Here is a 72,089-nt window from a genome sequence, read left to right on the forward strand (position 1 = left end):
AATGATTTAGTACTTGAATGCTGATCACCACCTTACTTAATAATTAATTTTAGTACTATCTATATCTACTATTTTCATCAAATCAATATTTGTTTTCACATGCTAGATAGAAAATGTATTGCATCTGTTAGGTACAATATTCACCAGTGATATAAAAATTTATACTTATACTGATTACATTTTAATTAGTAGATAAATAAGCAGAATATCATCATAATGGAGGTTAAGTTCTACTGCTGCTGCTGCTGCTAAGCCGCTTCAGTCATGTCCGACTCTGTGCGACCCTAGAGATGGCAGCCCACCAGGCTCTCCCGTCCCTGGGATTCTCCAGGCAAGAACACTGGAGTGGGTTGCCATTTCCTTCTCCAATGCATGAAAGTGAAGAGTGAAAGTAAAGTTGCTCAGTCGTGTCCAACTCTTCGCGACCCCATGGACTGCAGCCCACCAGGCTCCTCTGTCCATGGGATTTTCCAGACAAGTGTACTGGAGTGGGTTGCCATTGCCTTCTCCAGGTTAAGTTCTATAATAGCAGTAAAAACACTTTTCACTGCAAATCAAAAGAGAAATATACTTAGTAGATAATCTCATTGAATTTTGTTTCCCCCATGCCTAATATTGGAATTTAAAAATTTTTTGGACAAATGAATGAAGGGATAAATTGTACAGCATTGAATTTAAACACCCCGGAGAAGAAAATGGCAACACATTCCACTATTCTTGCCTGGAGAATCCCATGGACGGAGGAGCCTGGCAGGCTGTGGTTCGTGTGGTTTCAAAGAGACTGAAGTGACTTAGCATGCATTGAATTGAAAGAAGTCACACAGTAATGAAAATAAGGCTAGGGCAGTCTTTCCTGAGGAATGCTTGAGTTCCCACTAAAGAGGAGATCAATCTGGGGGCCTCAAGTCTTAAATGTAGTTCATCAGCAGTATTTGAGGTAAGAGGCACTATTCCCTCCTAAGACTGCAAGGTGGCAAGATAGTGAAGACTTCTCAAGAGAAGCTGGAGGTTCATCAGACCTTGCCTCTCTAGGAATGAAATCAAAGCTGAATCTGTCCTGGAGAATTCTCTGCCTTTTAGAATTCTAGATGACCCAAGTTGAACAGTATTCATTTCTCAGAAGCTCTACCAGTTACGTGGCTGGGCTTGTGTGCCAAACCTTGTTGAAATCCATAGATTGGGAACCACCAGAAACTTGAAGAATCCCACAAAAGCAAATGTGCAGCCTGTAGTCTGACTTCGGTAAATACTCCATTTTCATCATCTCTCAACTGGGGGAATGGGGAGGGAAGGGATCAGATCATTGACTTTTCCCATTTCCAGCACCTCCTAATGAACTTTAGTGGATAACCTGGCAATGGTTATCCATTCCTTTTAAGAAACTGTAAAATCAATGTCACACTTCAATATCACAATATGAGAATATCAGCTCAGAAAGCCGCTGGTTATTTGGCAATAAACCCCATCCATGGAATTATAATTACGACTAGACAACTAAGTTTGTTCAAGACACCTATCCTGGACCACTCCCTTCGTATGCTCAACCTGCTGCTTTTACTCTTGTCTGCTCACTCATGACCTATTCTTCCATCCGGTCCTCATCTCTGACACATCTTCCAACCCCCTTGGCTTTGGAGAATGTCCCATTCCTTTTAGGATCTGTGACCTTCTGATCCCCTTCAGTTGCTACCCTCATTAGTTCCCACGGTTTTGGTAGCTGTTTCCTCCTCCACTCTTGCCCAGCTTCTACCTCACCCCAAGATCTGGAGAGGAGGTCTGGGGCACCAGGAACCATAAAAAGGCTTCCACAGCAGTCTGCTGGTGGAACTCAGGACCCCAGATTCAGAAATAGATGTGGTCCAGTAGAATCAGTAAACACTCTGAGACAAATGACTGGATTCAGCTGCTGGCTAAATCAGTGACTGGGTGACTTTGTGAAGCTCAACTTTTTTTGAGTGACCTCGTGCATATAATAGCAATGACATCATAATATTAGGTCCAGAAAACCTCTCCTAGGGCACAAAAGAATAAGATGTATGAATATGCTTTATAAGCAGTATCCACTCTTATTTGGCACTCTAACCAGCTTGAATTGGATCTTACAGAAACAAATATCTGCACCTCTGGTCTTCGTAGGCAACAGCAGGTAGTAGGATGCCCCTCAGCCAAAGAACTGATGCTTTTGAACTGTGGAGTTGGAGAAGACTCTTGAGAGTCCCATAGACAGCAAGATCAAACCACTCAATAGTAAAGGAAATCAACCTTGAACTGGAAGGACTGATGCTGAAGCTTAAGCTCCAATACTTTGACTACCCAATGCAAAGAGCCAACTCTGGAAAACACCCTGATGCTGGGAAAGATTGAGGGCAGGAGGAGAAGGGGGTAACAGAGGATGAGATGTTTGGATAGCATCATCAATTCAATGGATATGAGTTTGAGCAATCTCTAGGAGATGGTTAAGGACAGGGAAGCCTGATATGCTGCAGTCCATGGGGGTCACAGAGCTGGACACAGCTTAGCAACTGAACCACAACAGCTGATATTAGGTGATTTAAAAGTAAAATTAAAGTGAACAAGACAGGCAAAAGAACCATGCTAAGTCACTTCAGTCATGTCTGACTCTGTGCGATCCATAGACAGCAGCCCACCAGGCTCCCCCGTCCCTGGGATTCTCCAGGCAAGAACACTGGAGTGGGTTGCCATTTCCTTCTCCAATGCATCAAAGTGAAAGTGAAGTTGCTGAGTCGTGTCCGACTCTTAGCGACCCCATGGACTGCAGCCTACCAGGCTCCTCCGTCCATGGGATTTCCCAGGCAAGAGTACTGGAGTGGGGTGCCATTGCCTTCTCCAAAAAGAACCATACTTCAGTGAAATAAAGAAACTTAGAAGAAGCTATTATTTGAAAGATTAGAAAAGTAGAAGAACTAAGCAAACAACTCTGAAGCAACCTCCAGGGGAAGGAGCAGAGTTGCAAACAGTGATGAACACAACAGCACACCCATGTCAGCCCCCAGCTGCAGGATTGGAAATGCAATAGAAATCCCCAGCACTGTGATCTCTTTGGATCCATCCACCTACACAGAGTAGAGAGAACAAAAGACAAGAGCTCTGTGATGGTGGGAATGTGAAGACTAAAATTCAAGAGGGAGCCAATGCAGCCCAGAGGTTAAGTCTCATGGGTTGAGCTCAGAGGGGCCAGCTTCCAATCCAGCACTTCTGATCTTCATGCCAGGCTGCAGTCAGCACGATCCATCATCCATTAAGAGAAGCCTAGCCTCACCATCAGCTTGGAAAAAAGAATGAACGTGGTACTGTTGCCACTGATGAAAATAGACTGGTAGATTTGAACAATTTTGCCTAAATTTGCCCCTATTAAATTCACATGTGCAGCAAAGCAGTTGGCGCCTCATATCAGTTACAACATATGGATTTTGGAAAGTGAGACCACGGCCAAAAAGCAGGGGATGGGGGCTGTTAATTGTAAATGTGCTTTGTAAGCAGCCTTAAATCATCAAGGAGAATTGTTTCCCCATTGTACATGGGTGCATGTGTGTGAATATGTGTGGGTGTGTGAGTGTACATGCTCACACACACCCCTTAAAACACACAAAATATACTGCATCTTTGACCTCTCTCCTCAGGAGTATATCAAAGAAACTTTTTTTCCCTATTGCCTACTTTGTTCAAACTTTCAAATTTGTACCATGGGGGCAGGGAGGGAAGCTAAGCACAAAATGAAAGATTCTATTTTCTTGATGGCTGCATACCATCTACAGTGAAGCATAGATGCTTAAATTGTTGTTGTTGTTTAGTTGCTAAATCATTCCCGACTCTTTTATGACCCCATGGGGGGGCTCCAGGCTCCTCCATCCACGGAGTTTCCCAGGCAAGAATACTGGAATGCTTTGCCATTCTCTTCTCCAGGGGATCTTCCCCACTCTGGTCTCCTGCATTGCAGACAGATTCTTTACTGCTGAGACTTCTGAGAAGCCCCAGATTGTTAAATAACCACCTCCTACTTCACTTTGGACTTTTGCTTATGACTTTGCCTTAGACCTTCTCCACCAGAAAACAATTCTGGGTAATTATCAATAGTTTCAATTAAGGCTGGAAAAGGAGAGGGCTGAATTTGGTATCTGATGATAAGAATAATGGATTGGCACTACTCAAACGACAAAATGGATTCCATGTTATGAGAATCTTTGAATAACAATTAAGTTTGTTGAGGAAAATCCTAATAACCTGGGTGGAATCATATCTATGGAGCTGAACCTATGACCAAAAAAAAATTTCTGAATTGGGTTATTACCATTAGCTTGCTTCTTAGGCCCTCCTGCGTGCTAAGTCCCTTCAGTCATTTCCAACTCTTTGAGACCCCACGGACTGTAGCCCACCAAGCTCTTCTATCTATGAGATTTCCCAGGCAAGAACATTGGAGTGGATGCTATTTCCTTCTCCAGGGGATCTTTCCGACCCAGGGATCAAACCTACATCTCTTGTATTGGCAGGCAGGTTCTTTACCACTAGCGCCATTTGGAAGCACATCAGTTTTTATAATAAAAACTCTAAAGAGCAGGTTTTAGTCTCACAGTGAGCACAAGCTGGCACATCTGTGCCCACAGAACCCCCCTCTCTGAAAGGGTGACATTGTTTGTAGTCTGAGGGCTGGTCTGTTTCTGGTTTGATGACCCTTCAGGGCTCACCTTGGATCAGCTTTTCCTCCTAAGAAAGTCTTAAGCTTTTTTCTATTATGCCATTTAAAAAGTCTCTTTTCAAATTATAAAATATATTCGAAGTCTACACTTCTGGTCGTTATGCTTAATGTGATCTGTTTACTGCTTATATCTTCTGTGCCTGTTACATGTCAGCACTCAATATTTGTTGAATGAAAAAATTCAATATGACTCCCTTTTTCTGCCAATGGAATGAACATAGATGTCCTTCACTTCACAGAAGACAAAGTCAACCTCAGAGGAAGACTCCTTGTCAAACTCGAGTCTATGAATAAAGTTTATGGATAAAGAAACCTTCAGAGATCTTAGGCCCTTAGCCTCAGACGAAAAGGAAAATACATTATCTTGTGGGCCAGAATGCCCACTCTTTCAGTGTATGCCCCTCTGAAAATCGAATACTTTTACAAATCATATCAATGTTACTAATCATAGAAGTACTTATTTTGAATGTTTAAAACATGCAAAATATCATGGCTGTCGTTTTGTATACATTATTTCTTTGAAGCTTCTCATTAACCCCATAAAGTAGATGTAATTATCAACATCTTACAGACGAGAGACTGGAGTTCAGTTAAGTAACCCTCCTCTAGCCAAGCAGCTAGTAAATGGCAGAGACAAAATTTGAATCCAGTTTTAAAGCCTGTGATCTTAAATACTACCTAACTCCACCTACAAATACATTGACTAATGATTTATGATTGATTGATTATATATAATACATAAACCATAGACATAAAGTAGAACAGCGAGGAAGCCCATGTTGTAACTGTGATGAGGTTATCATGACCTTTCGGCTCCATGATTATAAGATGACAGCCATCAACCCCAAGCGAAAGTTTCGCACTCCTAGAGTCCGAATCTTGAAATCAATGGGGAGGACATCGGCCAGAGGAGCAATAGGCAGAAAGTCCAACAGGGCATAAACAGTTGGGAACCACCTCCGATTTAAGTTAGTCATTTCTTCTGGAAGGCCTTCTCCCGGGTTTACTTCCTCTGAGTAATGGGCTCACACTCTGGTGATACTTGTCCCGGATGCTCCCATGTATTGACCCTAGCAAGTTTGTTACCCAAGGAACAAAAGCTTTAGCTTGACTAACATTCTTCCTAACAGGCTGGATGCCTTGAAATTAACCATAATTGTAGGCATATCATAATGGAGCAAAGGCAAAAGAGTGATGAATGAAGATGAATGCTAAACACAAATATTTAAATATACTGAGACTGTATTTATAGAAAAGAGGCTACCAGCACATGGTTTGTGTGTCTATGTTTTGGGAGGTGGGGCAAGAGGTCAGTACATTTACTTAGTAGGGCAAGATTTTAATAGCATCATCGTTATACTGTGACCAGAGGCAACTAGTATTCATCAGAGAAATATTAAGACCCAGGCACAGCGAGAGGCTGAAGAAAGAAATGGATATAACCAGTTGGTGCCAACCCCCAATTCTCCAGCTTGTTGATGGAAAAATCAGCCAAATGACTCTCTGTTGACCCAGTATTTGACAGGGAGGTATTGGATGGCAGTTATTCCTAAAAAGAGATCAGTATTAAAGACGAGGAAAGGCAGCTGGTCGAGTCATTAACCACCCTAGTTTCAAAGCCTTGGTATTAATATAAAGCCTGGTGTTTCTTTCAAATGTAACCTAGAGTTCTAGAAAAGACTAAACAGTCTCTGTAGAATTAAGACGGCCCTAGTCGAAGAGATACATATTCACAAATAAAAGGGATAGCTTTTACCTGTAAAAACTGTCAGCTAGGAAGCTCATAGAGTATACTTTCAAAATCATTTTCTCTAGGCACTTCAGAACAGTTCATAGCAGGCATGTCTGATTATTACTCTGTGGCATAGAGGAGAACCAAAAACTGAACTCTGAAATAACTATCTCTGGATCTCTTGGTGACTAAAAGATGTTTCAGAAAATGGGTCCCATATGACACAGAGGATCTGAGAGCTCTATGAGAAGCAACCTTGATTTCTAAATACGAAGAGAACATAAAGAATAAGGTGCTGTTTTGCAGAACAAGAAATGAACCTTGAACTCAATTTATATGTTGAACAGCCCCCAAGAAATCACACGAATGAAGGAGCTGAAGAGGGGTCCCCGGTACTGCAAGGCTGACTATGTCAGGTAACAGATTTCAACTTTTTTCTGGGTCCTGATATCAGAAGAAAAAAAAAATGGTGTTATGGGGGGGAAAAAGTCAAGATGAGTAAATAGAGGGAAAAGGACTAGTGACTTTTGGACTTGGAAAAACACTCATGTATTTTGAGAAGGAAGACAGAGCATATCATGAAGCAAGTTGTCTGTAGAGTGAATTTGTGACACCAGCAGTTGCCTTGTGTGCCAGTGTTCCCTATCCCTAGCCCAAAACAGTTTTCAGTTTCCACTGATGGTTGCTTCTGAAGCTTTTCTAGAGAAGACAGTTGATGAAATGACCCAGATTTGCCCTGCTTAGGTGATAGGACAATTATTCCCTCCGTATCCCTTCAGGTCCCAGCCCATGAACGATTTTTGTTTCTCTACCTACCCCCACCCTAGGCCTTCCCAGTTGCAGGAGACGTAAAGAGCAACCGGTTCAATCCCTGGGTCAGGAAAAATCTCTGGAGAAGCGAATGGCTGCCCACTCCAGCATTCTTGCCTGGAGAATTCCATGGACAGAGGAGCCTGGCTCGCTAAGGTCCCATAGGGTTGCAAAAAGTAGGACATGACTGAAGCAACTTAGCATGCACCTCACCCTAAATAACCAATTGGGATTTTGGCAACAAGCGGAGCTGTTTCCTCTTCCTGGCACTGAGAGCGCTGGGCTGCACAGACAACCCTCCAGTCCGCCCGGGGGAAAAAATGGAGAATGGATGTGATACAGAAGCAAGTCTCCTGGGAGTGCCTGTGGACTCAGGGTTTATAACTTGTTTGGCTTTTATTGTTGTTTTTTTTTTCAAAGGCCTAACCCTTAGGCCACTGGCTAACTGATTTATCCTCTCTAGGCAGCGCTGGCCAAGAGAACAGTTCCTGTGGCCAGAAAGGGGAGGGGCTGCTGGGTCACACTGGAATGTTGGAGATCTTAACATTCTATCTCTTCACTCTGTACTGTAATCTCCATCTAACCACAAGAATGTGGCGGCTTTGATGCTCTGATGTTATCTTTCTCCATCTCTCACACTCTCAGGAAGGAGCCTTGAGTTCTCTGGCTTTCACTGCTGTACAAACTGGCTCGTCACCAGAGCAGATTTTTCAGTCCTTTTCCGTCTGCTCCGTATAGGCATCTGAGCTCTGGTTCAAGCACTTACTAGCTAGTGGCAATTTGAGTAAGAATCTGCAGAGCCCTCCCGGACATCTGGAATACACAGACCCACACACACACACAACATGGTTTTTCACGAAGTTCTCTCTGTTGGGCAAGTCAGTGGACACCACTGATAGCGTGTGCGTCACTAGATGGGTCAATTGTAAGACGCCATATCCCCATGGGACTCACGGGGAAGCATTTCACCCAAATGGCAGTGTAAGCTGCTCCCAGGAAGACAAACAAAAAGAGAAGCATTTGTATTCAGCAATTGTTCCTCATTCAGTCATCAGCTTCCCTAGTTGGGCTGAGAAGCTGTCTTGGCCCTCTTTGGTCACCCTGTTAGTTCAGTTTCCCCTGGGAAGATTGTCCAACAGGCTTCCTGAGTAATTTCCTAGGGCAAAGGGGTACCCTAGAGAACTTAGTTCCAGAGACCAGGACCAATGTGCCCTGTACTCTCTTAGACATCTTTTTTCCTATGGGATGAAAATGCCTCTTTTTCTTTTTTTTTCCCCTTTTTCTTTGTGAAAGTCTGTAGTGTGAAATCTGTAGTTCACAAGTCTGATGAAGTTTTTGTTTTGTTTTTAAAATAAAGCCTCCCCCATCCCAGGAAAACTGGTGCTCAAATCTTAACTGTTTGTCCAAATACTTGACATCAACTTCCTCTTGGAATGTATTCTATCTGCAAGAGAAGGGAAAAATAAACCAAACAGTTTGCTGCTTATAGGTTGGTAGGAAAAGGCCTTCACATGATAAGCCCAGACTTCTATTTTAAGGCTTTATTTTTCCAAATAAATCCATATAAACAAGGGTTTTGGAACCTAAGCTAGTCATCAAAAAGCTATGCTTCATGTGGTAGCTGAAACCAAGGCTGGGGTTTGGTGGGCAGGATTCTGGTAAGATAGGCTGCAGTTAAAAAAATAATAATAATCCAAAGTCCTTTCTCCCTATATTCTCATTCTGTAGTCTTCCCCTTCAGCTGTCAGATGAGGCTGGATAAGCAAGAACAGAAGGTGTCCCAGGTCTTTTCTTTATGGATGCTGAATCTGCATGAAACCATGTGCATGTTGGGGGATGCGGTCCCTCAGGACAAGGGGGGGATGGGAAAGGACAAAGTGTGGGTTTTCACAAAGCCATCAGTTGGGACATCCTATAAAAATATTGTTTATAGAGTGGGAAAATGTTCATGGTTATATATTCTTTTAGCCCTTTTGTTTCCACCCTTCTCACTCCAGTAAAGATTTTTAAAAATTGGTTTGGGGAGACTGACTTTTTTTCTATTGTAAAATGTGTGTGTGTGCGTGCGTGCTTAGTCTTTCAGTACTGTCCAACTCTTTGCAACACCATGGACTGTAGCCCACCAGGGCTCCTCTGTCCATGGGATTCTCCAGACAAAGAGTACTGGAGTGGTTTCCATGCCCTCCTCCAGGGGAATCTTCCCAACCCGGGAATCAAACCAGGATCTCCCGCATTGTAGGAGGATTCTTTACCAGTTGAGCTACCAGAGAAGCCCTTTAAAGTGTGTTCACAAAAACAAAAGTGAGAAAGCCATTCTCCGCGTCACTGTGATGACTTACCTGTGACTTCTTTCCATTCCAAAACCTTTGTTTACGTGAACATTTACAAAACGAAACTCCTACGTACAATTGCAATTATCTGGGCATTCTGAACTTGTATTAGACTTGAGGCATGCCACTGAGGAAGTTGCTAAATAGAATGGATACTCTCTTTACTTTGCCCCAAGTGCTTTCCATTTCATCATTTTGCTCATTCTGTCTTCACTGCAATCCACAAGGCTTTATTTACAGATTATCCCAGAGGAAACTAAAACTCAGGGTATATAGGTTACTTCCCTAAGGTTACTCAGCTAATACTTTAAAGGAGCTTGAAATGCAAACTCATGACTAGCTCCAAAGCCTGTATTTTAAAATTTTAGTTGTGATAAAATATACATGATATGGGAGACTTTTCTATGTCCAGTGGTTAAGACTTTGCCTTCCAAAACAGGAAGTGCAGGTTCAATCCCTGGTCAGGGACTGAAGATTTCACATGCATGGCAGCCAAAAAACCAAAGCATAAAACAGAAGCCATATTGTAACAAATTCCATACAGACTTCAAGAATGATCCATATCAAAAAATTCTTTAAAGTAAATTTTACCATTTCAACCATTATTAAACATACAGTTCAATAGAGCTAAGTCCATTCATATTGCTCTACAACTAACCTCGGGAAATTTCTCATCTTCCCAAACTGAAACTCTGTGCTTATGAAGAACAGTTCCCATTCTTCCCTGTGCCAAGCCCCTAGTAACCACAGTCTACTTTCTGTTTCTATAAGCTTGACTACTCCAGGCATGTTATATAAATGGAATTATTATACAATGTTTATCTTTTTGTGACTGGCTTATTTCACTTAGCATAATGTGTTCAAGATTTATCCATGTTGTAGCATGTTTCATCAATTTTATGTATAATGTTACAGATTCCATTTTAATAAATTGTGTACCTATCACCATAGGTTTATATTTACATCTATGCTTTTGTCTTCTAGATCCCATAAAACAAACAAAAGAAGTTGAATTACAAACAAAATTACGATGGCTAAGATTTTGTATTTGTCATTTGCCAGGAAACTTTATATTTTGTGTGTTTCCTGAGTAATTATCTACTGTCCTTTTGTTTCAACTTGAAGGAACTCTCTAACACTTCTTGTTGGGCGGGTTTAGTTAAATAATTTCTCCGGCTTTTCTTTGTGAGAATGTCTTAATTTCTCCTTCAATTTTGAAAGACAGCTTTGTCATATATGGAATTCTTGTGTTTTTTTTTTTTTTTTTTTACTTTCAATGCTTTAAATGTATCAGCCTTGTAACCTACAACATTGCTGCTGAGAAATCTGCTGAAAATCTCACTGAGGATCCCTGTGCTGCACAGTCACTTTTCTCTTACTGCTTTCAAGATTCTCTTTTTGTCTTTAACTTTCATCAGTTTGACTATGTCTGTGGACTCAATCTACTTGGAATTTGTTGAAATTTTTGCATTACAACTCATCTCTTTCCTCAAATTGGGGGACTTTTTAACCATTATTTCTTCAAATAAGCTTCCTACCCTTTCTCTTCCAATCTCTCTGTCCCTTCTTATGGGTTCCCGTAATGTGTATATTGGTCCTTTGGTTGGTGTCTCATGTCTCTTAAGCTCTCTTCACTTTTTTTAATTCTTTTTTTTTTAATCTTTTTGTTCCTCAGACACTATAATTTCAAATTATCTGTTTCTAAGTTGATTTATTCTTTGTTCCACCTGCTGAAGTTTTCTGATGAACAACTTTTATGACTCTTTTCAATTTAGTTATTGCACTTTTCAGTTCCGGAATTTCTATTAGATTTTTTTTTTCCCACAATTTTCATCCCTTTGTTAACAATCTCACTTTGTTCACATGCCATTTTTGTGACTTCTTTAGTTGTCCACGTTCTCCTATAGCTCATAGCATATTTAAGACAGTTGATTTAAAACCTTTCTCAAGCAACCTGAGGCTTGCATTCCTGTAGTTTGGTTTTGGGATCTGTATTTTATTCCTTTGACTGATCCATGTTTCCCTGTTTCTTTGTACGCTTCCTGATTTGTTGCTGAAATGGACATTTGAAAACCCAGTCACTTCCCCCAGTCTAGGTGAACTAGTTCTGTGCAGGAGAATATCTTCACTAATTAGCCTGGCATGCAGGCTGAAGGTCTTTGCAGGCCTTTCTGGGCCTGTGCGTATGCATTTTCTCTGGACATACGCATATGCACTTTACTCCCAACACCCTTGCACACATGATTGCTTTTAAAAGTCTTAATTTCCCCACATCTCACAGCTATTTCTTCTCAGGGTCTTGGATGTTCTATCATATTATTCCACCCTACAATCTCTACTCCCAGATGCTCATAGATATTTGCCCCCCCCTGCAGATCTGATGGGCTCCAGCAACCACCTCATCGTCCTCTAATATAGTATCAAAATTATGCCACTGTTCCCAGCACTCTGAGTCAGTCAAAATAGATACTACTCCCTTGGGTAGTTTCTAGACAAGCAAGAACATTGCCTAAAAGTTCCATTCTTTTCTCTCCATCTTGACAGAGAAACTAGGAATCAGGTGATTTTTCTCCTGATTGTGACAGCTGTGCTGGAGAAGCAATGGGACAATGGTGAGCAACAATGCAACCGTTTTTTTTTTTTTTCACCATTTTGAATGTGCTTTTGTTTTCCCCGTGGGTAGGCATTTGCTTGACTGCTGCAGATTGTTCACTTATTTCTAGCATTCTCACAAAGCTACTTTGGTCTGCATGTTGCTGCTTACTTGGTGTTTCCACTGGGGACCAAGGACTCAAAGCTTCTTAGTTTGCCATCTTGCTGACATCAGTCTCAAGTCCATATTTTGTAACTATGCTATGTTGCTTCCCATATGAAGCCAGAGCAACACAAAATAGAGCCATTTAAACCATTAGTGTAGTTAAGTCGAAAGCCTGAGGCAGCACAAGTTGAGCACAGACAGAAATGATCAAAGCTGGAATAATAAAAATAAACTTCATGGAAGAAAGAGTAACTAGCCTGAGCCTTATACTTATACACACACTCACACACACACACACTCAAATGCATCTCACGGGACAAGCTTTTATTGTTGAGAATCTTCCATAAAGATAGAAACCCTGAATCTCCAGATTCTTCTAAAATAACTCTGAGTTGTTTTTTTTATTGACTCCAAAGATGAGGAAAGGAAATTAGTTTCATCACAGTAAAGGGTGGGGCCAATTTGTTTGTTGCTTTGCTTTGTTTCATTTTGTTTTTGTAGACTGAAAATTGATATCTAGAAGTAAGCTCTAGGGTCTTCAGTACCTGTGGAGGCATAAACATAATGAAAACCCATCACTCACCATGCAAGAGACTCTGTCATTAGAGAGGAATGAGTAGCTGCAATCTTACAGCCTGGCATCTTTTCAAGCATGTACAAATTGCTTGGACTAAGGCTGAGCTGACATTTGGTGTCTGAGATGGTGCCATGGGTTGGGTTTTAACAACTAGTTCGAAAGCTTTGTATTTTACTTTGTGTTGTTTTTAATTGTTCCATTTTCCAGATGTTTATTCCTAGATCATTTCCCACAAAAATAGGGGAACTCCTTTTGAAAACCTGGATGTGTCAGATCCCTTTGGGCCAGAGGTTTTAGACTAAACTAAATAAAACTGGGAGGGAAAAGGTGCTTGCAATGTGTTTGAAGATTCTGAAGAAATCCTCTGTACAAAAACAACAAAGGTGGGACCAGGAAACAAAGTATTAATTTCATGTTCCCCCATTAGCTTACCACCTGTTCTTTCTGATCTTTACTCAGCCCGGAAAGGGGAAAAGGCTAATCTGTAGCACATTTATATCAACAAGCTTGCACCAAACTCTGCCTAATTATCCCCTTGAACCTGTGTCCTCTCACTGGAAGGCAGTTTCGCGACCTGGCTAACAGCCAACAGCGGCAAGCTGGTCTCCATAAGCAGGGCTAACGACAGCCCACTTTCACTCCAGGAGCACCATAATTGCCCAGAGCAGTTTACAGAGCCATTATTTTATGGCTATATTTCAGAAGAAGGAGTCAAAGGTTGGCAGAATGCGATTCCTAGCAGTGCAGTGTATTGGACCAGCTTCACTTTGGACCCCAGATCATTTCCTGGTGAAAATCTCATAGGCTTCCACCCCCCAAATAGCTGTTTTCCTGACAAAAGGCTATATAAGAGCTGTGGTTACCGGGTGGTGGTGTGAGGGAATAGAAGGAGCACTTGACAGGGAGTCAGAACCCCTTTTTCAACCACTCACCCGCCCGATAAAACCTGAGTAAGACACAAAATCGTGGCACTCAGAAGCTCATCTACTTCCAGATCTGCAGTTCTGTTGGATAAAAGACAGTGAATAGATGCAATGAATATTTATTGCGAAACCCATTATATGCTGGAGACTGATCTCAATCCCCAGACTACAAAACAGAGCCCCTGTCCCTTATGCATTCCAACTCATTGTTCAGTCACTGTTAAATCGTGTCTGGCTCTGTGATCCCATCAACTGCAGCACACCAGGCTTCCCTGTCCTTCACTATCTCCTAGAGTTTGCTCAAATTTATGTCCACTGAGTCAGTGATGCCATCCAACCATCTCATCCTCTTGCCCTCCATCTTTCCCACCATCAGGCTCTTTACATTAGGTGGCCAAAATATTGGAGCTCAGCTTCAGCATCAGTCCTTCCAATGAATATTCAAGCTTTATTTCCTTTAGGATTGACTGGTTTGATCTCCTTGCAGTCCAAGGAACTCTCAAGAATCTTCTCCAGCACCATAATTCAAAAGCATCATTCTTCAGTGCTCAGCCTTCTTTATGGTACAGCTCTCACATCTGTACATGACTAAAGGAAAAATATATGGACTTCTATAAAAATATAAGTGATATCTCTGCTTTTTTAGTACATTGTCTAGGTTTGTCATAGCTTTTCTTCTAAGGAATGTCTTTTAATTTTGCAGCTGCAGTCGTAGTGACTTTGGAGCCCAAGAAAATAAAATTTGCCACTGTTTCTACTTTTTCTCCATCTATTTGCCATGAGAAGATGGGACTTTATGTATGATCTTCATTTTTTGAATGTTGAGTTTTAAGCCAGTTATTTTCACTCTACTCTTTCACCCTCATCAAGGGACTCTTTCGTTCCTCTTCACTTTCTGCATTAGAGTGGCATCATCTGCATACCTGAGGTTGTTCATATTTCTCCCAGCAATCTTGATTCCACTTGTGAGTTTTCCAGCCCAGCATTTTGGATGATGCACTCTGCATATAAGTTAAATAAGCAGCTCATAAGAGACAATAAATAAACATGTGTATGATAAGATGTCAAGTACTGTAGAGCTATAGTTAGTGGTGGGATAAAATAAAGGAAACTAAGAGGAAAGTGTAGAAAGAGAAGAGGCTATTATTTCAGACGTGGCTCTGAGGGACATCTCCCAGAGGTAATATTTGAAAAGAGACCCAGCTTAAGGAGGGAAAGAGCAAAATGAGTGCATAAAGCAAGAGCACTCTAATAAGGGAACAGACTTCTGATTCTGTGACCTGAGATATAACACCTTTTCCTAAAGGTGTCCCATCATTGTGCAAATGATGTTCACCTTACTTGAGACTTTCCCCAGTTTTCTTAACTCTGTCCTAAAGCAAGGATGTTCACAGTGCCTTTTAGTTACACAGGTCCAGACAGGTCCAGAGTCACCATGGTTTTGACCAGTAGTGATATCAGCTCAGTTCAGCCTATTGAGCCTTTTTCTTTAAAAAAAAAAAAAAAAAAAAAAATATATATATATATATATACACACACACACATTTCATTTATTTATTTTTTGGCCATGCTGTACCGGCATGCTAAATCTTAGCTCCTCAGCCAGGGATTGAGCCCGCGTCTCCTGCAGTGGAAGCATGGAGTCTTAAACACTGGAACACCAGGGGAGTCCCATATTGTGCCCTTCTTGAGAAGATATTGTGGGCACTTTTAACTGAACTCTACGGTGCTCTGATTTCTTCAAGGATGGTCTTACAAAAATACCCAGCATCCCTCTCCTGGGTCGCAGCTGAGAACTCAAGAGTTCTACTTCTTTTTCCCAGATGCATGTGGCCAGGTTGCCATACTCCTCCCAACTCCTATAGATGACAATGGCTTGGCATTTCAAGGAGAGAAATAAGTTTATGGCCACTTCAGTCTTAATCTTAGCAGAATCACCACCCTGTGCTATTTGTCACAAGCCAAAAAGGCCAATAAAAATAGGCTGTAAATTGGGTGAATGACACAAACAGTGAAGCAGAAACAATTCAAAGTGTACAGTCGGGTAGTGATGTGTCATTCATTGCCACTTCACAGGAAAAGAGTGCAGGTTGACATTTGTGCTTTCATCTTTATATTAGAATGTATCTGTGTTATCTTCTAATTATCTAGCTTTAAACAATTCATTCATAAATGTTTGTGTGAGTCTGGGTGCTGGGTATGCTGCTAGAAAAAGTATATAACCTGGAATGTATGTATGACATGGAGTCAATCAGAATACAATAGTAAATTGAATTATTTGTCTGAAACTTCATTCCCCCCTCTTTTTCCAATACGCATTCCATCTACTATTGATACTGATGGTCCTTAAATTGCTTAAGAAAATAAACCCACGTTCCAAGTGTGAGTGAGGTCCCTTATTCTGCTGGTGTCTACTGTGAACAAGTCATCTTCCACCCTCCTGACAATCAAGTCCTCCAGATCTTGGAGAATGAAGATTTCTCATGGGAACAAACAAGAAAGTTATCCTGTTCCAGGATTATGAATGTGTAAGTGTGACTGAATTTTCCTTCTCTTGGGTCAAAAGATTAGGAGCCCCATGTTCAAATGAACTGCTGGGTCATTTGCAGCATTTCTCAAAATGTCAGAATTACTTAAAAATAAACCTCAGAGATAGAAGCATCATGACAAGGCAGAACTTCTCCATAACATAGGAAGTCAGTTTCCTAAGGTACCGTTTACCCTGTTCCAACCAGCCTCCAGAAAAGAGAAGCAAAGTACAGGTAATCCAATGGCTGAGGCAAATGCTCAGTAATGCTTCTCACATTATAAAGTCATCACATCTTGTCATCCTCTCCTAAGATATCAAACTCTAAGAGGAATCCAGATAAGAATAAGCCATTTCAGCCTCAACCGTTAAGGCATTCACATTCTCATGAAAATAAGCACCTATTAAGTGTACTAAAACAAGGTGAACTACAGTGATGTGAAATTGGCAAGACCCACTATAAGTGTTACTGAAATTCCAAGGAATCCAAAGTACCAGGACAGTGTGCAGGTCCTCTGATGCTGAGTCTCTGGACTCATCTCTGCTGTTCCCTTATTGTGTGTCCTGTCGTGTGCCAGGCAAACCAGATGAGCTGTGATAGTGCCGTGGAGCCATCTCCTATATGGTGGCTGCTAGGAGATGTGAGAAGGGGCCAAATAAATGTAAAACAGGATTCTTGCCTCAAAAACTTTGTGCTTGGGTGGCAAAGGTAGGTCTAAGAAAGAGATGACCCAAATTTTAACTGGCACATTGGTCTAAAAAAAAAAAAGTCCTCTAAATTTGCACCATCAGCTTAATAGCTTCAAAATGCAGATAGGAAAAGCAAAAGTCATACCTACTTTAATCTAAAGGTTCTGCTCTTTGGGTTAATGTGGGTTAACGTGGGTTGTGCTGATCACTCTTTGGACTCAATTCTAAGCCTTATTTCCCTCTGGTGAACTCAAGTCTCAGGTTAAACCAAAAGCAAACCTCTCCTTGCAGGATACTAGTGATAAACTGATAATTTCTCTGGCTCTTGTCTAGTCAAGTTAGACTTCAAATCAAGTTAATCTAGTTTAAGCTGAGCATTCTCAACAGTAACACCAAGCAAAATGACAATAAAATATGTTTTTTTCTAAACCGCATCAGACACTCAAATGCCAGAATCACAGGCTTAAATATACCATTGAGTACAGGAAAGTCTGCAAAATTCATCAATATCCCAAAGGTGTTCTAAGATATTTTCTCTCCTTCCTGATATTTTATGCTGGGGTTTCTACAAGAAGTTAGAGGTAGTGCAAAGGGTGTCACTTTCCCTTACTGCCCATCTTTTTCCTGTGGTTTCATTCCACACCGATTCTGGGGAAGTCATAAGAATATTACTGGTAAAAAGCCTCAGTGATTCAAGGATCCATTTGGGTCTATATCATAGGAGACACCACCTTAAGGAATTGGGAGATGAAACGTTATTTTCAATAATGATGTTCAAATTTTATCAAAAGTCAGATTGCTTAGTGAAAATAAATGTTTTCAATAAACTTGTCTTTAGCTTTGTGTTTCAAAGTATCTGCCCATGAAATGATCTCTTTTGTCTTTCTCAACTCTGCTGGGATTACACTTACTATAGTAAAAGTCTAGGAGTTATGTACTGTACATAATAAAACTGATAGTTTATTAAGTTCAATAATAAAACTCAGTACAAAACAAAGGCTGACATATTAGAGAGGTAAACCACGCTGACCCAGACTATACCTTTATAGGTTTTTAGCATCTGTAGGTAGTTATGTGGGCTTTTACTATCTCCAGTTCAATATAGTCTTCTGATTAAAAAACCTACTTACTACTTATCTGGTTATTCTTTTATTAGCTTGCAGACAGCATGCATTGCAGAATGTAATTTAGTTATACACCTTGTCTAGAAGCAGATGGGAAGAATGCTTTGAAAAAAATGAACAGTTATTCATTGAAAAATATAAAAAAAGAAAGCTGAGAAGCCAAAGGGAGTCATGATCCTTTGAGAACATTGGCTTTAGGAGAAATTTTTCCCTTGGGTAGGAGATTGGCCCTCTGCAGCATGAACAAATTCTTCAGCTATTCCCCTGGGACTAGGAAGACAGACGGGGTTTATGTAAAGCAATGGCTGAGCCCAAGACACGAATATTGCATGCTGGCACTTGGTCCATCATGCCCAGTGTCTCCACGCAGGTCCTTTCTTCCAGCGTTTCTAACGCACACTAAGGAGTGAAAACAAGGGAGACTGAGATTTACTGGGAAACTCACCAAACTAAGATTACACCATCCAAATATGTGGGTCTATGAACAATGGGGCTATCAAGGACAAGAACAAAGAGGCTGGTTAGCTCAAATACCCTCTGCAAGAAGCCTGGGGACTTTTTCTTTATGTAAATAAGAAGCCAGGAGGTATATATAGAGAGAGATTTCTTTCAATGAAATGCTTCACACAATTGCTGGAGGTTAAGCAGTTCCATGATCTGCCATCTGCAAGCTAGAGACCTAGGAAAGCCAGCAGTATAATTCATTCTGAGTTCAAAGGCCTGGGGACCAGGGGAGTTGATAGCATAAATCTCAGAAGGTTCCAGATCAAATAGGCAGGAAGGCAGAAAAGGGGGTAAATTCCTCCTTCCTTGGCTTTTTGCTCTATTCAGGCCTTTGATGTATTGGATGGCACCCATTCATGTAGGAGAACAAAACCAACTTTACTGATCACAGAGTCAAATGGCACTTTCATCCAGAAACAGCCTCCCAACACATCCAGAAATGACTTTTAATCTAGACATCCTGTGCCCCGGTCAAGATGACAAAAAAGTAACCATCACAGATTTTAAAGCACATTTCCCTCTATTATTAAACACTTGCATCAGACCTTAAAGATGAATATTGTCCCATTTTCAGTTTGAAACTGAGATTCAGGTAACTTGCATAGGTATAAGCACTATTATTTTTGTAAAATCATAGAATTTTTAAATTAAGAAATTGAAGAGATTATCTTACTTCAATGTTCTCAAATAGAAAATCTGAGCTTCTCCTCTTCCACTACCAGAGAGTTTAAGGATTTATGGTTAGAGGCTCTGTGGTCTTGCAGTGACCTAGCAACTGATCCAGAATGAAATCCAGATATCCACAAAGCAGTCAAGGGACCTTTACTGAGGCCGAACAAGGTGAAGAATAAAGTGCTGGCTATGTGCATACTCCCTTTATCCTGGGCTGAGAAATGGCATAGGCTTGATCAGGAGGTACTAGAGGAGATGGTGGTGGTCAGGGGATCATTCCAAGTTCCATATTCACTGCCCAGTCAGAAATAACTCTACCACGTGGACACAAAACTACACTTACTGGAGTCCTGGCTTTCTGATTGTGTAGCTCAAGTTCCCTGAGGTGCTGATGCAAAGATGCAAATTAGTATATAGAAATGAGACGTGGGTTCGATCCCTGCATCAGAAAGATCCCCTGGAGGAGGGGAAATAACAACCCACTCCAGTATTCTTGCCTGGAGAATCCTATGGACAGGGGAGCCTGGCAGGCTACAGTCCATAAGGTTGCAAAGAACTGGACACGACTGAGCAACTAAACAAGAGCAATTCATAGAGAAGACTGGTAACTGAAGGCTGCCAGCCAGCAGTACTCCCAACAGTCTAAGAATAAGCCTGTATCAGGCCCAAAGGGAGAGGGTTGGGCTGGGTGATATAGCGCAGTATACAATGATGAACCAAAGCTCTGAGCACAATCCACTGCTCTGTCCCCACATTATCTTTCATGAGCTGGGCTTTAGATGTTAAGAAAGCCTTAGATGCTTTCTTTACTGATTATATGACAGGGTACATTGTAAGTACTTAGACATATTTCTTGCATATTGTAAATATTCATTGAATATATGGTTACTATTACTATTTATTATCATTATTAATAAAGGCCTTCTCAAGACTGCAAGTTGAGTTAAAGGAAGTGCAAGGACTCACTGGAAGCCTTATTCTTTCTCTTTTTTTCAAGTCTTTATTGAATTTATTACAATATTGCTTCTGTTGTTTATGCTCTGGTTTTTTGGCCCTGAGGCATGTGGGATCTTAGCTTCCTGACCAGTGATCGAATAGGCAACCCTGCACTGGAAGGCAAAATCTTAACCACTAGACCAACTCGTGCACTTGTGAGTAAAAGAACACAAGGTATATGACAATAAGCTATTGTGACAGCTGTCTATATGATCTTGAATTTATATTTCCATTGAAAGGAGGTGGAGGTATAGATCACCTCTTGTGTTAAGCAGCATTTTTATTTTGTAGGAAACAGATTAGCAGAGATAAAGGACTTCATTCTATGAAGCTATAGTCAAATATACGCCAGGAAAGGCACAGGTACCACTATTTAATACAAGTTCCAAAATCCCCTTTATTATTGGGAAAGCATTTGTTTCTGACTAAGTGTAAGCACACAGCTAGCACAGGAGGGTCACACGTGCTAAACTGCTTCAGTCGTGTCCAACTCTTTGAGACTCCATGGACTGTAGCCCACCTGGCTCCTCTGCCCATGGAATTTTCCAGGCAAGAATACTGGAGTGGGTTGCCATTTCCTTCTCCATGGGATTTTCCCGACCAAGGGATTGAACCCACGTCTCTTTTGTCTCCTGAATTGGCAGGCAGGTTCTTTACCACTGGTGCCACGTGGGAAGTCTGGAGAGACATACAGTTCAGTTAAGTCGTTCAGTCGTTCAGTCGTGTCTAACTCTTTGGGACTCCATGAATCACAGCACACCAGGCCTCCCTGTCCATCACCAACTCCCGGAGTTTACCCAAACTCATGTCCATCGAGTCAGTGATGCCATCCAGCCATCTCATCCTCTGTTGTCCCCTTCTCCTCCTGCCCCCAATCCCTCCCAGCATCAGGGTCTTTTCCAATGAGTCAACTGTTCGCATGAGGTGGCCAAAGTATTGGAGTTTCAGCTTCAGCATCAGTCCTTCCAATGAACACCCAGGACTGATCTCCTTTAGGATGGACTAGTTGGATCTCCTTGCATTCCAAAGGACTCTCAAGAGTCTTCTCCAACACCACAGTTCAAAAGCATTAATTCTTTGGCACTCAGCTTTCTTCACAGTCCAACTCTCACATCCATACATGACCACTGGAAAAACCATAGCCTTGATTAGACAGACCTTTGTTGGCAAAGTAATATCTCTGCTTTTCAATATGCTGTCTAGGTTGGTCATAACTTTCCTTCCAAGGAACAAGCATCTTTTAATTTCATGGCTGCAATCACCATTTGCAGTGATTTTGGAGCCCCAAAAAATAAAGTCTGACACTGTTTCCACTGTTTCCCCATCTATTTCCCATGAAGTGATGGGACCAGATGCCATGATCTTCGTTTTCTGCATGTTGAGCTTTAAGCCAACTTTTTCACTCTCCACTTTCACTTTCATCAAGAGGCTTTTTAGTTCCTCTTCACTTTCTGCCATAAGGGTGGTGTCATCTGCATATCTGAGGTTATTGATATTTCTCCTGGCAATCTTGATTCCAGCTTGTGCTTCTTCCAGCACAGCATTTCTCATGATGTACTCTGCATAGAAGTTAAATAAGCAGGGTGACAATATACAGCTTTGATGTACTCCTTTTCCTATCTGGAACCAGTCTGTTGTTCCATGTTCAGTTCTAACTGCTGCTTCCTGACCTACATACAGATTTATCAAGAGGCATGTCAGGTGGTCTGGTATTCCCATCTTGTTCAGAATTTTCCACAGTTTGTTGTGATCCACACAGTCAAAGGCTTTGGCATAGTCAATAAAGCAGAAATAGATGTTTGTCTGGAACTCTCTTGCTTTTTCAATGATCCAGCAGATGTTCGCAATTTGATCTCTGGTTCCTCTGCCTTTTCTAAAACCAGCTTGAACATCTGGAAGTTCACGGTTCACATATTGCTGAAGCCTGGCTTGGAGAATTTTGAGCATGACTTTACTAGCGTGTGAGATGAGTGAGATGAGGGACATACACTGGGGCTTAAACGCCCACACTGTACATCTGTGGTTGGTGACCATCCACCAACCACTCCCCATTCTTCTGATACTGGACCCAGATTTTCGTTAGAGAACAAATCTTCTCACCATTCCTTATCACTCAGTTCATCACAGAGAACTTTCTTTCCCCCAGTGAGGCCGAAGCAGGAGCTCCAAGTCAAAATAGCCCATCTCTCTTCTCCGGGGATTTTAATCTAGTGATGAATATGATAAAGCCCGAAAAAAGTAGGTGCTAGTTCATCTTATTGGTGGTTGCCCAAATAAACATTCTATCAGCTCCTGTTCCCTAAATCCCTTGCTCCTGGAATTTCTGAACCCTGGTCTAACACTTCATTGATTCTGTGAGAGTTCTACCTTTCCAATGAATTCCTCTTTCTTTCTTAATTAAGTTAACCAAGGTTGATTTATATCACATGCACCCAAGACTGTAGGATGAAATAATTAGACTTCTTTAACCAACCAAATCCATCCCTAACGATAAGACCTTGGAAAATATACTTACTTTCAATAGAGGAAGGAAACACAAAACTCTAGCTTATGTGTGGCTTCTTCATCTGGGAAGATTTTATCAGTAAGCTGCAGTGAGAGTCTGAGAAAACAGGATACCTCCATAGAACCCTTGAACGAAGATCAATTTTTAACTATAGCATATGTATTTTATTTAAACAACTCAGAACTTTTCCCATATACAGCAAAACCTATTGATAAACTCATATTGCATTAAAAATGCCAGCACTCTCTATCAACAGAGCAACATTTAGTGCATGAAATTTCAATTATATCTAGCTGGTCTATTGGGCTGAAATTCTGAAGAGTCTGGGTTTATCTATTAGAAAGGGGTTTTTCCCAGAATGTCTTTTACTTAGGTATGTGCTTGCATGCTGCTGTGGTTTATTTTATATCAGGAAGCACATTATAAGACAAGTCAGAATGTAAAGGGAAGTCTCCAACAGTAGAATATTTTTTCAATAAACCCTTAACCTGCAATAAAATTAGATTCAGTAATCCTTTATTCCAGAGAAGGCAAGGGCACCCCACTCCAGTACTCTTGCCTAGAAAATCCCACGGACTGAGGAGCCTGGTAGGCTGCAGTCCATGGGGTCGTGAAGAGTCGGACACGACTGAGCGACTTCACTTTGACTTTCCACTTTCACACATTGAAGAAGGAAATGGCAACCCACTCCAGTGTTCTTGCCTGGAGAATCCCAGGGACCGGGAAGCCTGGTGGGCTGCCGTCTATGGGGTCACACAGAGTCAGACATGACTGAAGCGACTTAGCAGCAGCAGCAGCAGCAGCAGCAGCAATCCTTTATTGAGCATCTGCTGTGTACAACTTGCTAGGGTAGTTTTTTGGGGTGGCTTTTAAGTGAATAAGGCAAAATCCTACTTGGAAGATGCATATGATAAGTCAGTGTTGCAAGAAAATAAGGCAATTAAATCAGTATTTGCTTCCTGAAAGAAATAACATTTGAGCTAGGATTTGAATAGCATTTGCTCTAGGACCTGATGAATAAGTAGGCTGTCAGAAGATAAAGAAAAGGGATTGGAGTTTCCAGAAATAAAGAATTCATAAAGAATTATTAACATATGGTGATGAAAAAAAAGCTAGCTAGCTGGACTATCTGGTATATGCACAAAAGTAATAAAAGTTTAAGGTGCAAGAGTAGATAGTCACCATCCTGAAAACTGTCATAAATGCCTCAGTGATGTGTTTAGATGTATTTCTTCTTTCCATAAGACAGAGCCTAGGGTACCCACAGGATCGCACTAGAACACTTGATTCTAGTTCCCCTGGAGGTTACATTTGGGCTAAGGGAAAGAGGCTTCCCTCTATCATCATACAAAAATTAACTTGAGATACAACACAGACCTAAACATAAAAGGTAAAACTGTAAAACTTCTAAAATAAGAAAATGAAGGTGTCTCTTCATGACCTTGAGGGAAGAAATGATTTTTTTTAGACAAGGTACAAAAAGCACTAAACATAAAAATACTAGGCAATCAAACCTCATTACAAGTAAAAAGTTCTGCTAATCAAAAGTCACCATTTAAAAAAAAGGAAAAACAAAAAAGTACAAAAAAATATTTGCAATACACTTTTCTGAAAGTTGAAATTTACCCAAACTAGATAAACAACTTCCATAATTAGATTTAAAAGACAACAATAAAACTCAGATTAAAAGAAAGCCTTGGACTCAATATTTCACAAAAGAAAATACACAGATGACCAATTAGTGTTATGAAGTTACTTAACACTTGTAGTCACGAGGAAATGAAAGTCAGAATCCACAGACAGACAATACGGCATGCCTTTTAGGATGTCTAAAGTTAGAAAAACTGACAACACCAAAATTTGTGATGGATGTGTAGAAACTGGAACTTTTATCTACATCTGGTGGGGTGTAGAATGGGGCAACTACTTTGGAATATAATGTGGCTGCCTTGAATAGAGTAGAAAACACATCTATCCTGTGACTCTGCAGTCATAGTCCTAAATACTTGCCCATGACAAATAAAAACATGGGTACATAAGAGATATATTCAAAAATGTTTCTAGCATCTTTATTCATAACAACCCCAAACTGGAAATAACCCAAAAAGAGAAAGTATAAGCAAATTGTGTTATATATAATGGAAAGCTTCTCAGCATGAAAAAGAATGAACTACTGAAGTTATTACCAAATATACTGGTCTCAAGAAAACTTTCTACTCTTAAAAATATTGCAGAGCCAAAAAAGAGCCTTTTAAATGTGGCTTATAGCTCTCAATATTTACCGTATTACCAACTGAGAAATTTAAAAATGTGTATTCATTGTTCACTTTAAAATAACAATAATAATCTTATTACAGGTTAACATAAATGAAATGTCTATGAAAATAATATTTTTCAAAACAAAACATTTAGTGAGAGCAGTGATACTGTTTTACTTTTTGGATCTTCAATGTCTGGCTTAAGAAAAGGTAACCAGATTATCTTATCAATTCTTCATTCAATATTATGCAATACCAGGACTTCATTTATCCTTGGGAGAATTATACTATACTCCCATGAGAGGATAAGAGTGAAAAAGGTAAACGGCACCTTTTTTAATCATTATAAAAATATTTTTTACTTCACAGACCCTCTTTAAAGGGTCTTAGGGCGCCCTAATGACTCTAATTGGGGCTTCCCTGGTGGCTCAGGTAAAGCGTCTGCCTGCAATGCGGGAGACCCGGGTTCAATGCCTGGGTCAGGAAGATCCCCTGGAGAAGGAAATGGCAACCCACTCCAGTATTCTTGCCTGGAAAATCCCATGGATGGAGCCTGGTAGGCTACAGTCCATGGGGTGGCAAAGAGTCAGACACAACTGAGTGACTTCACTTCACTTTTTCACTTCAAGGTGCCCTAATGACTCATTTTGGGAATCACTAAACTATTGGTACACAAAACAATAGGATGGGTTTCAAACACATAATGAGCCAAAGAAACCAGACGCAAAAGCTACAGACTGTGTTACTCCATTTGCATGAAGTCTCAGGCTAGGCAGAATAATTTATAGTGACAAAAATCAGAATGGTGGTAGCCTGTGTAAAGTGAGGGTTGACTGGGAGAAGAATGAGGAATTTGATGGAAATGTTCTATATCTTTATTAGAGTGGGTTGCATCAATACAAACATTGAGTATTGATGAAAACACACAGAATTGCCCTCTTGAATCTGTGTACTTCACTCTACTACATTTGTATTAATTTAAAAAATCAAGAGAGAGCCAAATACTGGACTATAGTAGAACATAAATGTGATTGAAATTGAACATTTTCTAAGGTCTCTTATGTTGTTGCTGTTTACTCGCTAAGTCATGTCCAACTCTTTGCAACCCCATGGACTATAGCCTGGTCAGGCTCCTCTGTCCACGGGATTTCCCAGGCAAGAATACTAGAGTGGGTTGCCATTTCCTTTTCCAGGGATCTTGCCAACTCAGGGATCGATCCCTCGTCTCCTGCATTGGCAGATGGATTGTTTACCACTGAGCCACCAGGGAAGCCCAAAGTCTCTTAGAAGGAAGGTAAAACTATTTGACTAATCTCATAACTAAAGGAGGGTACAGATACTAATCTTATAAAGTTTAAGTTAAATATGTATGCTAAAATTTCTAGAGTAAGTGTTAAAAGAACAGAAACAGAGAGTGTAGTTTCTGAAGTAGTAGATAGAATGCATGAGGCAGTACATTTGCAGGATCGTGACATTTCAATATATTAAAAATAAACAAGATGAGGGGATGGCAGAGGGAAGAAGAAAGATAAAAGTGGACAAATAGAAAATACAGAATTAAAAGTAGAAATTGCATCACTGTGGCACAATGAAATGAGCTTAGTCCATGTCAAATCCTTAACTGGATGTACAAAGTTGGATTGGTCCCTTGATTTCCTTTATAAAAAGTTTAAACAAATGAACCTCTAAGTTCTTTTTTTTTTTTTTTTTATTTTATTTTTTTTAAACTTTACATAATTGTATTAGTTTTGCCAAATATCAAAATGAATCCATCACAGGTATACATATGCTCCCCATCCTGAACCCTCCTCCCTCCTCCCTCCCCATACCATCCCTCTGGGTCGTCCCAGTGCACTAGCCCCAAGCATCCAGTATTGTGCATCAAATGAACCTCTAAGTTCTTTTCTCTGAAAGTGAAGGTAAAGTTGCTCAGTCGTGTCCTACTCTTTGCAATCCCATGGACTGTAGCCTATCAGGCTCCTCGGTCAGTGGGATTTTCCAGGCAAGAGTGCTGGAGTGGATTGCCATTTCCTTCTCCAGAGGATCTTCCCGACCCAGGAACCGAACCCGGGTCTCCCGCATTGTAGGCAGATGCTTTACCGTCTGAGCCACCAGGGAAGCCCAAATTTTCTTTCTTTTCTCTAGTGGGTTTTTTTTTTTTTCCCCTTCTTTTTCCAGGGCTTGATTCAGGACAAATTCTTACTTAAAAATCTCAATGCAGACGAATAATAACCATAATTCACATTAAAATATTCACCCTTGTGAGGGTCAAATTGCTTTTGTTTGTTTTTCAGAATGTAAACTCTGAAGCCCTTGGTTTATCTTAGATCCTTTAATGTAGTGAAAGATTTGGCTTGAAAATGCTTTCAATCAAGATCCTCACAGTAACACTCATTTAAGAACCAGATAAATAAATCCTCCACTCCCTCACTCAGTCTCTTGTTGTGTACAGATCCCTTGTGCTCTTTCCTAATGTTTGGCTCATTAACAAATTCATTTGATACTTTCCTTGGGAATTTCCCACCTCTGTTGGGTGAATTGGAGCAAACAGCTTATGAGAGAGTCCTACCTCCCTCTTGAGTGGTGCTGGATGGTGTTAGAGGGCAGCGCGACTCCCTTGAGGACCCCAATCTGTCCTTAATTACTAGTGCTAGCGGAAAGACTGTAAGCCCTCCCGGATGGCATCAGGAAGCTAAATGAGTGCTTCTAGCTGCTCACCTTTCAATGCAAACTGGGGAAAAAGAAATGGATTCTCCATGGCAACTCAAAGGAGAAAACTAAGTGTTTGCTATGAGCATTATGAATTGTTACTGGATTTTTCTTTGGAGTTATTCCTCTTTTTCTGATTTATTTACTTTTAATTGAAGGATAATCACTTTACAGTATTGGGTTGGTTTCTGCCAAACATCAGCATGAACCAGCCATAGGTATACACATGCTGGAGCTTTTTCTTTACTGCAAAGAAAATGCATACGCATCAGGGAATCATAGCACAGTGTTACGTCAAGAGGTCAAATCTTTCATTTAACTTTTATTTGTCTTTCTGGGAAAACATGGTTCAGTCTCTCATGCCTGTTTCCCTACAGAAAAGATGTATAATTGGGATTGCTGGAAGATTCCTTATGGACCAGCTGTTCTCCAGGGAGCATCACAGGGAGCATCACAGGGAGCACTGGCGACTACCAGGGTGAGTCCCTTCCTCGGGTCATCAGACTGGCCTCCAGTAGTATTAGTCTTCCAAATTCTACTATATTCTACTTAGTTAGCATATTCCTTTGAGTTTGAAATTAGCACCACTTCAGTATCTTATTGATAAGGGGGGCAGCCATTCTATTCACTCGGATAAGAGTCCTAGTGGGGACCCACCAGGAGCAGCTGGTCCAGAGAGTTTTTACTCCCAAAAAAGTACTCTCTAAATTACTAAGGCTTAAGTATGATATTATCATCCATAGCTGAATATCTTGCATTAAGCTCTGAGTAAAATATATAACTTAACCATAGATATGAGTACTTGGTACTTCTTTTAGCTTCTTTTATACAATATAATATATTTACAATCTTTAAAAAAGCCAAACTGTATTAAAAACTTTATAACAAAAATATCTACATCAGGGTCACCAACAATTCTGTGGCCAGGAAATTAATTTGAAGGAAATCTGGGTACCATTTAGTAAGTGGATGCAGTGTGGCTGCCCCTGAAAGCTCAGCATGGGGAGTGATTGCTCCAGAGAGTAGAGGGCAGTGTTAACAAAAGCTAGGGGACATGCAGCCATAAGGATGACTGCACTGACTTGCTGGGTAGAAAGGTATGGAAGAGAAGAGAACCCCGGCAGGCTACAGTCTGTGGAGTCGCAAACAGCTGGACACTACTGAGAGACTAACAGACACACGGAAGAGCGGTGGTTTCCAGACACAAGCCAGGCTCTGCTCCCCACACCACAGCACCTCAAAGCTACTCAGCCATGGCTGCCTGGCTTCTCAGGTTCACCCCTATGTGGCTAGCAAGTTTGGGGGCTAACTCCCAGGTAGCCCAGTGGTAAAGAATCTGCCTGCAAATGCAAGAGACACAGGAGATGCGGGTTTGATCCCTGGGTATGGAAGATCCCCTGGAGAAGGAAATGGCAACCCACTCCAGTATTCTTGCCTGGAGAATCCCATGGACAGAGGAGCCTGGCAGGTTACAGCCCAAAGTGTCACATAGAATTGGACACAACTGAGCATGTATGCACAGACTAAACCCAGCTTCTTACTCAATCTTACATTGAGGAGTAAATCAAAAAGTTTTTTTTTTTTTTTTTGCAAGCCTTAGGGATCTCTCACATCCACACATGACTACAGGAAAAACTATAGCTTTTACTAGAAGGACCTTTCTTGGCAAACTAATGTCTTCGCTTTTTAACATGCTGTCTAGGTTGGTCATAGCTTTTCTTCCAAGGAGCAAGTGTCTTTTAATTTCATGGCTGCAATCACCATCTGCAGTGATTTTGGAGCTCAAGAAACTAAATTCTCTCACTGTTTCCACTATTTCCCCATCTATTTGCCATGAAGTGATGGGACCAAATGCCACGATCTTAGTTTTCTGAACGTTGAGCTTTAAGCCAACTTTTTCACTCTCCTCTTTCACTTTCATCAAGAGGCTCTTTAGTTCTTCTTCGCTTTCTGCCATAAGGGTGGTGTCATCTGCATATCTGAGATTACTGATATTTCTCCCGGCAATCTTGATTACAGCTGTGCTTCATCCAGCCTGGCATTTCGCATGATATACTTTGCATGTAAGTTAAATAAGCAGGGTGACAATACACAGCCTAGTCAAAGCTAGATTTTTCCAGTCTAGTCAAAGCTATAGTTTTTCCAGTGGTCATGTATGGATGTGAGAGTTGGACTATAAAGAAAGCTGAGTGCTGAAGAATTGATGCTTTTGAACAGTGGTGTTGGAGGAGACTCGAGAATCCCCTGGACTGCAAGGAGATCCAACCAATCAATCCTAAAGGAAATCAATCCTGAATATTCATCGGAAGGACTGAAGCTGAAGCTGAAACTCCATTTACTTTGGCTACCTGATGCAAAGAACTGACTCCTTGGAAAAGACCCTGATTTGGGGAAAGATTGAAGGTGGGAGGAGAAGGGGATGACAGAGGATAAGATGTTTGGATGGCATCACCGACTAGATTGACATGAGTTTGAGTAAGCTGCAGGAATTGGTGATGGACAAGGAAGCCTGGAATGCTGCAGTCCATGGGGTCACACAGAGTCAGACACGACTGAGTGACTGAACTGAACTGATGGGGCTCTGCTTTTCATTGTATATTACCTCATCGAATGAGCACCATTCCATGAGGAAAGGATACCCCAACATTTTGCCAAATACATTTTAGTTGGAATGATATTACTGACAGAAGCAAAGCATTCTCTCTTCCCTGGGAAGTCCTTGCCTCCCTTCATTGTAAATTCCACCCTATCACACAAATTTCCATATTGTTACAAGCCCAGGAAGCACTTAAGGCACAATGAGAAATACAGCCCTGGCATATTCCTTCCTTTCTATTCACCTCTTTTTTCACCCATTTACCACCAAGGGTATCTTTCTACCAGCTGAGGAATTATGTGATTCTTAGCACTACAGTGTTGTACAAAACTGCTTAAGCCCATGACGGATTTGTCTACCCACCCTCAAACTCACACTGACAGGCTATTGCTCATTCCTGACCACATTTACGAAGGCAATGAGAAGAAATCTGAACATGACAGCAATTCTCAAGACCCACCGATAACAGCTACATTTGTCTGGCTGATTTTGCTTCCAATAAGAGTTATTTCTATTCAGATCACAAAAAGCGACTGGGAAAATTCTCCCTGAAGATGTGGATATCTCCGTGCACTGCTTCTGTTCTACATAAAATAGAAATGACCAACCACACCTCAAGGACTACTTTATGGTGTTCTCAAATCTCTGAACCCAAAGGTTTCCATGGAAACACATACATCAATCTTACATTGAGGAGTAAATCAAAAAGTTGTTTTTTTTTTTTTGCAGGCCTTAGGATCTCTCACATCCACACATGACTACAGGAAAAACTATAGCTTTTACTAGAAGGACCTTTCTTGGCAAACTAATGTCTTCGCTTTTTAACATGCTGTCTAGGTTGGTCATAGCTTTTCTTCCAAGGAGCAAGTGTCTTTTAATTTCATGGCTGCAATCACCATCTGCAGTGATTTTGGAGCTCAAGAAACTAAATTCTCTCACTGTTTCCACTATTTCCCCATCTATTTGCCATGAAGTGATGGGACCAAATGCCACGATCTTAGTTTTCTGAACGTTGAGCTTTAAGCCAACTTTTTCACTCTCCTCTTTCACTTTCATCAAGAGGCTCTTTAGTTCTTCTTCGCTTTCTGCCATAAGGGTGGTGTCATCTGCATATCTGAGATTACTGATATTTCTCCCGGCAATCTTGATTACAGCTGTGCTTCATCCAGCCTGGCATTTCGCATGATATACTTTGCATGTAAGTTAAATAAGCAGGGTGACAATACACAGCCTAGTCAAAGCTAGATTTTTCCAGTCTAGTCAAAGCTATAGTTTTTCCAGTGGTCATGTATGGATGTGAGAGTTGGACTATAAAGAAAGCTGAGTGCTGAAGAATTGATGCTTTTGAACAGTGGTGTTGGAGGAGACTCGAGAATCCCCTGGACTGCAAGGAGATCCAACCAATCAATCCTAAAGGAAATCAATCCTGAATATTCATCGGAAGGACTGAAGCTGAAGCTGAAACTCCATTTACTTTGGCTACCTGATGCAAAGAACTGACTCCTTGGAAAAGACCCTGATTTGGGGAAAGATTGAAGGTGGGAGGAGAAGGGGATGACAGAGGATAAGATGTTTGGATGGCATCACCGACTAGATTGACATGAGTTTGAGTAAGCTGCAGGAATTGGTGATGGACAAGGAAGCCTGGAATGCTGCAGTCCATGGGGTCACACAGAGTCAGACACGACTGAGTGACTGAACTGAACTGATGGGGCTCTGCTTTTCATTGTATATTACCTCATCGAATGAGCACCATTCCATGAGGAAAGGATACCCCAACATTTTGCCAAATACATTTTAGTTGGAATGATATTACTGACAGAAGCAAAGCATTCTCTCTTCCCTGGGAAGTCCTTGCCTCCCTTCATTGTAAATTCCACCCTATCACACAAATTTCCATATTGTTACAAGCCCAGGAAGCACTTAAGGCACAATGAGAAATACAGCCCTGGCATATTCCTTCCTTTCTATTCACCTCTTTTTTCACCCATTTACCACCAAGGGTATCTTTCTACCAGCTGAGGAATTATGTGATTCTTAGCACTACAGTGTTGTACAAAACTGCTTAAGCCCATGACGGATTTGTCTACCCACCCTCAAACTCACACTGACAGGCTATTGCTCATTCCTGACCACATTTACGAAGGCAATGAGAAGAAATCTGAACATGACAGCAATTCTCAAGACCCACCGATAACAGCTACATTTGTCTGGCTGATTTTGCTTCCAATAAGAGTTATTTCTATTCAGATCACAAAAAGCGACTGGGAAAATTCTCCCTGAAGATGTGGATATCTCCGTGCACTGCTTCTGTTCTACATAAAATAGAAATGACCAACCACACCTCAAGGACTACTTTATGGTGTTCTCAAATCTCTGAACCCAAAGGTTTCCATGGAAACACATACATCAGAAGGACCAATGATCAGGAGGAGTGAAAGAGCAGGACATGCTGTCCCTTTCTGACTGTCTTAACACTGGTCATAGTTATAGTCTTCCACATCATGTAGTTAGTCCATGGGGTTTTATATACAGTTGCTTCCAGTAGCAGGAATCCTGACTCTGTGACATGAAGATAGCAGCATTCACAATGGAGGACGGCCTTCACTTACCTCCTCAGAGTGTTCAAATTGCTAATACTTAGATTTCCTCATTTGCCTCTGATAACAGGGCTAGAAGAAGGTGGGTATTAGACACCCATTGCATTTATAAGAAAGGAAAGAAAGTGTTCAAGTGATCTGTCTTAGGCTACACAGCTTCTGACAGGAACAACTTGAGTAACTGGAGTCCAGATCTAGACATCTATCAACTGCACCAATAATTCCATTAAGGTTTTTCAAGCACTGGGTAAAAGCCAGGCATCCTACTGGGTGTTCTCATTAAGGCAGTTCTCAAGTTTTCACAGCCCAGAGAGGACTAATGACTCTCTACTCTACAAGACCTCAGAGTACAGAGTACATTTTATTAAAACACTTAGCATCTTCTTGGAGAAGGAAATGGCAACCCACTCCAGTGTTCTTGCCTAGAGAATCCCAGGGACGGCGGAGCCTGGTGGGCTGCCATCTATGGGGTCACACAAAGTCAGACACGACTGAAGTGACTTAGCATAGCACATAGCATAGCATCTTCTACTCATATAGTTATTTTCCTCTCTTTCTCCTAGGATTCTGAGATTTCCTCAAAATCAGGTTGTTTTTGTTGTTGTTCAGTTGCTAAATCATGTCTAACCCTTTGCAACCCTGTCCTTCACTATCTCCCCGAGTTTGCTAAAACTCATGTCCATTGAGTCAGTGATGCCGTCCAACCATCTTACCCTCTGTTGTCCTCTTCTCCTCCTGCCCTCAATCTTTCACAGTATCAGGGTCTTTTCAAAGGAGTCAGTTCTTTTAATCAGGTAGACAAAGTACTGGAGCTTCAGCTTCAGCATCAGTCCTTTCAAAGAATATTCAAGTTGATTTTCTTTAGGATTGACTTATTTGATCTCCTTGCTATCCAAGGGATTCTCAAGAATCTTCTCCAGCACCACAGTTGGAAGGCATCAATTCTTCAGCACTCAGCCTTTTTTATGATCCAAATCTCACATTTGTACATGTGAGAAAATCATACTACTGGGAAAATCATAGCTTTGACTAGATGGACCTTTGTTGGCAATTTGATGTCTCTGCTTTTTAATACACTGTCTAGTTTGGTCATAGCTTTTCTTCCAAGGAGCAAGTGTCTTAATTTCATGGCTTGCAGTCACCATCCACAGTGATTTTGGAGGCCAAGAAAATAAAATCTGCCACTGTTCCCATTTTTCCACATCTATTTGCTATGAAGTGATGGGACCGGATGCCATGGTCTTAGTTTTCTGAATGCTGAGTTTTAAGCCAGTTTTTTCACTCTCCTCTTTCACCCTCATCAAGAAGCTCTCTAGTTCCTCTTTGCCTTCTGCCATTAGAGTGGTATAATCTGCAAATCTTATGACATTGGTGTTTCTCCTGGCAATCTTGATTCCGTGAGTCAAGACTGTGAGCCGCCCAGCCTGGCATTTTGCATGATGTACTCTGCATAGAAGTTAAATAAGCAGGGTGACAATATGCAGCCCTGATGTACTCCTTTCCCAATTTTGAACCAGTCCATCGTTCCATGTCCAGTTTCAACTGTTGCTTCTTGACCTGCATATAGGTTTCTCAGGAGACAGGTAAGGTGGTCTGGTATTCCCACCTCTTTAAGAATTTTCCACAGGTACCTTGTCTTACTCAACTTTGTATCTTCTGCATTCATCCAAGTGCCTGGAACCCAGGATACAAGAGATGTGCAGAATAAATAACAATTATGCTAATAAAATAGACTCAAAGATTCACAGTGCTGAAATAAGGCTTGAACAAAGTTTTATGGAAACAGAAAGGGGAACATGACTAAATCTACCTAGAATCTTGGAAAAGTGTCACAAGGAAGGTGTCTCTAGAGTCAGGATTTCATGAAATAGGAGAGGGAAAGACATTTTAGGTGCAGGAATTTCATATACATGTCCAACACGTGTATTAAACATGGCCCTGCCTGGCCTAAGAGGCTGTACAATGCCAGAAGGGGAGGCACAAGTAAGAACAGAAATGTGATTACAGCAAAGAAACACATGAACTAAATAAAAATAAATTTTAAGTAACTAACATAAAGTAAGCAAAATTAACAAATTTAAACAAATGAACATGTATTTTAATTTGCATTGATTGCCTTAGTCAATTCATTAATTAGAGTTTAAAAATGTGTCTCGAATTACAGCGCCGAAGAATATTTTTTAAGTAAGATTTAATAAGGGGGGGTAGGGTAGGAAATCCATACACTGCAAGGCTGAAGCTGATGAGTTAGAAGCAGCGGCCTGTTGGCCAGTGCCTGCCCGCCTACCCGGCAAGCTTTCTCTACGCTGAGGCCCCGCCCCCGTCGCTGCCTGGGGGGCGTGGCCCGACCTCCAGGCTGGCGTGGCAGCACCGCCGCACCTGGCACGCATTCCCCGGGCTGCAGCCGCACCTCGGGGGCAGGCCTGCGTCTGAGCTGCAGAGCCTTTAGGGATCCCCGAGGCCCTCTTAATCAATAATCCCCGGGGTTTTTTATGAGGGTTGGATTATGAGGATTTGGAAAGGGGACGATTAAGCAGTACTTCAAAGACGAGCTCCGGCCGCACCTGCAGCATTTATGAAGATCTATTAATAGAAAGCACACGATTTAGCAGTAATCCCTAATTCAGAGAAAATCAATGATTTATGCCTTGGGGCCCAGGAGGCACTGAGGACTTTGGTTCATGGGCTGCCCGGAGGCAGGGTGTGCTGGCCCCACATCTGGACACGGATGATGCTGGGTCAGCGAGGGTTGTGTGGGACACTTTTGGCCCTACCAGTAACTGGAAAAGAGTTCTGCAGACTCGCAGTCAGCCCCCCCCCCCTTTTTCCCCCCTTTTCCCTCTATCCTGTAATGTCAGCCGTTTTGGTGTAGGATCTAGGTAAATCTCAGGCCCTGCTGGTAGTAGGTATAGGGCCAGTTTGCTGGAAAGTCACAGTCAGTCCAGGGGTCTGTCTGTAGCCAGACCCCCACCCTCCTCCCTCTTCCTCACCTGGACCTCCGTTTTATCATCTGGAGAATGGTGGAAGTCATTCCAACAGTCATCGGAGTACCTTGTGAGTGGCATGGAAATTCTAGAATTCGTCAGAGTCCTATTGGATCCTTAAAGGTTTATGTTTTTTAATTTCTCACTAGAAGAGTTATAGAACAGATCCATTCATTAATGTCTTAGTTCATCTCAGAGAGCCAAAAGCCCTTTGGATATACTTTTGCTGATTAAAACAAGAGAAAAACGTGTAAATCACGAGAAGAAGGATTCAGGTTATAATCTAACACTAAAATGAAAATTCTGCAAATAGCAAGGATAGTAAAATAGTCCTTTGTCAGTTTTTAAGAAAGAAATATTCAATAGAAGGTGAGGGATGGGGGAAGTGGATATTTTCTTAAGAGAGAATTTGAGACCAGAGGATTGTTCATATTCATGGCATGATAATCAGTTTGCAAAAGATCCAAAAGTGTTTTTCAAATAATCCATTCAACTATTTAAAAATGAACAGGTATGTATGGACATTTCTATTAAAGTCTTCATATCCCCTCCCATGCACATATAAATATATTCTCTACCATTAATGTTAAATTCTTTAATTAAATCATCATGTATATTTTAATTCAGCCCCCAGGTAACACTTCTGCATTATGAACAGAAATCTGATGCACAATTCCAAAATTTCAAAACATCATAATATAGGAAGTGGTTAAACTTATTGCAAAGAAGTATGTACCATCCCAGAGTTCACCACACGGCTCCTTTCTGTAGATGGAGATAAGTTTATAGAGCATCAGTGTGGAGCAGGAGGGAATTCAAGGGATGGGTAGAGAGGGTACAAATAAAACCCCACACCCCTTGACTTAGAGCACCCAGCCATGAGACCAATCTCAGGATGGAATGCACTTAGTGGGAAAAAAGAAATCAGATTCAATCACATAATTTGCCTTTGCAGTAAAAAATTTTCTTTGTTATAAATATTTTATGCGCAGGTAGATTTTTTTTAAAGTAACCAACATGCAAAAATATAAAGAAGAAAATAAAAATTACCATGCATTTCACTGCCTGGAAATAACCATTGTTATTATTTTGGTATATTTCTTTCCATTATTTTTTTTCCTGTGCTTATCTACTTAGAGAAAGATGATACAGACGTAAGCATGAAAGTTGTTGTGGTTAAACAAAATAGGGGTCACACTTGGTGTTGCTTTGCATTGTGCTTTTTCTCTCCATACTATCCTCATGAAGGTTTTCCCATGCTATTAAATATTATTTTAAAATATAAATTTTCATGGCTTTAAAACTTAGGTTGCAAGTTTATTAGTTTCCCCCTTTTGCTAAGAGTTTATTATTAACTTTTCAATATTTTAAATAGAACAGGTAGGAACTTTCTAGTTTATCCCAGAGAGATAGTAAAATGTTATATGAAGATCACATACTCCAGAGCCAGACTGCCCAAGTTGGACTCCTAAGTCTACCACTAGCCATGTGTCTTTGGGCAAAATTATTTAACTTCTTTCACCCCAGTTTCTTTTTTTTTCACCTGTAAAATGGGGTTTAATAGTACTCAGTTGAAGAGGTATTATTAGGAATTAATGAGTTAATGTATGTAAAGTGTTTAGAACCTTAAGATAACACCTACTGTATCGTAAGAGCTATACAATCATTGATTGCTGTAATATAATGAGGTATTCTTGCTTAGTTTTACTCTAATTTATCCAGGATCACCCTGTATGTTTCAGAATGAATGTTTCAGTGATGATATTTATTTCTGAAACATTCATACTCATTTTTCAGAGCATTTGTTTATTTACTTATTTTTATTGAATTAAAGTTGATTTCTGTGAAGAAGCTGAGCTGTGAAGAAAGCTGAGTGCCAAAGAATTAATGCTTTTAAACTGTGGTGTTGGAGAAGACTCTTGAGAGTCCTTTGGACTGCAAGGAGATCCAACCAGTCCATTCTAAAGGAGATCAGTCCTGGGTGTTCTTTGGAAGGAATGATGCTAAAGCTGAAACTCCAGTACTTTGGCCACCTCATGTGAACAGTTGACTCATTGGAAAAGACCCTGATGCTGCGTGGGATTGGGGGCAGGAGGAGAAGGGGACGACAGAGGATGAGATGGCTGGATGGCATCACCGACTCGGTGGACATAAGTTTGAGTGAACTCCGGGAGTTGGTGATGGACAGAGAGGCCTGGCATGCTGCAGTTCATGGGGTCGCAAAGAGTCGGACACAACTGAGCGACTGAACTGAACTGAACTGATAGTTGATTTGCAACTTAATTTCTGCTGTACAGCAAAGCAATTCAGTCATACATATATATGCATTCTATTTTGCCTTTTTTAATTTAATTTTTATTTTATATTGGACTTAATTGACTTATAATGTCATTAGTTTCAGTTGTACAGCAAAGTGAATCAGATATATGTATACATATAAACCTTCATTTTTTTAGATTCTTTTCCATATAGCTCATTACAGAGTATTGAGTAAAGTTCCCTATGCTATACAGTACGTCCTTGTTGATTATGCATTCTTTTTATATTCTTTTCCATTATGATTTATCACAGAATATTGAATATGTTTCCCTGTTTCAGAGTATTAGCCATCGCTCATCCCCACATTGGGTGCAGATATGGATACTGGAAAGGTGACAAACATGATGTCCCATTATCTGGACTCCTTTTTCCATGACACTGTCATCCTTTTGGTGTTTAGATGTCCATGACCTAAAATAGGGGCTTCCCAGGTGGCTCAGTGGTAAAGAATCCACCTACCAATGCAGGAGACACAGGAGACCTGGGTTTGATCCTTGGGTTGGGAAGATCCCCTGGAGGACGAAATGGCAACCCACTCCAATATCCTTACCTAGAAAATTCCATGAACAGAGGAGCCTGGTGGGCAACAATTCATGGAGTCAGAAAGAGTCAGACATGGCTGAGCATGTACACACGTATATCTAAAATAGCATCAGGAAAGACTCAAATCCACAATTCTTTCTTTCTTGCTTTCCTCTCCCCATCCTCTATCTCTCACATCCACACCCGGACTCCTTCTAGCCCAAGCCTTCCTCTTCCCACCACAACTGACATATAAATCCTGAATCACAAGTAGATCAAGAGGAAAGAAGTTAATCCTGGGCCCACAAGACCTATCTTTGGAGCCATTTCTGACCATAATGTCCAAGCGTTTTTGCTACTTTCTTTTACAGTGTTTCTTTTGTTCTCCTCAGGGCTATGATTTATGCTTTAGGCTGAATTCTATTTGAGGGACATTATTCCTCCTCCTTCTGAAGGGATTGGAGGGAGAGGAGGAAAAATGTACTCTACATGTGTATCTACAGGAAATGAGGAGGGCTCGCTGTCTCTGCAGAGAGCTACAGTTTGGCAAACACCTCACCTCGGGATTTCTGACATTAATGAGGTAGCAAGGAGTGGAGAATTGCCTGCTGAGAGACAAACTTCAGGGAGATTACTCAGAGCATCTTGCTCAGCAGAACTGATAAGATTAAACCAACCGTAACCTAGTAAACAAACCGCTTGGGAAAGACCAGAAATATGTTATGGTTTTGCTCCAAGAAATGTAACTTTGGTGCTCTGTGTGTTGGACAAGTTGAGTTATGTGAAAGAGGACTAGGTCAGAAAGCAAACCAAGGGCCTGTTTTCCTGTTTAAAAATCTGCAGCCTGGGATTAGCTTTTATAATCTTGTGGAATAAAACTCACAGGAAAGGAGGCTTCTAAAATAGTTCTGCTGAGATCACGCTTTCCTTTCTGCACTCTTTCTCTCTTTTTTTGCCTTCCGTTGAGTTCCATACCTCTCCACAGACCTAAGGCGAAATTCCTAGCTGGCCCTAATCCAGGCAGATATTTTTAATAGGGTAATTCTATACTCTGTGTACTCCTTTCTGTTTAAATGAGTCAGCAAGCCTTTACCAATGCTGTGTTTATTTGCTTGCTGATAAAGGGGCGTGCTCAGTTGCTGAGTTGTGTCTGACTTTTTGTGGCCCTATGGACAGTCAACCGCCAGGCTCCACTGTCCATGGAATTTCTCAGGCAAGAATACTGGAGCGGGTTGTCAATTCCTTCTCCAGGGGTCTTCCCCACCCAGGGATTGAACCTGCATCCGGCATTGGCAAGCGGGTTGTTTACCACTAAGCCACCTGAGATCATGTTCTCCGTTAAAGGACTGTGTGTGCAGCAGCAGAAGGGCCTGTGTTCAAGTACTGTTTCTGGCTGTACCAAGAATGTGGCCAAAGGAAGCCATCAAGCCTTCACTTACCCATTTGTGACATGGGAATCCTGCCAGCCTCGCCTACTGTATAGGATCATTGAAAGGATTAAAAGAGATCATGTGTGTTTACATGAAGCACTTCATAAATTTAAAAGTTCTCCCATGTACCATACCAACTGCACTTCCCAAACCCAGGTAACTCTTCCAGGACAAGGCAGTCCTAAGGAAAATTTTAAATTCATTCCAGATGATATGCCCCAATCATTTGCCTGGTCTCAGTCTTAATTGGCTGGTTCTGTGGGTTGAGATTCTCCCTTCCTTAAATTGTGCATCCTTGACCTTTTCATAGCATTCTTTCCTTACTTCTGACAAAATTAAAAAGCCATCAGAAACAATGAGGTCTACATAAGCTCTGAATGCCAAATTTGGTGGTCAGTTGACTTCAGAGGTCAATGTATCTACACACCAGGCAAGAAAATTTAGATATAAATGTGGCTAGCTCTGAAAGGCTAGTTTTCAGAAGGTCTCTTTAAAGTTCCCTCATTGCCTCATACAATAATTGGATGTCTTGTGACCATAAAAAGCAATAAAGCCCTGGCCATTTGTCAAGTACATTCATTGGAGTATAAAGACTCTGTAGGGCGATAAACTAGTGATAAATAGGAGGTGCCTGACTATTTACCCTATTTCTGAAGAATGATGCGTGATTGGGTATGTGACACACCCTGCAAAACATGAGTTTTCAGACTGATATACTTTTACCTGAGGAATATATCCACTATAGAACAAATACAACCAACCAAAGAATATGAAGCTCTAGTAATAGAATAGTTGCAATGGACACACAATGTAAAAACAAATAAACAAACAAAAAAACACAATACCCCCAAGAGATAATGATACTAACAGTAAAAATCAGAAGCAAGTGACCATAAGAATCAAGTAGATATACTAAGTATATAAAACATAGTAACTGAAATAAGTAATCCAATAGGTGAAATCAATAACAGAATGGATAATGCTCAGACATTTGGGTAATCAGAGGGGAATAAGAAAAGAATACTGTCTTTTATACAAAATATACAAGAAAAACTAAAAACATAAAAATGCTATACAAAATATAAAGGAAAAACTAAAAAAACTAAAAACTTTTTACAAAATTTTTTACAAAAAAACTAAAAACTTTATGCAAAATATAAAGGAAAACCTAAAAACTAGAAGTATCAGTGTACAGATAATGAGGGTGCAAAATAAGAAAAATAAATACAGGGGGAAAACATTTAAAAAATCATGATCAACTTTTCAGAATTAACCAAAAATGAAATGAAATAATTTAGTTTTAAAAGTCTCACAGCATGCCTAAAGATATCAAAGATGAAGAAGGCATTCAAAATGCTTCTAAAAGTAAGAAAAATAACTTACACAGGAAAAAGGATCAAATTTATACCATCTTACTGGCAAGAAACTTGGATGCAAGAAGTATTATTATGGATAAACTTGTAGCTTTATGTACAATTATCATGAAATTTTAAAAGTCTAAAATATATTAACAAGGAAGTCAAACCAATTATACAAAAAGGAAGAATTTAAGAAAGATAAAGATAAGATTCAATTAAGTAAGCTAGTGGAAGAATGGGAAAAAGACAATAAAATAGAAAATTAAAAGTAAATAAATAAAAATAAACTAAAAATATATAAAAAGTTAAAAATAAGTAGGTTATTTGGAAGAATTAATTTTTAAAAAGAATCTTATCAAAACTAATAGAAAAAAAAGAGCAACAAATAGAACTTACCAAACAGTAGTAAAATAATATTTTAAAGTATTATGAATATATGCAGATATGCTTCTGGAAAAAATATGATGTGGCAAAACTGAGGGAAGAAAAATGGAAAATATTGTGCAATAAACTTTAAGAACAATTTAAAAACTCTTCTCCAAAACACCCTTAGACTCAGACGTCTCTCAGTTCAGTTCAGTTCAGTCGCTCAATCGTATCCGACTCTTTGCCACCCCATGAACCGCAGCACTCCAGGCCTCCCTGTCCATCACCAACTCCCAGAGTTCACTCAAATTCATATCCATCGAGTCGGTAATGCCATTTACTTGAGTTCTAACAAACTTTTAACTGGAAGGTTTATTCTTGTTTTATGTAGTGTTTTCCAGAAATTAGAAACAAAAAGAAAAAGCTCTACAGGCTATTTTATGAAGTTAGTCTTGATTCCAACACAGAATAAAAAAAAAAAAAAATTCAGGGGAAAAACCCTATTTCCATTTGAACATAGCTCAAACAAATCTTAGATTTTTAACTAACCAAATCCAATAGTACATTTTTAATTGAATCAAGATTGAGTAAAATTTAGGCAAGGATGATTTTATAAGAAAACAATACAACATACCATACTAACAGACTAAGGAGAAAATTCAGAGGATGACATCAGTTGGTTGGGGGAAAGTATTGAATAAGGGCTTCCTAGGTGGCACTAGTGGTAAAGAAGCCAACTGCCAGTGCAGGAGACATAAGAGAGAGGGGCTGCATCCCTGGGTTGGGAAGATCCCCTGGAGAAGAGTACAGCAACTCACTTCAGTATTCTTGCCAGAAGAATCTCATGGACAGAGGAGCCTAGCCAGCTATGATCTGCTATGGTCCATAGGGTCAGAAAGAGTCAGACATGACTGAAGTGACTTAGCATGCACACACACTGAATAAACCTCAATATGTATTTATGATTAAAAAAATACAACAAATTTGGAATAGAAAGAAACTTTGTTTTTAAAGGTTATGTAGCTGAAATATAGCAAAAATGTTATTTTATACAGAAACTTTAGAAATGTGATCAATAACAAGAAGAGAATGCCAAATATCACTGCAACTATTATCAGACATCTATAATTGAGTAGATGCTTACTGTTATCACTGGCAAATTATGTGATGAAACAGAAAATAAAAAGTGTAGGAATTGGAAGGGGAAAAGTGTAATGGGCATCATTCGCAGAAGGCTCCACTTCATGGGCTTGCCACCTCTGACCCTTCACTCAGAAGGGTCTGATGCTTGGTGTAGTGCTCTGCCTGTGCTCAAATTCTTAATAATTTTATTTATGAACTGTTAAGTGCAATCTAATAGGACAATGGAACATGCGTGGGATCAGAGAGGAAGGGTACAGTACACTCTTTCTTCCACTGCCTAAGCACTTAGGGTTCATGATGCCTCATGGGCACAGACTTCTGGCGGACCCACAATGCACAAGAGTTCACCAACACTCACAAGTAAAAGATAAGCGTGTACTATTGATGACAAAGTAAGTGGGGTCCTGACAGCCAGGAGAAGACAGCCTTTCAGTTCAGCCTCAGAACTTACTTTAAATGCAGAAGGAAGGCAAAAATATTCTAAGAATCATGAATGCAAAGCAGCATAATTGTGAAACTGAATTATACTCTTAAAAATGTTTAAAACAGTAAACTTTATGATATATATGTTTGCAGAAGTTAAAGCATCTAAGTACTGAGACTTCCCTGGTGGGTCTAGTGGTTCAAACATCGCCTTCCATCACGGGGGGCAGGGGGGTGCATGTTCAGTCCTTGCTCAGGGAACTAAGATCCCACATGCCTTGTAGCCAAAAACCCAAAACATAAAGCAGAAACAATATTGTAACAAATTTAGTAAAGACGTTAAAAATGGTCCACGCCAAAAAAAAAGTACTTAAAAATCTTGATAAATTGATAGATAAGATACATAATTTTAATTTTTATTGTTCTGATTAAAACTAAGAATTTTTATATATTCATGTTTATGTCAATTGCTAATATTCTATTAATGTATTCATCTTTTATTTATTGACTTGTATAGAGTTTTCATTATATTAAGATTATTAGTATATAAAGAAAAAATCACACACACAATTATTTTCTATTTTTTTTCTCAAAGATTATTTATTAACTATTCTCACTCATGGTAGAAAAAAAAAAAGATAGTAAATGAAACTGATATAAGATGAAAAGCCAACATTTCTTCCCCAAGGATCTCAGCTGGATTATACAGAATGGACCACTATGGGCTTCCTGTTTACAGCTCACTTACAGGAGAACTCAGAAAGCAGAAATCAAGAAAGGACAGCCTAATTTTCTTCTAAGGTATGGGGTCTCACCTGGTGCAATAAAGTCACGAGGATGATTCTTCTGAACAAAAGGTTAGAACACTTGTAAGTCTAAGAGTGACATCCCTGCCAAGTAGCTACAGTGCTACTTTCAAAATGTCTTAATTACTGTAGAATTTTAATACATTTTAAGAATTTTAATTAAAAAAAAGAAGGAAATTTGAATGACTAAAGAAACCTATACTCTTCTATTCATGTCACTTCCCTGTATGAGCCAAATACTCATGCTGAAAATTATGACACAGAACAAAAGGGAAAGATAGGGCAACCCACAGCTCCCTTTCCTTTCAGTCCTTTATTCCCCAGTAAGTAGAAGGCTGACAGTGTTAGAATGTTCAGCATATATCAAGAAGTGAAATAAAATTAGTTGGGTTGGTCCTATGCATATCGTTTCTACTGTTCTGGTAACGTAGGCATGCATGAGCTATGAAAAAATGTATAATTCTGAAAACAAATTAAACCCTCTCATAGTTGCATTTTTAGGCTGGCATTGCACAGTATAAAATGAATGGTAAAATTTGAGCTGATGATTAAAAATTTTAATTTCACTTTACTTAGAACAATATTCAATAGCTAAAGTAAAATGCCATAGCAAGCCAAGAGAGAGACCACTGAAAAAAATTGTACACTTTAGTACTCTTAGCAGCTACCTTTTTTTTTTTTTCCTGCTTTTTAAGTAAAGGACCCTGAATTTGCATTTTGTCCTGGGCCCTATAACTTATATGGCTGCTCTTATTTGCAGATTATATGATTGTTTACATGGGGGAAAAAGGAATAGCCAAACTCTTAGAAGAACTGAAAGAATTTGGGATCCAGTTTCAGTACTTTAAAAAAGATCAGTATCATGTTTCCAAACTATCAGTAATCATTAGAAAATATAAAAGCTTTATGTTTTATTAAAGTATAAGATATTATTTATAAAAGCTAATAAAGTATCTAAGATCTAACTTAACCTGAAGTACACAGAGCTTCTAGACATAATTTCAACATCCTAATAAAAGATCTAAAGGAAAATCTGATTAGTTAGGCGGTCCAAGTTCTTGGATGAAAAAAGGAATGTTATGAAGATACCAATCCTCCCCTAATTAATCTACAAATTTAAAACAGTCCTCATCGCAATCCCTGCTGGAGATTTTTATAGGTATATGGAGAATAAATCTACATGAATGGCAAAGGCAAATTAGTTGAAAGTGAGAACTTAGAGCAATAAAAACAAAACAAATCACAGGTCAATGGAACAGACTAGAAAGTTATAGTTATTGCTTAGTCACTAGGTCATGTCCAACTCTTTGTGACCCCATGGACTGTAGCCTACCAGGCTCCTCTGTCTATGGAATTATCCAGGCAAGAATACTGGAGTGGGTTGCCATTTCCTTCTCCAGAGGATCTTCCCAAAGAAGGAATTGAACCCAGGTCTCCTGCATTGCAGGCAGATTCTTTACAAGGAACCCCATAAAATAGAGCTTATGCTCTATTACGCCCCATAGAACATAAGAGCCCATGAAAATACCTAATTGTGCATTTGAACTGTTCTTATGAAAGAAGAAAAGCACTTAAAGCCAACTATTATTTGTTCAGTCAGTATCACTCCTGTCTTATGAGCTATGCTCAATAGGAATGTGTCTAGCAAGTTACAATTAAGCAAAAAAAAAAAAAAAAGACCTTTTCCTAAAGAACAGCCTTCCTTAGAAGGGAGCGTTTTTAACAGTGTCACATACACACAATAAAAACAGGTAATTACTTTGGTTAAAAAGTATGCACAAGTCTCACTTGGAAGTTACGAATGGAATAAGAATGCTTTGTGGAAATGCTGACTGACTCAAGTGCTTTTTATTTTTCCAATCAACAAGTTGTCTCTTGACAAATGTCATTTCAGTGGCCTCTCATGCATTACCCTGCTCTTATGCCAATGAGAACACTTCTAAAGTTTCACCCTGTAGTTTGATGTTTACAGGACTTTCCTGGTAGTCATCCTTTATCAAACTAAAGATGACTTCTTTATATTCTTATTAGAAGTATTTTTCAGGTTGGCAATGAGTTCTCTATTAAAATTACTATGTATTTTTGTGTCTTTTAATCTAGAAATGTAAAACATTACATTACACTCAACGTTTCCTGTGTTGAGCCATTCTAGTATAATGTATTTCTTTTTTCTAGAAGCTGCTTGATTTTACTTGCATATATTTATTTATGATCTTACATGTGTTGCCATGAGTAACATTTATCTATTAGATTTTTGATACTCTTCTTTTCAGTTATGGTGTCAGAAATATGGTAGTCTTTCTTGCTTTACATTTTTCTAGAGTCATCAGGTTCATACATTCCAAATTCAATGATGGAAAAAGTGGTGAGTAGGGGAATTCCGAGCTTTGCAGGTGGTGCTAGTGGTAAAGAACCACCTGCCAAGGAAGGTAGGAGACATAAACGATATGGGCTCAGTCCCGGGTGGGAAAGATCCACTGGAGGAGGTTATGGCTATCCACTCCAGTATTCTTGCCCGGAGAACCCCATGGATAGAGGAATCTGGCAGTCCATAGACCAATGGGTCGCAAAGAGTTGGAGACAACTGAAGTAACAGCAGACACACTCACACCCTGGGGGATTCCTTGATGGTCCAGTGATTAAGACTCTGCATTTTCCAGTGCAGGGGACACAAGTTTGATCCCTGATCAGAGAACTAAGATTATGTATGCTATGAGGTCCCCTTCGTAAAAGAGAAGAAATAAGTGATAAGTATATTCTCTAATTTGGAAATCTTTTTGCATCTGTTTTTTCTTCTTTGTTGATTATGATGTGATTTTAAATAGCTAAATATTTATTTTATTGATGTTTTAAAGAAAAATTCTTTTTTGTTTAATTGAAGATTGTTATTTCTATTAATTTCTTAGGTTTATATTCCATTAATTTCTGCTTTATCTTTATTAGTCCCCTTCATTTACCTTTTACACTTTTTGTTGTTATTTGCTAAGTCATGTCCGACTCTTTTGCAACTCCATGAACTGTAGCCTGCTAGGCTCCTCTGTCCATGGGATTTTCCAGGAAAGAATACTGGAGTGGATTGCCATTTCCTTCTCCAGGGGATCTTCCTGACCCAGGAATCAAACCCCTGTCTCCTGCATTGGTAGGCAAATTCTTTACCACTGAGCCACCAGTGAATGTGTATACTTTTTAATATTTTTAGTTGAATGCTATTTTATTTATATTCTTTCTTGTTTTATAGAAAAAAATGCACTAAATAACACATAGTCATTTGAGTAATGATATTTTAATGTAGTACATTGATTTTATATGTTTCTAAATGGTCTGCAACACTATGACTTCTTCTTAAATCCTAGTTTTATTTTTATTAATTTCTAAGTGGATATAATATTGAACTTTTTTCAATATCTACTTTTGCATTATAATTAGAGAATATTCACCTATTCATTTGAACTTATGGAACTTATTGATATTTTTCATAAATATAGAACCAGTTTTTCCTATCTGTTTGAGGAAAATCTGTTCTTGTTTCTTCATTCATAAGTTCTATACACATATATTTAATTAATATTGTTAGTTTGATTTTTAAATTTATATCTTTAGCTGTTTAATTTATAAATTTCTGAGAGACAGTGACAAAGCAACCCACCATCATGGAATTTCTGAATTTCTTCTTGTATTTCCTGCAGATTTTGCTTTATTTAATTTGATGCTCTTTTGGTGAATTGTTCTTGCTTCAGGCAGGGCATCCAGAGAAGGCAATGGCAACCCACTCCAGTACTCTTGCCTGGAAAATCCCATGGACGGAGGAGCCTGGTAGGCTGCAGTCCATGGGGTCACGAACAGTCAGACACAACTGAGCGACTTCACTTTCACTTTTCACTTTCATGCATTGGAGAAGGCAATGGCAACCCAGTCCAGTATTCTTGCCCGGAGAATCCCAGGGACGGCAGAGCCTGGTGCGCTGCCTGGTAGGGTCACAGAGTCGGACTTAGCAGCAGCAGGCAGGGCCTTTGCACTTGTGTATGCATTGCGTATAGAGAAGACATTATGCTATTCACTCTGCCTAGGAACACTTTCCCTACCATTTCATCCCTAACATCCACATGACTTGCTTACTCCATTCAGATCATCTCTTCAGAAAGGTATTCCTGATTACCATACTAAAATAGAAGCCTTCATCATTTTTAATCTCCTTTTATTATTATTATAGCACTCTAACCACTCCCAATTATATTTATACATTCATAAATTTATTTCTTATCTTTTTTTCACTAGAATAAAAGGTTCTTGAAGGCAGCAAATATGTTTGTCTAGATTAGTGTTATATTCCCAGCAATTTGACAATAGCTGGTACATTGTTGATGCTCAAAAAATAAATGTTAGTGTTAATAAATAAGTGAATGAATGTACACTTTTCTCAGAAGAATTCTGTTTATCTCAGTTAATGATTTTTGCTTGAGTTTTGTCTACTATTAATAGTTTTTGTGTTTGTCTGGTGCATCCTTTATATTCATACTAAAAATTTTAGAAATATTTTGTTTCACCTGGACCAGCAGCATATATCTGGTTTTTGCGTCTTTACTCACTTTAGCAAATTGTGTTTTAACATGAAAATATAACCTACTCACATTTATTATGGTTACTGATATACTTGGACTTACTGCTGTGATTTGAAGTTGTCTATTACTATTTTTCCCACCTTTTGTAGTATTAATTGATAGCTGACATGTATGGATATTTTTGCATTCCTGTCCCCTGTGATGAAAAGGACATCTTTCTTTGGTGTTAGTTCTAGAAGGTCTTGTAGGTCTTCATAGAACCATTCAACTTCAGCTTTTTTGGCATTAGCGGTTGTGGCATAGACTTGGATTGCTGTGATATTGAACGGTTGGCTTTGGAAATGAACAGAGATCATTCTGTCATTTTTGAGATTGCACCTAAGTACCCCATTTTGGAGTCTTTTGTTGATTATGAGGGCTACTCCATTTCTTCTAAGGGATTCTTGACCACAGTAGTAGATACAATGGTCATCTGAGTTAAATTCACCCATTCTAGTCCATTTTAGTTCACTGATTCTTAAAATGTCGATGTTCACTCTTGCCATCTCCTGTTTGACCACTTCCAATTTACCTTGATTTATGGACCTAATGTTCCAGGTTCCTATGCAATATTGTTCTTTACAGCATCAGACTTTGCTTCTATCACCAGTCACACCCACAACTGGGCAATGTTTTCACTCTGGCTCCATCTCTTCATTCTTTCTGGAGTTATTTCTCCACTCTTCATCAGTAGCATATTGGGCACCTACCAACCTGGGGAGTTCATCTTTCAGTGTCATATCTTTTTGCCTTTTCATACTGTTTATGAGGTTCTCAAGGCAAGAATAGTGAAGTGGTTTGCCATTCCCTTCTCCAGTGGACCATGTTTTGTCAGAACTCTCCACCATTACAAGCCTTACAAATAGATGAGAAAAGAAGAGGCTCTAAAGGCAAAGGAGAAAAGGAAAGATATACCCATCTGAATGCAGAGTTCCAAAGAATAGCAAGGAGAGATAAAAAAGCATTCCTCAGTGATCAATGCAAAGAAATAGAGAAAAACTATAGAATGGGAAAGACTACAGATTTCTTCAAGAAAATTAGAGATACCAAGGGAACTTTTCATGCAAAGATGGGCTTAATAAAGGACAAAAATGGTACAGGCATAACAGAAGCAGAAGATATTAAAAAGAGGTGGCAAGAATACACAGAAGAACTGTACAAAAAAGATCTTCATGACCCAGATAACCACGATGGTGTGATCACTCACCTAGAGCCAGACATCCTGGAGTCCAAAGTCAGGTGGGCTTAGGAAGCTTCATTACAAACAAAACTAGTGGACGTGATGGAATTCTGCTGAGCTATTTCAAGTCTTAAAAGATGATGCTATTAAAGTGCTGCACTCAATATGCCAGCAAATTTGGAAAACTCAGCAGTGGCTGCAGGACTGGAAAAAGTCAGTTTTCATTCCAATCCCAAAGAAAGGCAATAGGAAAGAATTTGCAAACTACTGCACAATTGCACTCATCTCACACACTAGCAAAGTAATGTTCAAAATTCTCCAAGCGAGACTTCAATGATATGTGAACCGAAAACTTCCAGATGTTCAAGCTAGATTTAGAAAAGGCAGAGGAACCAGAGACCAAACATCTAGATCCAACATCCATTGGATCACAGAAAAAGCAAGAGAGTTCCAGAATAACATCTGCTGCTGCTACTGCTGCTAAGTCGCTTCAGTCATATCCGACTCTGTGCAACCCCACAGACAGCAGCCCAGCAGGCTCCTCTGTCCCTGGGATTTTCCAGGCAAGAATATTGGAGTGGGTTGCCATTTCCTTCTCCAATGCATTCATGCATGCTAAGTCGCTTCTGCTTTATTGACTATGCCAAAGCCTTTGACTGTGTGGATCACAACAAACTGGAAAATTCTTCAAAAGATAGGAATACAGGACCACCTTAACCTGCCTCCAGAGAAATCTGTATGCAGGTCAAGAAGCAATAGTTAAAAACAGACATGGAACAACAGACTGGTTCCAAATTGGGAAAGGAGTACATCAAGGCTGTATATTGTCACTCTGCTTATTTAACTTATATGCAGAGAACATCATGTGAAATGTGAGGCTGAATGAAGCACAAGCTGGAATCAAGATTGCCAGGAGAAATACCAATAACCTCAGATATGTAGATGACACCACCATTATGGCAGGAAGTGAAGAGGAACTGAAGAGCCTCTTGATGAAAGTGAAAGAGGAGAGTGAAAACATTGGCTTAAAACTCAACATTCAGAAAACTAAGATCATGGCATCCAGTCCCATCACTTCATGGCAAATAGATGGAAAACAAGGGAAACAGTGAAAGACTTTATTTTCTTGGGCTCTAAAATCACTACAGATGGTGACGGCAGCCATGAAATTAAAAGATGCTTACTCCTTGGAAGAAAAGCTATGACCAATCTAGACAGCATATTAAAAAACAGTGACATTGTTTTGCTAACAAAGGTCCATCTAGTCAAAGCTATGGTTTTTCCAGTAGTCATGTATGGATGTGAGAGTTGGACCATAAAGAAAGCTGAGTGCCAAAGAATTGATGCTTTTGAACTGTGGTGTTGGAGAAGACTCTTGAGAGTTCCTTGGACTGCAAGGAGATCAAACCAGTCAATCCTAAAGGAAATCAGTCTTGAATATTCATTGGAAGGACTGATGCTGAAGCTGAAAGTCCAATACTTTGGCCACCTGACATGAAGAACCTACTCATTGGAAAAGATCCTGATTGTGGGAAAGATTGAAGGCAGGAGGGGAAAGGAATGACAGAGGATGAGATGGTTGGATGGCATCACTGACTCGATGGACATGAGTTTGAGCAAGCTCCGGAAGTTGGTGATGAATAGGGAGGCCTGGCATGCTACAGTCCATGGGGTCGCAAAGAGTCGGACACGACTGAGTGACTGAACCGAACTGATGAATATTTTATACTGTACAGTGTACCAATTCATATTCCAAGTACTTTTTAGTTTTTATACCTTTTAACATTTAAAATAACTCTATGATTTACATTGCAAGAGAAGAAAGGCTTAGTAATATCCAGTAACTTGCTAAAGGTCCCGTAACTGCTAAATGCCAAACCCGGGCTTGGATATTATCAATCTGTCTCTAGAAACCATGATCCTAACCTTCAGATTATGCTGCTTCTCTTGTCTGAGTTTTCTTTCTCTCTCTCTCACAAATGATTTGAACACTGCATATTTTACTTATACACCACTAATGATAATACGTAAATTTTGATGAATTGTATTTCAACATATTTTCAAACAAAATGGATAATAGCTTCTACAACCCATCCCTCCTAAAATATATGAGACCACCAGCGTGCTTCTTCCATTGCACCTATGCTCAAAGTTTTGTTGACATAATCTAGAATTTTCATTTCAGGTTGTCAGATTGTTATTAATTTTATTTTTCATTACACTTTTTCAAATTGCTGGCCAATAATTTCTGCCTTATGGTCTAGGAAGATTTGTCCACTTACTTTCTTGATAACCAATATTCTTCATCCAAATCTACTCTCTTACTTGACCCCTTTCATTTAATTTTTGGCAATTGATTATAGGACCACTAATGTTTTAATTTCCTAAATGCTTTCCTTCTCTGATTATTTTCTCTGTCATAACAATCTGTCTTTGGTTTGGATGAAATAGTATTTAAATTTTCCCAAAGTTACTTGGTAGAGTTTTTTCCTAGTCTTCTATTTTCTTCCTATTTTTTCTACTTTTTTCTAGTCTTCTATTTTCTAGTCTAGTCTTCTTCACTGATTCTATTTCCTCTAGTGCTAATTATGTTTCTTCATTATGTCTTTCTTAAATACTGTATATTGTTCTCAAGTGATTTTTCACTGTCCATTCAGATTTATGACAAGGATGATTGGTATTGATAGTTGTATTTGATTTTCTCTGCCTTGTGGAACTTTGTTTTACAACTTTAACTTTGTGTAAATGGATAAGTATACTAAAGAGCAGACTTCCCTTTAGATACATGAACGAGAAACAGGAAATCCCCAATTATCAAAATGAAAAAGACTTTTCCTGGGGAGTATAGTGTTTTATGGAGTATTTCACTCCTGAATATAATTGAGTTCTTACATCACTTTGGATTTCTAAAGTTATTAATAATTCAAGATCTTCTCCACTTTTCTCCCAAGTGCTTCCAGTATGAGTATACTAAGATATCTCCAGATGATACATGATATTAATCATTGTGATGAAATAACTTTTGAGCATTTTCTCTAGAACATATGTTAAGTGCTTTATTTGGATTATCTCACTTTTGTCTCAAAACCACTCTGTGAAGTTTGTACTTTTATTGCCCATGTTTCACAGATAATGAGACCAAGGCTGAGCGTGATAATGAAACCCATGAAGACTAAATACCTTGTCCAAGGTCACAAAGTTAGTGAAGGATGGAGCCAGTATGTCGATCCTGACAGGCTGACTTAAACATAGGTGCATACTGCCTCTCTCTGATATGCTGCCACTTTTCTCTACTGTAATGTGGAAAATGGAATCTTCTTTAACCCTTAATTGAGTCATGAAGCTTAGAGGAAAATTCCAGAAAAAAAAAGTTTGGGTGAGACAAAGGCGTGGATTATAGGAAGGTGTGCCTTGTGCTCTGAGGCATGGAATTCCTCTATCTGCAAAGGCTGACTTCTCCTAATGGCTTACCCAGGCCACACTTTGGAGAGTTAAGGGTCTGTGATAGCTCAGTTTCAGGCTGTTGTTATGATTTATAGCCAGGATACGGCCCTGCACATAGCAGTCATGTGCCATTCTGTTTAGACTCGAGTGCTCAAAAGATTGCCTCTTGTCATTTCAACCCCAGTTTAATAGGAAACACAAGCCACCCTGGAGATGACAAACCTATCGCCTGGTTGGATGTTCAACTCCTCAGCTCTGCAGAGCTTGAGCTTTCTATTTTTAGAGTTTAGTGCAGCTGAACACACGCTGGGTGAGTTTTGTTTAAGGCCTCCTGCCAGACTTGACTTACCACACACACCAGCCAAAGAGGCAACACAGCAGGCCAATTAACCAGCAGCTGTCTGTCAACTGAATAAATGAGGTGAGTAGATAGCAAAGGGCTGTCTTTGCCACAGACAGTAAGCAGAACACATGGATTAACTCTTCTGGTCTCAGAGTTCCGTAGGGTAACCCACTATTTATTCAACTGGACTCCTTGATTTTTATTAGAGGAACTTGATGACCCTACCTTTGGCAAAGTAAAGGGATCTCACCTTAATTGCCACAGAGAAAATCTGTTTTTCAGGTTATCATGAGATAATGCTAACATGAAACTGCTATCAAGACTCTGGTTGTGAGAAATGATTTTTATCAAGAGATGCCTTAAAATTATATATAATATCATAGAACAGAATGCTTTAAGAGATAAAACTCCACAGTCTGTCTGTCTAGGCTGATTATCTCAACTCCCTTCTTCCTAGATTTGTGTTTTTGAACAAATTGCCTGACCTTTCTAGTATGAGTTTCCTGGCTGACAGATGAGAATAACAGTTCCCACATAATGGACTTGCTTAGAGGGTTAAGACTTCCCTGGTGGCTCAGACGGTAAAGCATCTGCCTACAATGCGGGAGACCTGGGTTCAATCCCTGGGTCGGGAAGATCTCCTGGAGAAGGAAATGGCAGCCCACTCCAGTACCCTTGCCTGGAAAATCCAATGGACGGAGAAGCCTGGTAGGCTACAGTCCATGGGGTTGCAAAGAGTCGGATACAACTGACAGACTTTACTTTAGAGGATTAAATCAGATAATCCTTGTAAAGTGCTTAGAACAGTACCTGGCACAGAGGAGGAATTTAGTGGATGTTTGTTGTTATTACCTATTTGAAATTTTAACCAACCTGTAGAACCAGTAAGGTAGGATTATCATCACAGTGTTTACTAATGATCTAAGGAAGGATCTAAGTAAAAGGATCAAGTTCACATATTTTGAGTTTAACTGAACTGAGACTCAATCCTCCACTGTTTGATTAGAAAATCTTGGAATTTTTCAAGAGCTTCACCAAACTTTATTCCTGTAGGACAGCTTTTTTCTGACTTGTTCTCTGGCCTTCTGCCAAGTCCCCACAAGTCTAAAATGAGACAGACTCATTACATCTGTGATTGGAGCAAATGAAGGGCTCATGGTGGGACTGTTGTCTACCACATCACACAGCAGTTTATGTGCTCATGAGAGAAATTCCTTGGGAATCAATTTTTGATAAAATTGTGCTCTTTCTGAATAAGTGGTTTGTTTTATTTTTCTTACAGAGAACTGTCTCTAATCATGATCTTTCTTTGTTTTGGCTGTTAGGAAGCTTACAGTCAATTTGGTTGCCCTTTTCTAGTCTTTCCAACTATTTATCTTATTCCAGATTTGTAATACCCCTTTTCTTATTCCCTTCTTTCATTCCCTTGATAATATATTTTATCCCATTGAACAGAATACATTTTAGAAACTTCTACAGTGCCTTTCAGAAAAAACAAAAATGAATGTATAAAAATTCTAAAAATATAGTTCAATATATGTTCATCTCATTTCTTGGATTTGGCCTTAGCTAGTCCCATTGGGTCCAGCATTTTCCCAGGGTTAGAAAAGCCCCACTGGAAATATGAACACAATTACTTAGAGCTTCATGATATCTAGTATGTTAATAACAAGCCAAGGCTAGGCTGATTTAAACTAAATCAGCAAAGTTTATGAAAATAAAAAATTTCATCATCAATCATATGCTAATTTATTTGATACACAAATGATTGGCTGCTAGGGATATAAAAAAAAATCAAGGGTAGGTAACAAGTGCTATGTGCTCAGTCACATCCAACTCTTTGCAACCGCATGAACAGAGGAGCCCATAGGGAAGAATACTGGAGGGAGTTTCCATTTCCTCCTCCAGGGGATCTTCCCAACCCAGGGATTGAACCTGCATCTCCTAAGTCTCCTACACTGGCAGGCGGATTCTTTACCACTGAGCCACCTAGGAAGCCTATAGGGAACCAGAAGAGGAAGCAATTATATCAGCTTATGAACAACCCTTTCTCTTCATTCGAGGCTGGTGCAGGTTCCCCTTCGCTGTGCTCTCTGCCTTGTATTTATTACACTACAATGTAATAAGTTGTTTCTTGATTTTTATTACTTTCCTAAGCCCAAGATAGCACCATAGTGATACATAGAGAGATGATATAAATAATACAAAGTCAATGCATTTTCTTGAATGAATGAATCAAGGGTGCAGAGGAAAAACACTCAGTCGAGTTGGGTAGATGGGACACTTGAGGATTTCTGTCTTAATAGACACAGGAACATTGTGTCTACTAAGTGAAAATGTGTAAGCCAGTCAAAGAAGAAGAGGTAGGAAATTCTAAGCAAAGGAATTCGTGTGCACATCATGGAAAGTATGATGTGCTGGGGGAATTGCAAATATTTCAATTTGTCTCCCATCTGGGTTAAGATGGACTAGAAGAGATGAACTTGGAATGTGAATTTTATCTTGTGCCTTATAGAGAGTCATTGATGAATTTTAGGTAGGGGAAGGGGCAGGCTATGAGATGATCATGTATGTGTTTTAGAGACATTACTTTGACTCCAGTGAGGACTGGGGATGGATGGCAGACATTTAGGAGGCAATTACATCAATCTAGGAGAGAAATGATGAAGCTTTTAATTAATTAGGTAGTGGGAGTTGTGATGTAGAGAAGGGGTATACGTGAGGTTTTAAGGTAGTGGAGTCAACAGACTTAGTGATCAATTGCAGATGGAAAATGTGGGAGGGGGAGGAGTCTGCAATGCTTCCCACGTTTCTATGTTGGTTAACAGGATGGATGTTGGTGTCATTTTTCTAAACAAAAAATAAAAAAAGAAGGTGAGGGGAGTGTGATTAAGTGAAGTTTGGACACATTGCCCTTGTGATGCCATGGGTAAGGCCAAGTAATGCAGGCTTTTAGATGCAAGGATCCAGAGCTTCAAAGATTGATTTGGCTAGACACTGCATAACTTGGTGTCTCCCCAAGTTAGCTCTACACAGTCGGTGTAGAGCTGACTGTGGAAGACGGGAGCAGAATGTGTTTTCTAAGCAGATTAGAAAAGGGTAAAGGATAGAATACAGTGAGACATTGACCTTTGGGAGATGAGCAGAAAAAGAGGATCCAACAAAGGCTGAGAAAAGCAAATGGGAGAGAAAAATTAGTAAGATCTCAAGCCAAGAGAAAAACAAATTATCAAGAAATCAGGAGAGTCTTTCATTCCAGCAACTTGACACACTAGATATCCTGAACAATCCTCCTTCTGGAAAAAAGTGCTGGAAAAAATTTTTAAAATATTTTCAAATGAATTGCCAAACTGGTAAGTAAGGAATCCTCAGAAGCAAAAATCATAATGCAAGTATAGATCTAGAGAGTCAAGCTGGCCCTGAGAAATAACTATTGAGCTCCAGAGAACTTGAGCTTTCACCTTGAGAGCCACACAGCGTACACAAAGCAGGAGCAAATAAGAGGAAGAGTCTAATAGGAGATGCTTTAGAAATGTGAGAATCTTATTATAGTACAAGAGTAAAAATAAATAAATCAGCTCAGCCAAAGAAGAAAACAAGAATCTTGCCCAGTATGAGTTGCTTCTCTTCAGTAAGAAAGGGGAAAAAATATCACCCTGAGAAAAAGTTTCTTCTAAGAATTCAGAATTGTGAGCTAGATTTTACATTGTTTCAAAATGAAATCATATTAAGAAAAAGAAAACCACAAATACTAAAACACAAAGTAAACATTGAAACAATAATCAACAGAAATAGTAGAGATCTGCTCTCACATTAACAAAGATTATATGTTCCAAAGTTGTCAAGCAAAGAGCAAAAACAAAATGTTTCATGTACTAAAGATATTAAAGAGCATATTAAACATACAATACAAAGTCCAAAATATTACTAATCAAATTTATGGAAGGAGGCAAGTACAAGACTGCAAGAGAGGTAATATTTGAAGATATTGTGGTTAAAATTTTAAAGAATTGATTAAAGAAACCAATTTTAACTCTAGGCAAGCTACAAATTTCAAGCAGAATGTGTTTTAAGGCACATTAGTGATATGCAATATACCAAAGAAGAAGAGAACATCTTAAAAGTGGACAGAGAGAAAAGAACATTCATGTTAAAAGAGGGAGAGCAACATCTGAATTCTCAGCAAAAATAGGTAGTCAAATAAAATACCCAATGTCCTGAGAAAACAAAGCTGTTGTTCTAGGATTGTTTATTCTCTTTCAAGAATAAAGACAAAATATTAAATTTTCAGTTAAGCAAGAGATCGCCATCAACAGGACTCTATTTAAGAAACTTTGAAAATGTGTACTTAATAAAGAAGAAGGAAGTAGCTGCAGATGGAAGGCAAAAGATAGAAAAATCAATAATGTACAAAGAAATTAATAATTGTGTGGGTAAACATAAATCATTAATTCTTTAAAAATAGCACTAACATATATGTTAGATGTTATGTTATTTATATATATTATATATATACTAGTATATTATTAGTATAATGTATAAAGTATATTATTATATATGATAATTATATATAATGATTATTTATATGTATTGGTACAATTACAAGAGATTGGACTGCTCTTAGATCATCTGTTATCTGAAGAGAGGTAACAATACCAACTACCTTTATATTTTGTTAAGTACACATTTTAAATGCCCAGAGAAACTTTAAAGCACTTGAAAATTTTTACTTTATCTTTTAAAATTATTTATACTTTGACAGGACACTTTAAATTATTGCTGTAACGATTCAGATAACACAGGCATAAAGCAATCAATATTTCTTAAAAATCAGAGACTGACCAATACCGTCAAATGTACAAGAAAGTCAAGTAAATTAAAGAGTAGAGTTCTCCTGGAATTTAGAAACTAGAAGTTTCTTTAACAGCTAGAAATCTTGAAGGAAGGAGCGCCAGTGTAGTCATGAGAGTGGACATCTGACTATGTGAAGAGGCAACTGTGAGTAAGGAAATGAAGATAATGAGCATCAATCTTTTTTCTTTTTTTTAAAGAATTTTGACTATAATGGGAAAACGAAACAGAAAAGTGTTGGATGCAGAATCAAGAAGAATTTTAAGTTTAGAGATATTTGAGTTTATTTATAGGCTAAGAACAGAAAGCAATTGACTGGGATTAGTTGAGGATGGAAAAAAGAAAGATAATTAAAGAATCCACGTCCCCAGAACATGATGCAGAGTACAGGTGGAGAGGATAGGCCAGAAAGACAACACCTTTCCATTTATACAAGGATACAAGGAGCAGACTAAAATAAATAGAATCAGAAATGAAAGCGAAAATACCCTAAATATCAGAAATACAAAGGATCATAAGAGACTACTACTAATAATTATACATCAACAAATTTGACAACCTGGAAGAAATAGATAAATTCCTAGATATATACAATCTTTCAACACAGAATCATAAAGAAATAAAAATATGAACAAATTACTAGTAAAAGATTGAATCAATAATCAAAATCTCCAAGCAAACAAAATTCCAGGACCAGATGGCTTCCCTGGTGAATTCTACTAAACTCTCAAAGAAGAATTAATACTAATCTTTCTCAAATTCTTCCCAAAAATAGAAGGAAGAATGCTTCCAAATTCATTTATTAAGGCCAGCATTCGCATGAGGTGGCCAAAGTACTGATACCAAAACCAAGCAAGTTCAGTTCAGTTCAGTTCAGTCGCTCAGTCGTGTTTGACTCTTTGCGACCCCATGAATCCCAGCACGCCAGGCCTCCCTGTCCATCACCAACTCCCGGAGTTCATCCAGACTCACGTCCATCAAGTCAGTGATGCCGTCCAGCCATCTCATCCTCTGTTGTCCTCTTCTCCTCCTGCCCCAAATCCCTCCCAGCATCCGAGTCTTTTCCAATGAGTCAAGTCTTCGCATGAGGTGGCCAAAGGACTGGAGTTTCAGCATTAGCATCATTCCTTCCAAAGAAATCCCAGGGCTGATCTCCTTCAGAATGGACTGGTTGGATCTCCTTGCAGTCCAAGGGACTCTCAAGAGTCTTCTCCAATATCACAGTTCAAAAGCATCAATTCTTCGGCACTCAGCTTTCTTCACAGTCCAGCTCTCACATCCATACATGACCACAGGAAAAACCATAGCCTTGACTAGATGGACCTTTGTTGGCAAAGTAATGTCTCTGCTTTTCAATATGCTATCTCGGTTGGTCATAACTTTCCTTCCAGGGAGTAAGCGTCTGTTAATTTCATGGCTGCAATCACCATCTGCAGTGACTTTGGAGCCCCAAAAAATAAAGTCTGACACTGTTTCCACTGTTTCCCCATCTATTTCCCATGAAGTGATGGGACCAGGTGCCATGATCTTCATTTTCTGAATGTTGAGCTTTAAGCCAACTTTTTCACTCTCCACTTTCACTTTCATCAAGAGGCTTTTTAGTTCCTCTTCACTTTCTGCCATAAGGGTGGTGTCATCTGCATATCTGAGGTTATTGATATTTCTCCCGGCAATCTTGATTCCAGCTTGTGTTTCTTCCAGTCCAGCGTTTCTCATGATGTACTCTGCATAGAAGTTAAATAAGCAGGGTGACAATATACAGCTTTGACATACTCCTTCTCCTATTTGGACCCAGTCTGTTGTTCCATGTTCAGTTCTAACTGCTGCTTCCTGACCTGCATACAGATTTCTCAAGAGGCAGATCAGGTGGTCTGGTATTCCCATCTCTTGAAGAATTTTCCACAGTTTATTGTGATTCACACAGTCAAAGGCTTTGGCAGAGTCAATAAAGCAGAAATAGATGTTTTTCTGGAACTCTCTTCCTTTTTCCATGATCCAGCGGATGTTGGCAATTTGATCTCTGGTTCCTCTGCCTTTTTTAAAACCAACTTGAACATCTGGAAGTTCACAGTTCATGTATTGCTGAAGCCTGGCTTGGAGAATTTTGAACATTACTTTACTAGCATGTGAGATGAATGTAACTGTGTGGTAGTATGAGCATTCTTTGGCATTGCCTTTCTCTGGGATTGGAATAAAACTGACCTTTTCTAGTCCTGTGGCCACTGCTGAGTTTTCCAAATTTGCTGGCATATCGAGTGCAGCACTTTCACAGCATCATCTTTAAAGATTTGAAATAGCTCCACTGGAATTCCATCACCTCCACTAGCTTTGTTCGTAATGATGCTTTCTAAGGCCCACTTGACTTCACATTCCAGGATGTCTGGCTCTAGGTCAGTGATCACACCATCATATTATCTAGGTCATGAAGATCTTTTTTGTACAGTTCTTCTGTGTATTCTTGCCACCTCTTCTTAATATCTTCTGCTTCTGTTAGGTCCATACCATTTCTGACCTTTATCGAGTCCATCTTTGCATGAAATGTTCCCTTGGTATCTCTAATTTTCTTGAAGAGATCTCTAGTCTTTCCCATCCTCTTGTTTCCCTCTATTTCTTTGCATTGATCGCTAAAGAAGGCTTTCTTATCTCTTCTTACTATTCTTTGGAACTCTGCATTCAAATGCTTATATCTTTCCTTTTCTCCTTTGCTTTTCGCTTCTCTTCTTTTCACAGCTATTTGTAAGGCCTCCCCAGACAGCCATTTTGCTTTTTTTACATTTCTTTTCTATGGGGATGGTCTTGATCCCTGTCTCCTGTACAATGTCACGAACCTCAGTCCATAGTTCATCAGGCACTCTATCTATCAGATCTAGGCCCTTAAATCTATTTCTCACTTCCACTGTATAATCATAAGGGATTTGATTTAGGTCATACCTGAATGGTCTAGTGGTTTTCCCTACTTTCTTCAATTTAAGTCTGAATTTGGCAATAAGGAGTTCATGATCTGAGCCACAGTCAGCTCCTGGTCTTGTTTTCTTGACTGTATAGAGCTTCTCCATCTTTGGCTGCAAAGAATATAATCAATCTGATTTCGGTGTTGACCATCTGGTGATGTCCATGTGTAGAGTCTTCTCTTGTGTTGTTGGAAGAGGGCGTCTGTTATGACCAGTGCATTTTCTTGGCAAAACTCTATTAGTCTTTGCCCTGCTTCATTCCATATTCCAAGGCCAAATTTGCCTGTTACTCCAGGTATTTCTTGACTTCCTACTTTTGCATTCCAATCCAAGCAAAGATGCCCTTAAAAAAGAAAATTACAGGACAATAATAACAGGACAATTCCACTTCTGGGTATTTAACAAAAGAAAGCAAAACACTAACTTGAGAAGTTATTTGCACATCCCCTCCCTGTTTTCATTACAACATTATTTACAATAACATTATTTGCTTCCAGATATGGAAGCAAAGTAAATGCCCCTTAAGAGATGAATGAACAACATTCTCTCTCTCTCTCTCTCTCTCTCTCTCTGTCTGTCTCTCTCTCTCTCTATATATATATATATAGGCTTCTATATATGTGTGTGTATATATATACATATAGGCTTCCCAGATGGCACTAGTGGTAAAGAACTCCTCCTGTCAATGCAAGAGACATAAGACACATAGGTTCCATCCCTTGGTTGGGATAATACCCTGGAGAAGGAAATAGCAATGCATTCCAGTATTCTTGCCTAGAGAATCCCATGAACAGAGGAGCCTGGTGGGCTACAGTCCACAGGATCACAAAGAGTTGGACATGACTGAAGCAACTTAGTGCACACACACACATATGCAAATGTATATGCATATATATATATATGTAATTTTTAAGCCACTGAAACAGAATGTAATCTTGCCATTTGCAACAAAATGGATGGAGCTTGAAGGCATTGTGCTAAGTGAAATAAGTCAGGCAGAGAAAGACAAATACCATATGATCTCATTTGCATGTGGAATTTTAAAAAACAAAAACAAACAAGCAAAATAAAATGTAGCTCATAGATACAAACAGTTTGATGGTCACCAGACACAGGAGGATGGTGGTGGGGAAAATAGATGAAGCAGATCAAAAAGTACAAACTTCCAGTTTGAAAATAAGCCATGGGGATATATGTACAGCATGATGATTATAATTAATAAATATGCAATGTAATTGCATATTTGAAAGTTTCTAAGTGAGGACTTTGAATAAAGAGGATACAGGGTAAGGATGGGTACAGAGATTTTATATATATATATAACTTTATATATATAGATAAAACTTTATAAGAATCTTAAAAGAGGGAGAGAGAAAGCAGCCTAGGATAAGTATTTATGAACAGTGAGGTATATTGAGAACTGCTGTTTAGGGAAGTGGATTGGGAACTAATACAAGACTTATTGAACCTCAAGGCATGATTCAGAGCCTAACTGAGGTTCAAAATGTCACATCTGAAAGGGGACATCATACATGGTGGTATTATCTTTCCCCAGCAGTGCTCAGCAGGACAGCAATCAAGGAAGGAGAAATTTGAATTCAGAGTTGGGATTTTGATGGCTTTAGGGTCAAAAGCACAAGGAGGTTGAGCTGGAGCAGAGGGAAATTAACAGTGAAGCTAATGAAGTTTCAGGTCCAGGACCTCTGATGCATAGGCCTGTGAGGACCCACAGACCACTCACATGGTCATACAGCTTCTTAAATTTTACAAAAGTGTAATATTTAATTGGTCAAGACCAATCTCTTTTTCCATTCTATTTTCAGGTCTGTCACACTTCCCCTCTCTTCATGTGACAAACATTTCTGTGATCCAGCTTAAGGGAAGCCAAGGTAAGGGTTAGGTTTAGTAGAATATGTTTATAGGATTCACAGACTCTGCTATGTATAAGTAAGTCATTGTTGTTTAGTCACTGAGTTGTGTCCAACTCTTTGCGACCCATGGACTGTAGCCCACCAGGCTCCTCTGTCCATGGGATTCTTCAGGCAAGAATACTAGAGTGTGTTGCATTTCCTTCTCCAGGGTATCCTCCCAGCCCAGGGATCAAACCCTCGTCTCTTGCATTGACAGGTGGATTCTTTACCACTGAGCCACCTGGGAAGCCCTAGGTAAGATACCATTATATAACTAATTCCAGGGGAGGATTGGCTTTCAGAAAATTCCCACTGCTCCTCATCACCTGGACTGTGATGTAGATTCAGGACCAAGAGTCCTCTTGGGGTGTGCCTGTGTCCTGCAGTGCCCAGCGCTGAAGGGGTATGAAAACTGGTTGATGAAAGTTGATGATTCGGAGAGCATTGAAGATTAGTCATTGCACAAGAAAACTTGAAACACCAAGAAATCTTAAAGCCCGTAAATGAATGAGGCTTAATAGAAATTTCCCCAAATTTGACAAAAATCCTAAAATTACTGTAACAAGTTGTAAAGCTCAGGGGACTTCTCTGGTGGTCCAGTGGTTAAAACTTCACCTTTAAACTCAGGGGATTGGGGTTTGATCCCTGGTTGGGGAGTTAAGATAACACATGCCTTATGGCCAAAAAACCAAAACATAAAATAGAAGCAATATTGTAACAAATTCAATAAAGACTGAAAAAAGTTACAAAGCTGAAAGAAAATGTTCACTATGTATTTGAAATTGTTTTATTATAAATGTTTCTCTTTTATTATAATTGGGGCATTATACTGATTTTTAATTATGTGTTTATTTTTGATATTTTAATTTATTTATTATCATTTTTTCCAGCTTTATAGTGACATAATTGACACATAACATTGTGTTTGGATAAAGTGTGATTAGTGTGGTTCCTCATCATCTTACTTCCTTAAGTCACTGAATGTTGCTTATTTTCAGAAGAATAATGATTCGGCCAGTGTAGACAATGCTTCTGGAAAAGATCCTGATTCTGGAAAAGATTGAAGACAAAAGGAGAAGGGGGCAGCAGAGGATGAGATGATTAGATAGCATCACCAACTCAATGGACATGAACTTGAGCAAACTCCAGGAGATAGTGAAGGACAAGGAAGCCTGGCATGCTGCGGTCCATGGGGTCGCAAAGAGCTGGACGTGACTTACTGACTGAACAGCAACAACAACAGACGGTGTTTCAGGAAAAAGCAACAGTAGCCAAGATAAAAGATGGGGCTGCTTTATTCTTGTGGTCTTCCTGATTCCATGTAAATAGTTAATATTACTATTTATTATTTTTGGCTGCACTATGCAGCCTATGGGATCTTAATTCTCTGACCAGAGATAGAACCCAGGCCCTGGGCAGTGAGAACACAAAGCCCTAAACACTGAACCACCAGGGAATTCCCAGTTTATATTATTTTTGACAATTTCAGGATAGTAAATAGAATCTTATGAAATATTTGCTATAAAAAGAAGCCCTGACTGTGATCAGAGTGAGAGCCACTGGTCTAGGCCAACCAAGTATCTAGGGCTTAGATTCAGTCCTCAGAATTCTTCTCTGTGTCTTTCACCTCTACATGAATCTCCTTCAACTTATGACTCTCAACCATCCTTGCCAATTTGAGGATAGTGGGGCTGTGTACAGAGGTCTGCACCAGGCCATTCTGACTCTCTTCCAGTTGACATAAATCCACCTCAAACCACTTTTCTCTCACTCTTTCTGTTCCTCAAAGACATCGATTTGTTTCTGCCCCAGTGCTTTTGCATACTCTTCTCCTCAGGTTTTTGCATGTCTGATATCTTCTTGTTCTCAGTTCCCAGGTTTAATATAACCCTTGGGAAGGCCTTCTGGATGCCCTGTTTAAAGCTGCCCCCACAAACGCTGCATTACATGATCCTGTTTTGGCTCCTTCATCACACTAACCACTCCTGAAAATCAACTTGTGGATAAAGAAGATGTGGCACATATATACAATGGAGTATTACTCAGACATAAAAAGAAACGATATTGGGTGATTTGTAGAGAGGTGGATGAACCAAGAATTTGTCATACAGAGTAAAGTCAGAAAGAGAAAACCAAATATCATATATTAATGCATATATGTGAAAACTAGAAAAATGGCACATACAAACCTACTTGCAGGGCACTAATAGAGACACAGACATGGAGAATGGATGGGTGGACACAGTGGGGAGGGGCGGGGCTGGCATGAACTGGGAGACTGGGATTGACATATGTGCAAGTCATGTGTAAAACAGATAGCTAATGAGAACCTGATGTATCACACAGGGAACTCAGCTCAGGGCTCTGTGGTGACATAGAGAGGTGAGATGGGGAGGGGATCCAAGAGGGAAGGGATATATGTATACATGCAGTTGACTCACTTTGTTGCACAGAAGAAATATCACAACATTGTAAAGCCACCCTCAGTTCAGTTCAGTTGCTCAGTCGTGTCTGACTCTTTGCGACCCCATGAGTCGTAGCACGCCATGCCTCCCTGTCCATCACCAACTCCCGGAGTTCACTCAGACTCACGTCCATCGAGTCAGTGATGCCATCCAGCCATCTCATCCTCTGTCGTCCCCTTCTCCTCCTGCCCTCAATCCCTCCCAGCATCAGAGCCCCCCCCAAAAAAACTTTAAAAATTAAATTAACTTATTCACTCTCCTTTTTAGTGACCTTCCCTTTCCACTGAAATGCAAGCTCTATGACAGCAATCTGTCATTTTCAGCTCTGTGTTGCCAGTAACTACACAATATCTGGCATATAATAAATGTTCAACACCTATTTCAGAAATAGGTGGGGTCAGCTTCAGGCGGTAAGTTGTGAGGGGCCACACACTGCAGTGAACTGTCCATAATGGGGAGGTTCAGCTGGCACAGTGCAATCAGTCTGCACTATCTGCAGCTGTCTGGGGATCACATTTCCAAATCACCTGCTCTGGCCCAGGCTGCAGGAACTGAGCTGTCAGACAATGCCTGGTAATTACCCCAAACTCATCTACACCTTCCCTGTCTATGTCCTAATTGAGGTTTAATGACTTCGGTCACAGAAGAGGACTTTTCCTGCCTTTCTAGAGGTAGATTCTTTCATTTGAGAATCAAGCCAATTAGTCTAGCATCTGGGGTAATTGACAGAAGTCAGGCCTGACTGCATGGAATTCCCAGGCCAGACAGGTCTCTGTGGTTGCTGTCAGTGATGTGCCTATTGGTTTTCAATGTAACTGGATGCACTTTAGAAGATGAGGACAGAGGCAGGGATGGGAGAAGTCAGAGTATATGAGGTGTTTATGATTTAAGCTGCACACGACCTTTCTTTACACCTGCTCTATCTTAAACGCTTCTTCTGCTTTATAGACAACAAATTCATTACATAAAATTAGGTATGACTCATTTGAGTGGCCTTTGATTTTATCCTTTTAGCATAATTTACAATCCATTTAGAGTCACAATTCAGAGACCTAATTATCATATGAGTGAGGTTTCTTCTTGAAATTATTTATCTTCATTATCCTGACCCCTTGCCTTTCCTTTTGCCACTCTTTCCTCGGCTACCCAGTCATGAGGCCCAGCAAAGGCCATGCAACTAAGAAGCTTCTGTGAAATTAGATGGACTGAACCCAGGACTAGAAGGTTACCAAACTCTAACTAAAAGAGGTAGAAACAGAGACGTGGTCTCCAACCCAGGAACACCTGTGGAAATACTTGGCCTTCTAGAACCTTCAGATCCCCTGTAATGAATGGAGTAATCAGCAAGCACACATTAGGGGTTCACACCAGTCTTTCTGGACCGCCTTTGTTTGTGTTGGACTGGATCCACCCGAGACAGGCAACAGCTTGGGAGATGGAATACTGCTGGGTAAAGTGATGCCCTGCAGTCAGCTCCGGATGCGATTTTAGTTCTGCTCTAGGCTCTGGAAACCACCCTGTGGCTTTAAGCAACCCCTAAAATAGTCTCACAAAGAGTAGGATGATTATCACCAACAGAACTTGGCTGTGGAACAACTGGTTCACTCAGATTTTCCTTAAAGTGTGAAACAGAAGATTATAGCCCTCAGAAATATTGTTTTGAGAAGGGGGAAGTGTGCATGCTTATTGAATTATTGGGTGATGTTCCAGTACTCATTGGAAAAAGGAAGCGGTGGGTGGGCTTTGAAAAGACTGTGAATGAGCATGGCCTCTGCTTATTCATATATTTTAAATCTGGGTCCAAAGTGGCCATCTCATGGGTCATATTACAGGAGAAAAGTAATAAACATGCACAGGTTTCTTTTTTAATATTCAGACATCAGAGGAGTGAAAAACAATGAGGGTCACGTCGCTAATTCTTGAAAATACTATTTCAATCAATCAACCTATCAGTATTTCCTAACCCGTTTGAATATACTAAGCGTGCTACAGAGCACAGGGCAAAGGAAAATTCACAATGGTTGGTTGAATTATATTATTTAGAGCAAAAGTACTCTAGGGAATTCAGGAGGAAGAGAGAGATGACAATAATTGCTAACATTTATTGAGTGCTTCCTATATGTCAGTTCAGTTCAGTTCAGTCGCTCAGTCGTGTCCGACTCTTTGCGACCCCATGAATCACAGCACGCCAGGCCTCCCTGTCCATCACCAACTCCCAGAGTTCACCCAAACTCACGTCCATCGAGTCGGTGATGCCATCCAGCCATCTCATCCTCTGTCGTCCCCTTCTCCTCCTGCCCCCAATCCCTCCCAGCATCAGAGTCTTTTCCAATGAGTCAACTCTTCACATGAGGTGGCCAAAGTACTGCAGTTTCAGCTTCAGCATCATTCCTTCCAAAGAACACCCAGGACTGATCTCCTTCAGAATGGACTGGTTGGATCTCCTTGCAGTCCAAGGGACTCTCAAGAGTCTTCTCCAACACCACAGTTCAAAACCATCAATTCTTCGGCACTCAGCTGTCTTCACAGTCCAACTCTCACATCCATACATGACCACTGGAAAAACCATAGCCTTGACTAGATGGACCTTTGTTGCCAAAATAACGTCTCTGCTTTTGAATATGCTATCTAGGTTGGTCATAACTTTCCTTCCAAGGAGTAAGCGTCTTTTACTTTCATGGCTGCAATTACCATCTGCAGTGATTTTGGAGCCCCCCAAAATAAAGTCTGACACTGTTTCCACTGTTTCCCCATCTATTTCCCATGAAGTGATGGGACTGGATGCCATGATCTTAGTTTTCTGAATGTTGAGCTTTAAGCCAAAGTTCCTCTTCACTTTCTGCCATAAGGGTGGTGTCATCTGCATATCTGAGGTTATTAATATTTCTCCCAGAAATCTTGATTCCAGCTTGTGCTTCTTCCAGCACAGCGTTTCTCATGATGTACTCTGCATATAAGTTAAATAAGCAGGGTGACGATATACAGCCTTGACATACTCCTTTTCCTATTTGGAACCAGTCTGTTGTTCCATGTCCAGTTCTAACTGCTGCTTCCTGACCTGAATATAGGTCAAGCACTTTGTAAATAAATACCTGGAAGGCATTAACTTACATTATCAATCCTCGCAACCCTCTATAAAGTGGAAACTACCATCATATCTATTTTACAAATGAGGTACTGATACATAAAGAAGTTAAATAACTCCTACAGAGTACACACTTATTGAATGACATACTCCTTCTTCTTTTGGGTGAAATAATTCAGTCATACAAAAAGATATAAAAAACTATTTTTTAAAAAAATACATGTATACCCATTACCCAGCTTGAGAGATATTATTCCAGAAGATAATATCCACTGGACACTAAATATCTTATGGACACTGTGAAATCTGCTTTCAGAATGGTTGAACAGAGTGATACTGGCCCTTAGGCCACTCTGGCAATTTCTTGAGGTTCACCACTCTTTCAGGCTCATGTTGCAATTGGTGATAAATTGAACTGTCATCAGATCTTTGCATCAGCTTCTCATCACATACAAATGTTATAATGAAAAGGAGAATGGTAGATAATACTATTTAGGAAAATGAAAGTCAGGTTTCTTTGAAGAATCTCTTATCACAAATCTATAGCCACACACGAAGGGACACCCCCTGCTCTTTGCTCAGCTGCACGGTGGCATAGCAACTGCTTTCTGGGTAGTTCTCCATTTTCCTTTAGAACTTGAGCTTCCAGAACTGAGAACACAGTCTTGTTCTGAGTTTCAACAGTAGCATTTTCAAGTTTCCTGAGCTTACAGTTCTGTAGAAAATGTAAAATCATTCACAGGAGATCAAATTTAAGACAGCAGTCACTGCCTACTACTTCAGTAAAAGACTCTCGGAGCGTCCGTTTCTTGAGTATTTGTCCATGTCCTCTGATCCCTCATCCATCATTTCCTGTTGAGAACATGGAAAAGTTCTCGAACAGTGAAGATATTGCAAGAGAGATGTTATTGCATGGGTGTAGCCGCAAGCCTCGAATATCCCAGAATAAATCACTTTCCTTTTTTGCCTCTACCCCCACCAAAGTGGGGTTTCCCCAAAGGCCCAGTGGTAAAGAATCAGCCTGCAATGAAAGAGACATGGGTTCAATTCCTGGGTTGGGAAGACCCTATGGAGAAAGAAATGACAGCCCTCTCCAGTAGTCTTGCCTGGAGAATTCCATGGACAGAGGAGCCTAGTGGGCTGCAGTCCACAGGGTTGCAAAGAGTCAGACAAGACTGAAGCGACTAAGCATGCATTACTAGATGAGGGCCTCTGGACATCTTTCCTAAACACACCTCATCTTCCTCCCTCTAGAATTAACCACACTCCTAAATACAGTAAGTCCTCTACGTATGAACCTTCAAGTTAAGATCTTTCAAAGATGTGAACATGCATTCACATGTCCAGTCACAAGCTAGTTCACATGTCTGGCATACATTGTCCCTTGCATGCACCCTCTATAAGTGCTTGTGCTTTTGTGGACTTTACTGAACAGTGCTATATAGACTACTGTAGTAGAGTATCTTTATTTCAGGCCCAGGATGTCCAGAAGCAAGTGTAAAAGCAGCAGTGATGTAACTGGTACTACCGTGTTTTTCCAAGTACTGTACTAAGATTTAAAATATTTTCATTGTCTTTGTTATTGTTTTTATGTATTATTTGTGTGAAAAGTATTATAAAACCTATTACAGTGCAATAGTATTTAAACAATCATGTTAGTTGGGCTCCTAGGCTAACTTTGTTGAACTTATGAATAAATTGGACTTACAAATGCATTCTGGGAATGGAACTCATTTGTATGTAAGAGACTTACTGTATACAGTCCACCTTTTCAAATGCTACCTTAAACTACCAAGGAAACCAAAAGGATGCAGCTGCTGCTGCTGCTAAGTCGCTTCAGTCGTGTCTGACTCTGTGCGACCCCATAGATGGTAGCCCACCAGGCTCCCCCTTCCCCGGGATTCTCCAGGCAAGAACACTGGAGTGGGTTGCCATTTCCTTCTCCAATGCATGAAAGTGAAAAGTGAAAGTGAAGTTGCTCAGTCATGTCCAACCCTTAGTGACCCCATGGACTTCAGCCTACCAGGCTCCTCCGTCCATGAGAGTTTCCTAGCCCTTGGAAATAAAAATGGACATGTTTGACTTGAATGGTGACTGGGGTTTGGATCAGCAAAGAGAAGGGACTTAGGGCAAGGAGAAAACATGAGGAGAGACCAGAAGGTTGGATTAGGGAAAGAGGTCTAGTACACACTTGACTGGAAGAGAGGGGGTACACGGACAAGTGTGAACACTTTGCTCAGAATTACAACTGATATAGAAGAAGTTATAGATATAAAGTCAGATCATGAGTGGTCTTGATTGATGCATATATTTGACACTGGATAAATAAGACAGCAAAATGGAGTCATGAATAAATGATGCTTCCCCAAAATTCAGCAGCCAATCACATCAGTCTTGTTTATAACCAGACATAAGGCCTTGCTCAGGGTCTGACACATCAAAGATGCTCAACAAATGTTTGTTCCATGAAAATTTACTGACTGAATTACTAGAAAACCTGCATCTTCCTCTGGTTCATCAAAGTTGCCAGACATATGAGATAGAGAGAGAGAGAAGGGGGGGAGAAGAGGAGAAGAGTTGAAACAAGACTGGCATTTTGGGGTGTGAGGAAATTTATCAGGCAGTCAAGGAAGTTTGCTAAGAGGCAGGTGCAGTGAATCTGGACCATTTCCCATGAAACATCAGCACATCTCAAATCCGAATTTGAAGGAGATGAGTCTTTGTTCTTTTGATGGAAATGCCTTGACAGCTTTTGTTGATACCCAAGTTCAGCTCCAAGAACCAGGCTTCTTTGCTTTCCAGATAGGCTTAAATAGAGGATGCAGCCATTCTCACTGAAGTGAAAGTCACTCAGTCATGTCCGACTCTGTAACTCCTGACTGTAT

This window comes from Bos mutus, chromosome 16 (assembly GCF_027580195.1).
Source record: "Bos mutus isolate GX-2022 chromosome 16, NWIPB_WYAK_1.1, whole genome shotgun sequence".
In the NCBI taxonomy this organism is placed as follows: Eukaryota; Metazoa; Chordata; class Mammalia; order Artiodactyla; family Bovidae; genus Bos; species Bos mutus.